At 45.8% G+C, this 71,225-nt stretch overlaps 2 protein-coding genes across 3 annotated transcripts; both read right to left on the bottom strand.

Annotated features, from left to right (window-relative positions):
• Positions 1–15,648: 15,648 nt before the first annotated feature.
• C3H1orf216 (chromosome 3 C1orf216 homolog) lies at positions 15,649–19,746 on the bottom strand. Its single transcript, XM_052177376.1, has 2 exons — positions 19,552–19,746; positions 15,649–17,441 (listed from the first exon to the last, which is right to left on the bottom strand). The coding sequence occupies exon 2, from the start codon at positions 17,434–17,436 to the stop codon at positions 16,744–16,746; it is 693 nt and encodes a 230-aa protein (XP_052033336.1). The 5' UTR covers positions 17,437–17,441; positions 19,552–19,746; the 3' UTR covers positions 15,649–16,743.
• A 14,821-nt stretch (positions 19,747–34,567) lies between these two features.
• On the bottom strand, positions 34,568–70,601 carry Clspn (claspin). Of its 2 annotated transcripts, none has more exons than XM_052177374.1 (26): positions 70,436–70,601; positions 68,527–68,635; positions 67,371–67,804; positions 66,507–66,668; positions 64,137–64,214; positions 63,382–63,454; positions 62,390–62,498; positions 61,631–62,211; positions 55,445–55,636; positions 54,307–54,524; positions 52,911–53,086; positions 52,543–52,607; positions 50,866–51,062; positions 50,408–50,562; positions 49,073–49,302; positions 48,446–48,560; positions 45,496–45,571; positions 44,993–45,090; positions 41,419–41,583; positions 41,195–41,316; positions 39,648–39,775; positions 38,340–38,442; positions 37,676–37,758; positions 37,314–37,475; positions 36,212–36,342; positions 34,568–35,978 (listed from the first exon to the last, which is right to left on the bottom strand). In XM_052177374.1, the coding sequence occupies exons 1-25, from the start codon at positions 70,457–70,459 to the stop codon at positions 36,232–36,234; spliced, it is 3,966 nt and encodes a 1,321-aa protein (XP_052033334.1). In that variant the 5' UTR covers positions 70,460–70,601; the 3' UTR covers positions 34,568–35,978; positions 36,212–36,231. The 2 variants fall into 2 exon arrangements, with proteins under 2 accessions (XP_052033334.1, XP_052033335.1); XM_052177375.1 differs by having other exon boundaries at positions 34,568–35,975.
• Between the last annotated feature and the right edge of the window lie 624 nt (positions 70,602–71,225).

The raw sequence follows: 71,225 nt of genomic DNA, 5'->3' as shown, positions 1-71,225 counted from the left end.
TCTCTGTCTCTGTTTCTGTCTCTGTCTCTCTCTCTCTCTCTGTTTTGAGACAGGGTGTTTTTTCTCTGTGTAGCGCCTGCTGGCTCGGTACCAGTATTTCTGAAGAGAATCCACCAGGTGCTTCCTTCCCAGCCGGATCATAAATGTGGGTTTACTTGGTCTCCTCTTGGCACCACATCCCTCAGGCTCAGCATCTTTGGCAAGAACGATACCCATTTGTCTCATAAAGACAACAGATTTTGATATTGGATTAAGGCCTTAATCCAGTCCCTTAAGTGTGTGTGAAATGGATGAAGAGAGGGATCAGATCTGTTTTCTCCATCTCTCTATTTCCCTAGGCATTCATAACAGCTTTAAGCTGGAGAAGTACAGCCACCTAAGCGGGCCTTTCCTCCATCCAGCTCAGGAGGAACTAATTGAGATCTCAGAAGGGAACAAGCTTGGGACGGTGGTGGGCAGTCATCCAAGCTTGTCCTGCCTGGGACGTTCCTTCCTTTCTGAGACTCTCTTCTGATGGAGCTCGCCGCCCCCACCACGGTTTCAAAGGAAACAGCCATCCCAGAAGGAAGGCCGGCAAAGCGCCTTAGCTGTCCAGAGCCCAGGGGCTGGGGAGAGGAGTGGGAGGCCCTATTTGCATTTTTTCCATTAACAAGCTGGAGTTGAGCTCACTCGCCTGGGGAGATAATTTGAGAGGAAAATCTTTGCATATTTTATTTAAAAGCATGCCGCGTTTGGCGGGTAATAATGCAGAGTGTGGCGATTAGGTGAGGCCTGCAGGGGGCAGGGGGTGGGGTCCTTTCCTCCCTGCCTTCCACTGACGACCGGTCTCATTTCCACCGACGTCCTGAGAACCAGCCTCCTTAAGGTGCTGAAGCAGACGAGCTCAAGAAGCTTTAGGAATTTGTCTCTCTCTCTCTCTCTCTCTCTCTCTCTCTCTCTCTCTCTCTCTCTCTCTCTCTCTTTTTGAGAAAGACCAAAATGAGGAGTGCTCAGAATGGGAAGAAGAATGGAAAGAGTAGGACAATGGGAAAGGACAAGGTCCCAAACAGAGGTTCCTGCTCCGGTGCTCAAGAGGAGTAAAGTACTCTCAATGGGGACGGGGCTTTCAAAAACTTAAGCTGCCGCCCTGTGGGGCAGAGGCAGGATCTCTGTAAATTCAAGGCCAGCATGGTTACAAAGCAAGTTCCAGGACATCTAGGACTGCTGCCCAGAGAATCAAAAAAAAAAAAAAACGCGATATGTTAAAGCTGGGTATGGTGGCGGGGTATGGTGGCGCACACCATTAATCCCAGCACTTGGGATGCAGATGTAGGCAAATCTCAGTGAGTTTGAGACCAGCCTGGTCTACAGAGTGAGTTCCCGACTGCTGAGACTACATAGAAGTAACTTGTCTCAAAAGCAAAACAAAACAAATAAAACAAAACAAAAGGAGATGTTTAGTTCTCCTTTAGGAAGTGGGTAAAAATGAGTTCCAGGGCAGCCAGGGCTATGTAGTGTGGCTCTGTCTCAAACAAATAAACAACAAAGCACTGGGATTATCAGAGAGGGAATGTTAAACTCTGAGTGCATAGATGGATATTATTCAATTTTTTTAATATTTATTTATTTATTATATGTAAGTACACTGTAGCTGTCTTCAGACAGCCAGAAGAGGGTATCAGATCTCTTTACGGATGGGTGTGAGCCACCATGTGGATGCTGGGATTTGAACTCATGACCTTTGGAAGAGCAGTCGGTGCTCTTACCAGCTGAGCCATCTCTCCAGCCCCGATATTATTCAATTTTAATTTTCTTTCTCTGTGTGTGTGTGTCCGCGCGCGCGTGCGTGTGTTCTTTCTCAAGTGCACTCGCACGCATGTATGTGGAAACTCAAATACCACAGCACTCATGTGGAAGTCAGGAGATAACTTGTAGGAACTGCTTTACCTCCTCCACCACGTGGGGCCCAAGGATTGAACTCATGGTATTAGGCTTGTCAGCCGGCATCTTTCTTTACCCATGGAGCCATCTTTTGATGGCTGGGCTATTATTAGAATGGAGAGCAGAACTCTGGGCTGCTACAATAATAGATGCCCAAGGATAGCTTTCCTTCCCTGGGGGCGGTACCAAGGCCGTGGAATCCCTCACCACCCCTTACCATCCCGCTGGATGACGGACTCCTTCAGAGCCCAGCCTCCTCAGTCCATGCCTCTAGGCCTCAGCTGTAGCTTTTTCACTGAAAGGTGGAGGCCCAGTTATTTCACAGCCAAATACCAGAAGTGGAAATACCATTTTAAAAAATGGCAGATACGGGGGTTACTGGGTACTGGGGGATGTTGCTCAGCAGTGGTGACGCATGCCTCTAATCCCAGCACTTGGGAGGCAGAGGCAGGCAGATCTGAGTTCGAGGCTCGCCTAGTCTAGAGAGTGAGATCCAGGACAGCCAGAGCTACACAAAGAAACCCTGTCTTGAGAAACCATACACACACAAAAAAGTTCAAAATCGCCAGGCGATGGTGGCGCAAGCCTGTAATCCCAGCACTTGGGAGGCAGAGGCAGGTGGATTTCTGAGTTCGAGGCCAGCCTGGTCTACAGAGTGAGTTCCAGGACAGCCAGAGCTATACAGAGAAACCCTGTCTCAAAAAAACAAAAAAACAAAAACAAAAAACAACAAAAAAAAAAGTTCAAAATCATCCTCAGCTATATTACGAAAAGGCAAGGTACTAAGTAGAAGATCCCCTAGGACAATTTGTTCTTCTCTGAATAGCCTTAAAAGTTTTCCTTCTAGCTATCTCTGTCTTTTCATGTGTCAGATGCACAGCTATTCTGACATCCCCCTTGAAAAATGCACACGTGAACCAGAATGCACACACATACATACATACCAGCTGGAAGACCTCACTAGGAATTAAGGGAGAATCCAAGTGTCCCATACTAAAGAAGTTCTATCACTGAGTTCGGTGTGGTGATTGTGCCTGAGGTGTGGCAATACCAAGAAGTCGACTTTGTCTGGGTGAGTCTGAACGTGGATGGGTTCGAGGGTAGGATGGTGTGTGGTCCTGGAAGGCTGAATGAGGACTTGACATATCCCAGGCACAGGAAGAAGCACCATACAGCATCTTCCCCATAGGAGGAAGAAAGCTGTGGGTGGAGCAGGAGGAAGCAGACCCCTGCTGTCACGTCCTGCCTCCTCTTCTTCCTAAGTTCCCATACTCCAGGAAGATGATCTTGAAGTTAGGGGTTGCTTTCTGAGTTTGGATGGGCCTGTTTCTCAGGCAAGAGGTTCATGGCCTTGACTTCTTGGTAAGGGAGGAATGAGAAAGACGTCTGTGAATGTGCCGCCTTGCCCTCTCAGAGACATTTCCACGTACTTACTATGAGATAGGGCATAGGGAAACTTGCCCATGGGGTAGAGTGAGGATGAGATGCTGGCTGTCTCCTCCCATCTTTTCCATCTCTCTCTCTCTCTCTCTCTCTCTCTCTCCTGTCCTGAGAGCACTTCTATTCACAGCCATCCCACTTTGGGGAATAACAAAGATGCCCCTTGGGAATAAATTAGGGAATAATATTGTCACACTCTTGTTAATTCAAGCAACTTTTATTTGCCTTAAATTATTAATAATCTAAAAAATAAAAATTACCATTTCAGAGGCTGAGAACATTGCTTAATGGTAGAGTTCAATTCCATACACTCACACACACACACACACACACACTACTATGAAACAAGTTATAAAAAATTTAAGAGACTGACCTAGTTAATTTCATAATATTTTTTGTTATTATTTGTTTGTTTTGATTTCAGTTTTGGTTCTTTGAGACAGGGTTTCTTTGTGTAGCCCTGGTTGGCCTGGAACTCTCTCTGTAGACTAGGCTGGCCTCAAACTCAGAGATCTACATGCTTCTGTCTTCCTAGTGCTGGCATTAAAGGTATGCGAAACCAAGTAGTATTTTCTTTTTCATGTCCCATTAATAGGTAAGAAGCCTGGGGTTCTGAAACACCAGATGAATTTACTCTAGGGGTAGTTTTCTTAGGGATACACAGAAAAGGAAGGGAATACATTGTAGGGACCAGGAACACTAGAGTCAAAGTGTGGACAGAGGCACAGAGGGCAAAGGAGAGTGGCCTGGGTCTGGGGGAAGCTGACTGGGAGCAACAGGTTAAGATCAGCATGGTCTCTGGATAGGAGGAAAGGCAGGTGGTTATAAAGGGGCTCGGAGGGTAGATGTGAGGACTATGGAGTTTGAGATGGTGAAAGCACGGCTTGTACATCCAAATGTCCAAATGACCTGGGTTTGAGTCTTGCCTCTTCCTTCTTCTACCAACTGTGTGAGTTGCCCAACGCCCCTACTTGTTCATTTGTATATTTGAATCCATAAATGGGGATGAGAATAGCATCGACCTTGTAGCATGTTAGGAGGATACACGTGTAAAGACCCAGAAGCCTCTAAGAGCAGTACTGTCCTGGCACAGGGCTTTATGCCTATGCCCTGGGCTCTGCCCCCTTAGTCTCTGTTTCATTTGTTGTGGGGATGATCTGCGGCCACAACAGAGAAGGAGCCAGAAAAGATGGTGCTGAGAACTGGTATGAGCCAGAGCTGGCTGTGAGCACAGGGAAAAGGCAGGGGTGAGGATAGGAAAAGGAATGGGAAGTCAGGATCATGGTACTGAGCAGGGCCTGAGAATTCCCTTCAGAAAGACAGTGCTGAGAGGTCTGGATGGGGCTGCATAGGGTTGAGATGGCATGGGGAAGGGAGTGTTCACATTTAAATGGTCTTAAAAACGTGGAGGATTGATGGTAAGGCAGGAGGAACCAAGGGAAGGATGGTATTAGAAGAGAGACAACGGCGAGATTAGACGCTGGGGAGTCGAAGAGTGAGGGGAGGAGCCCAGAGATCCACCCAGGTTCCTTAGGATAATTTTAAATTTTTTTCAGATTTACTTTATTTGTATGAATATGTGCCATGTGACTGTCTGGGAATTACAGATAGTTGTGAGGCACTGAGTGGGTGCTAGGAATAGAACCGGAGTCCTGCCATGTAGGGATGGCACACAACTTTAATCCCAGCATTAGGGAGGCAGAGGCAGGCAGATCTCTGAGTTTGAGGCCAGCCTGGTCTATAGATCGAGTTGCAGGACAGTCAGAGCTATATTAAAAAAAATCCTGTCACAAACAAACAAACAAACAACAAACCCTGGGTCCTCTGCAAGACCAACTGATACTTTTAATAGTTAAACCATTTTCTAGTCCCAAAGGTTTTTTTTTTTTTTTTTTTTTTAAATCTCAGGTTAGACCATAATTCCAGTACATGAACCATCGGGATATTTCCAAAGGTTTTCCATAACATTCTTTGCCAATTTTATGGACCCCAAACCCTGCAGGATCTGGACTGGCCCCCACTTGCATGATGTGAACCTTGGACTATGTTGTTGGGGTACAGGATCCCATAGAACTAAATTCAGTAGATACCATGCAGGGTCCTTTTCCTTTGCTTGTTTTTCTTTGTGTGTGGTACATGTGCATGTGGGGAGTGAGCATTCGCGTGGGCATCTGCAGAGAGCGCTAGATGTGCCTTCTGTCATTCTCCATCCTAGTCCCCGAGACAGGGTCTCTTACTGAACCCGGAACTAGGTTGGCAGCTGCAAGCCCTGAGAGCCTCCTGTCTTTGTCCCCTGCAGTGTCAAAGTTATAAGCATGTGTGGCCATGACTGGATTCTCACCTGGGGCTAGTGACTTGTACCCAGGACCTCAGGCTCACACAGCAAATGTTCTGAGTCCCGTCCCCTCCCCCCCCCAGTCCCTATTCAGGTTCTTTTGAGAGAATCCTGATGGCCACCTTGGGCAGATGGTCTAGGGCAGTGGTTCTTAACTGACTCCCTTTGGGAGTCAAATGGCCCCTTCGCAGGGGTTGCCCAAGATCATCCCAAAGCCCAGATACTTACATTATGATTCATAATATACTTCATATACTTATGAAGTACCAATGAAAATTAATTTTATGGTTGGGGGGGTCACCACAACATGATGAACTGTCAAAAAGGGTCGCAGTATTAGGAAGGTTGGGAACCCTGGCCTAGGGTGTGTAAGAAATCAAACTGAGGCTGGGCACTGGTGGCGCATGCCTTTAATCCTAGCACTTGGGAGGCAGAGGCAGGCAGATTTCTGAGTTCGAGGCCAGCCTGGTCTACAGAGTGAGTTCCAGGACAGCCAGGACTACACAGAGAAATCCTGTCTCGAAAAAAACCAAAAAAAGAAAGAAAGAAAGCAAACTGAGCAAGGCAGGAGAACCAAACCAGTAACTGGGGAGTGTCCCTTCATGGCTCCAGCTTCAGCTCCTGCCTTGTGTCCCTGCCTTGACTTCCCGCAGTGATGGATGGTTGTTAGCTGGCAGCGTAAGGAAATAAATCCTTTCTTCCTGAAGTTGATTCTGGTCAAGGTTTTATAGCAGCAATAGAGACCCTAAGTAAGACACAGGTCGGTCTAGGTCATAAGAAAGAGCACCCTAACCAGCTGCCCAGATAGATCCAGCCCCATTTCACGCTGGCTCAAAAAGAATCCTCTGGGCTGGGGGTGTAGCTCAGTGGTAGAGCACTCAAAGCTTACCCAAGTGACTGGATGATCTGAAGGAGGGGAATTCTCTTGCCTCTGGGATGGTCCCTGGGTTCTGAAGCTTTCAGTGACCCACCCGAGCCCCTACCTCCCTAGGACAAGTGTCTTCCTGTTTCCTAGAACACCTCTTTCCCTGTCAAGTGTCGCCATCCTCCAGGTTGTGTTTAGCATCCGATAAACAATTCCCTGCCAGCCTTTTAGTCCCCTATCCCTTTCCCTACCCCAGGCCCAAACTTAATTTTTCCATTGTCTAGGTATCTCATGCCTTTGTGTTTCTCAACTCTAGTATCTGTAACACTGAATCTACAAGATGATTCACGAACAAGTCCTCTTTGTATTCTACCCTGTCATGAGGACACTTGCATGTGGCACAATAAAGGTCCTGAGAGGGTCTGCAGGGAAAATGCCTAGTCAGCATCTTTAACCCTAGTGTTTCCCACAGCCCTTGAAATTACAGAACGTTTTCCTGAACACCTACTGGTGCAGACTTCTATTAACACTGTCATGTTATTGCCACTGCTGGTCCCCTTGTCTGAGTCTCCTGCTAGACTATGAAGTCCCTGAGGGCTGGAACTGTATCTGAATGATCTGGTCCCCAGTGCCTAGCCTGGAGTCTGGCGCATAGTTGCTACAGATGCTTGTCTAAGTAGAGAATTTCCCCATCTGTAACAAAAACAAGGATTCAGTGAATACCCCAGGGCAGGCTCCCGGCAGTACCATGAAGAAGGTGCCTGATCACAGTAAATGGTGAGAACACAAGAACACACATCTGCTTGCAGAAGGCATCTGGACCCTCTGCAAATGTGATATATCCTTAGGAATCTAGGACAATGAGGTTCCCAGCATCTGTGGGCATTCAAGCCTGACTGAGTAGCCTCTGTGGGTCCAATAGCTAAGGGATGGGAGCTGAGAAAAAAACAGAATCGCTTTAGCCTAAGAGATACAGTGTCCTGTGTCGCAGGCTCACTTCAGCAAGGCTGGGCCAGCACACAACTTCAGAGGAATCATCCTCTGTACTCTAATTGTCTGGAACTTGGGGCTATGAGAGACAGTTCTGTGAAAAATAAGGCTAGCCTGCACTATTCCACTCCCTCTACAGAAGTCTCGGGAAGGTGCTTTTGTTACTGTTTGTGGATAGGGTGTTCACGTAGTTCAGGCTAGGTCAGAAGTTGCTGTGTAGCTTAGGATAATCTCGAACCTCTGACTTTCCTGCCTCCATCTCCTAGTACTGGGATTACAGCACATAGCACAACACAATATTGTTTTATGCAGTTCAGGGACTTGAACCCAGGGCCTCGTTTTTGTGGTATAAGCTATGTCTCCAGCATCCCTGAAGGCTGTTGAGAAAGGTTTCCTGGACCAGTGGGAACATCAGACCCTGAGGAAATTATGTCGATGGTGTGAAGGGACTTATAAGGCCTGGTCAGCACACTAAGTAACTGAAACTGCTGGAGGAGAATGAAAGCGCGATCCTAAATCCAAGCAAGGGAAGCTGTAGCCATGTCTGTCCTATAGAAGCCCCTGCTAGGGTTAGGCTGTGCCGGGTAGGTGGGTGGGCTGGGTGGGGTGTTAGTTCTTCAGGTGTGGAATTACCGTACCTGGATCCCGGTCATCCAAGTGAAACTATTGGTTTGGAGAGGAAGGAAGAAAGGCTTGAAGAGCCCACCCCACTCACCTCACTCCACTATGACTTTGTAGAATAAGCTTCTGTATAAGGAAGAAAAAAACCAAAGAGCTCCACTTGTGCCTCCAGAACCAGGAAGTGCTGGGGTCAGCTGGGTGAAGAGCTCAGAGGGCAGACTGATACTCAAATGGGATGGGAGTGGTCTGAGGGCGGCAGAGGTTTGGGGATCCTGAGGATAGGTGAGTACACAGCTCCTCAGATTGTTAAGAGTTTTGGGGACAGCCTAAGGGAACACAAGATCTAGAGGGAGTTCCTAGCCCTAGCTGTTTAACGAAAATGCTAGGTTCCCACTCATCCGGTTAACTCACACTGATGAATCCAGTGCCACCTGTGTTTCTGCTTGGGGGCTTTTGTCCCACGCATCGCATCCCTTCACAGCAGCGAAGGATGCACCCCGCAGCCCTCTCTCACGCTCCACCTTCCGGCAGACCCTGGGGTTAATTCTTCCCTCCCCCACCCCCAGAGCAGGGGTGTCGCCCTGCTTTGTGCGCCCAGGCGCTGGAGGCGAGGGCCAGGGGACAGCTGAGGTGAGGAGGGTGACGGGGGCGGCGGGGACCAGGCACAAAGAGGGGAGGGGGCTCTGGCTGCAGCTGTCCCGCCAGGGGCCGAGACAAAGGGCCTGCTGGCGGCCAAGCCGAGCCGTTTTCATGCTTGTTGGGATTAGGCGCAGGGAAAGGCGCTGGGGACCGAGATGATCAGGAGCCCGGTGCAGCCCGACGCGTGGGGCGGCCGGCGCCACCACCCCTGGCTTTGTGCGAGGGTCGCCCACTCTGGGAGGCCACCCCTTTGTCTGAGTCCCGCCGGGGGACTCCTACACGTCAGCTGAACGTACCCCCACCACGCCTTCGCTGGTCCTTAATGACTGGACGGGTCCCCAAGGATTCAGCCCTTTCCCAGACTCTAACATGCCAGACCTCAAAACAATGAACACTCCTGCGCCACTTTGGTCCCATTCGCCTGCCAGTTGCTCAACCCAAGGAATCTTTCCTCACATTTCTGGGTGATGTAACACACAGATTAGGAGATGAACTAGCTCTACGGCTAAGTAAGGGCTTGGTGGGAAGGAGTAGAATGGGGGAGATGGGAGGATCTGGGAAGTTCTGGGTGGGATAGGTCAAAGTTTAGTTGGAGAAACCTTCAGGCCTAGAGCAAACTGCAATCTTATTTCTGAAGGGTTGGTAGGTCATGCAGAGAGATCTGGGTCCGGAGTGTGCCATGGTACAGGAGTGTTCATACACAGACGGGGGTTGCGGGGGTGCTTCTCTGCCAGCACCCGTGGGAATGGAGATGTATACCAGCATGAGGTCTGGCTCAGAGCCCAGAGCACCTCCAATGTTCTGTCCTTTCTGACCAGAAGCATCCATTAGACCCGCTGGGCTGGTATTGAGAACCCACAGCAACGCAGGTTGGTTTGTTGTTGTTGTTTGTTTTGTTTTTAAAGACAAGATCTCATTTGTCCTAGGCTAGCCTGGTACTTGCTATGTAATTGAGCATAACTTTAGAATTTCTAATCCTCCTGCCCTTACCTCCTGAGTAGGATTACAGGCATTTCCTCCCACTACACCTGCTTTTATGAGGTGTTCAGGATCAAACCTAGACTCCCTGTAAGCTAGTCAAGTACTCTACCAACCAACCGAGCTACAGTCTCAGCCCAGCAGTGCTCCCCCTACCCAAATTAATTTTATTTCATCTGTATGAGTGTTTTGCCTGCTTATATGTGCTAGTACTTGTGGAGGGCAGAAGAGGGTGTTACACACACACATACACACACACACAACTGTAATTACAGAAAGTTGTGAGTAGAGGGCTGGAGAGATGGCTCAGGGGTTAAGAGCACTGACTGCCCTTCAAGAGGTCCTGAGTTCAAATCCCAGCAACCACATGGTGGCTTACAACTATCTGTAATGAGATCTGATGCCCTCTTCTGGTGTGTCTGTAGACAGCTACAGTGTACTCATATATAATAAATAAATAAATCTTAAAAAAAGAAAGAAAGAAAGTCGTGAGTTGCCAAGGGAGTACTGGGAACCAAACCCTGGTCCTCTACGAGAGCTACAAGTGCTCTTAACTGCTGAGCCATTTCTTCCTCCCTAGCAATTCTTTTTAATACACAGTACAACTGCTACAACCCCTGCTTCTGATAGCCTTCAGAGGAAGAGGAGGAAAAGGAGGAGGAGGAAGAAGGAGAGGAGGAGAGGAGGAGGATGAAGAGGAAGAGGAGGAGCAGCAGTAGCAGGTACTGCTCCTCCCTGTATCTATTCCCTTACTCTAAATGAGGCGCTGACACTGGGGTCTAGGGGGCAGGTCACAGACTGCCACCAGGGGTCAGTCACTCTCCTTAGAGGTAGCCGCTATACCGTGTTCTATAGGTTCCAGGCCCTAGGCTGTTGAGGCCACTTAACATACTTAGGAGCCTTCCGACCCTCCTAGCTCTGTCTTCTTCCTTAGTTCCCAGATCATTTCTTGCACCCCAGTTTTTAACCACATCCCCGCTGATCATTCTGTGGGTAGCTGACCCAGTTGGGGGTCTGTCCTGGTTAGTTGGGGTTTTGTTTTGTGTTTTCTTTTGTGAACCTACACGAACCTAGACATATCTGGGAAGGAAAAGGCCTGTAGACCAATCTGTGGGGAGTGTTGTTTTGATTAATGATTTGTGTGGGAGTGGCGCAGCTCATTTTTGGTCCTAGAGGGTATAAGGAGGCAGTCTGAGCAAGCTGTGGGGAGCAAGCCAGTGAGCAGCATCCCTCCATGGACTCTAATCAGCTCCTGCCTCCAGCTGCCTGCCCTGTTTGAGTTCCTACCGAGACTTCCTGGATGATGGATTGTGGTCATGACACATACACCAAATAATCCCTTTCCTGTCCAATATGCTTTTAGTCATGGTGTTTTACCACAGTGGTAGAAACCCTAAGACCGAGACCCTGGTGAGAAAGGTTTGAATGAATGGAACCCTCTCCCCTCTCTCTCTATCCTTAGTAGGGCTACCTACTCCATGGCAGTCCCTTGATGCTTCAGGTCCAGGCCTGTAGCCTGCTATTGGGGTCAATATCACTCAATGTTAGTCCTAAGCAAGACTCTTTAGGTCAATATCATCCCATGTAACTCCTTAAGCAAGACTCTTCACAGAGCATCTAAAACCTGGGTTGGATATCCTTGCTGTGGTCATAGAATGTTGTACTTCAGGAGGGGGAGAAGGTGGCAATGGCTGAACCTCTGCCTGAACCTTTCCAAGTACATGAGCCCCTCCTTATTCTCTTCCATCCCCAGGGACTAAAAGAATCCTCTCAACAATTAAAACATGCTTCCAGAGTAAGAAATCTCAAGCTGAGACTTCGGAGTACTGATGTCCCCTTCCCAGACTTGGAGTGGCCTCTACATTAGCCTTCTGAACACAGGTCTCACTCATCTTTATTTATTTATTTATTTATTTATTTTCGAGACAGGGTTTCTCTGTGTAGCCCTGGCTGTCCTGGAACTCATTCTGTAGACCAGGCTGGCCTTGAACTCAGAAATCCACCCGTCTCTGCCTCCCAGAGTGCTGGGATTACAGACGTGCATCACCACCGCCATCTTTTTTTTTTATAATTATTTATTATATGTAAGTACACTGTAGCTGTCTTCAGACACACCAGAAGAGGGCATCTGATCTCATTACAGATGGTTGTGAGCCACCATGTGGTTGCTGGGATTTGAACTCAGGACCTCCAGAAGAGTCAGTTCTCTTAACCGATAAGCTATCTCTTCAGCCCGTCTCATTCATCTTTGCAGGCCAGAGCTGTGCAAGGTCAGGGGCAGGGTGGGACCCTGGAGGGGTCCTGTGCAGAGTAGGGATTTAATCTTAATGCCTACAGAACATCATAAGCTCCATCTGGTCAATCTTTATAACTGCCACAGGAGAGGAAATTAAGTCTACCCCAGGTTTGCTCAATATGAGGTATGGAGTAGCCCTGGCTACTACCCAGAAGTAGCCTCAGCCCCTCCCACCTGATGGGAAATTACAGTCCTGGAATTGGTTAGCTCAGCCATTGGGGTCCTGCCTCCTGGCCCCTAATTCGGCTTCAGTGGTTTCAAACCTATCTCCACCCTAATAACCGGGCATATCTTGAGGCCCAGAACGACCAGGAAAGGCCTGGACCCCACTGTTTTCTTCAGCCTGGTTCTCACCTTTTGCTCAGCCCAACCGTGCTGTTCTGAGTATGGTTGGTTGACAGGAAGTGGCACTTAGGAAGTATGGCCTTATGGGAGGAGGCGTGGCCTTGTTAGAGGAAGTGTATCAGTGTGGAGGCGGGGTTTTGAGGTTTGATAGGTATGCTCAGGCTCCACCCGCTGTGGAAGGAGAGTCTCCTGGCTCCTCCAGATCACGATGTAGGACTCTCAGCTCCTCTTCAGCACCATGTCTGCCTGCACAAGGCCATGCTTGCTGCTATGATGACAAAGGACTAAACCTCTGAAACTGTAAGCCAACCCCAGTTAAATGTTTGCATTTATAAGAGTTGCCTTGGTCATGGTGTCTCTTCACAGCAACAAAACCCTAAGCCGGCCCCTAGCTCCCACTTTATGCCCTCCCTATCCTGAACTGGGGCTCAAACGCAGCCTCTCTCTCATGCTAAGCACCCCGCAGCCTTCAAAGAACAGTCTAAGTTTTTATGGTTTTTACAGTTGTTTGTTGATGTATGTGCATGAGTCGTGGGTACGTGTGCCACCTGTAGAGACCAGAGTGGGAGTTAGGTTTTCTTGTTCCACCACGTAGGGCCTGGGGAACCAACACGTCATCAGGCTTGGCTCCAAGAGGTCCTTCCCGCCTACACTGAGGCGTCTCACAGCCCCAGAGAACTCTTCCTGGAAAGGAATATTACGTTTGTTTGTTTTTCTTTTTCTTTTGGTTTTTTCGAAACAGGGTTTCTCTGTATAGCCCTGGCTGTCCTGGAACTCACTCTGTAGACCAGGCTGGCCTCGAACTCAGAAATCCGCCTGCCTCTGCCTCCCAGAGTGCTGGGATTACAGCGTGCGCCACGGCGCCAGGCGTTATGTAGACTTCTGATACTCTTGCCCCAATCTCCCAAATTGAGATTAGAAGCTCCCAAGCTGCGATGTTCCAACGGCAAGTTGTGTGTGTGTGTGTTTCTGGTAAGGGTCTCACTTGGGAAACCCTGACTGTCGTGGAACTTGTTGTGTGTGTGTGTGTGTGTTTCTGGTAAGGGTCTCACTTGGGAAACCCTGGCTGTCGTGGAACTTGTTGTGTAGTCCAGGCTGTGCTCTTCTAGCAGAGCTCCCAGGTCTCTTTTCTCCAGTGCTGGGATTAAAGACATGCTGGGGTGCACATTGAACAACTTTGCTTTTTTGTAGACCTCCCCCATTTTAAAAGAAAAAGATCTTCCAATTTTTAGATCCAATTTCCTTACTGAAAACACAATTGCTTTTTGGTAGAAAAAGTCAGGTTTAGGGCTGATGAGGTGGCTCAGCAGGTGCAGGTGCTGTGGAGCCCAGGGTGGCCCTGAACTCCTGACCTTCCTGCCTCCATCTCCCAAGTGCTAGCATTGTTAGATATTTACTCCCTAGCCTGAATTTTATTTTAATTTTTTTAAGTGTTGGAGACTGAACCTGGGGGCCGTGCACATGCTAAATACGTACTTTATAGCTACAAGTTTAGTGCCTGAACTTTTGAATAATTAAGAAATAATCATATAAACCACAGTAGAAGACAATCATCTAGATTGCTATCAGCTGATATCTCAATCAGGCATGGTATTAAATATTACAGCTGGGGCATAGCTCATTGGGTGCAGTGCTTATCTCAAATATGCAGGTTCTAGGTTCAATCTGTAGTACTACAATAAGATGAAATAAAGCTACATCTGTGTCAGAGCCATGTAAAGACCCTGTGCTTTTGTTTTGTTTTTGAGACAATCTCTCCCCTACCCCCGCAATGGTATTTTGCTTGCATGCATGTCTATATGAGGGTGTCGGGTCTTCTGGAACTGGGGTTACAGACAGTTGTGTGCTGCCTTGTGGGTACTTAGAATTGAACCAGGGTCCTCTGGAAGAAAAATCATGCTCTTGAACTTGGAGCCATTTTTCCAGAGCCCAGAGTTTCTCTGTGTAGCCCTGACTGTCCTTGTATTTGCTGTAGACCAGGCTGGACTAAACTTGAGAGATCAGGCTGCTTCCGCCTGCCAAGCACTGAGATTAAAGGCTTGTGCCACCACACCGGGTGTGTCCGTTGGCCTTTTGCAGCCAGGGCACCCTTCAGAGCAGGGGTGTATGGCATGTACCCTCAGAATCTGTTCAAATACAACTGTGACTCAGGACAAGGGCAGTCCCCTGTGGTGCAATTACAGCAGAGGCCAAATCTCCATGGTCAACCTGGGAGACCCTGACACTGCTAAGCAAATTGGGATTTTTTTTTTGTCCCCAGTATCTCCCAGGTTCCCAGCACTTGGCCCCAGCTTAAAAGTGGAACTCGGTGTGAAAGAGACCACAGGCAACAGACAGAACAAAAACACATCCTGGAACGATTTAACTTGCTGCCTTAGTTTATTTATGCTGGATTGGTCCAGAGGCCAGGTTCATATTCAACATGCAAGCACTATAAAAGTCCCTGGGGCCCACATGTCACCTACCCTCCCATCAAGGATGGAAAAGGTTGGAGATGGTGCGGAAGAGTCCCCACTTTACAGATGGGGAGACTGAGGTCCAGACCCAGCATCAGTGCTGTCTCTGTGACCTGCTGCCACTCCTCCTGTGAATCATTGCTTCACCCACCGGGATCCTGCATTACCTTGGCACCCAGAAACAAAACAAGCAGCTCCATGACCTTAACTACTGATCCACCCAATGTGCATTCATCTCCACTGCGTGAAGCTTTCCCTAGGGCCTTCCGATCCCCGTTCCAAGGAGCCAGTTTCAGGAGGCTGGACTGACCCTGTCCTCTCACTGATTAGAAAGCTGAGCTCTGGCTCCTCCAGACAGTCTGATTCAGACAAATGAAATAAACCAATTGGACATTCACTGTTGCTAAAGCCAGATAGAGCAAGGGAGAGGGGAGGAGAAGGGAGGTCCCCCAACTCCCTGAGGCCTTGGTGCTTTTGGTCTATGACCTGCATGCTTATACACACAGTCCCATTCAATAGACATGACTCAGTCTGGCTTTCAGCCTCTCCTCACAGTGGAACAGGACGGTGGGTTTTGGAATTCTCCTCTTCTTCACAGGGTTCTACCACAGTCATTCTCTTCCACCTCCACCTCCCATGGAGCCAAAGAGGGTTCAAAACAACAGCTTCCTTCCTTCCTTCCTTCCTTCCTTCCTTCCTTCCTTCCTTCCTTCCTTCTTACTTTTTCTTTCTCTTTTCTTTCTTTCTTTTCTTTTCTTTTCTTTTCTTTTCTTTTCTTTTCTTTCTTTCTTTCAGTTTCTATGTATAGCCTGGCTGTCCTTGAACTAACTTTGTAGACCAGGCTGTTCTGGAACTCAGAGATCCAGTGACCTTTGCTTTGAGAGTACTGGGATTAAAGGCATGCACCACCAGAGCCCGGCTGGGAGGACAGTCTTAGTGTTCTCTTTATCTCCACTCCCACCCCTACCACTGCATCCACTCCCATGCCAGTTCCCTCCCTTGATACCAATTCTCCACAAACTGTCCTGTACACAGGAAGGCCAGCGCAGCCAAGAAATCTCTGAACCAGGGGTGGGTATGCAGCTCAGTGGAGGACATTTGCCTAGCGTGCACAAGGCTCTGGGCTCAATCCCTTATAGTATAATAAGCAAAGCGAACAAAAAGCAACCATCCCAGATTTAAAAAAAAAAAAAACAAAAAAAAAAACAACTCTTAAGAAAAAGCCAATTAGGGACATTAGGGACAGTGGTCTTAGAGCAAGGTCGGAGGGGAAGGGAAGGGATAGGAAAGGTAGCCTGAGAAACTCCAGGAGGACAGATGAGCCATGGTCCTCAGATATATGACAGCGAAAGAGGCTTCTTTCTCCAGGAGGCTGTGAGACTCAGTAGAGGATAAAGCTGGGGTAGACTTTGGGAACACAGGGGATGGGTGGATGCCCTGCAGGTACAATTGAACATATATTTACATACACCTGCTCTTAAGTCTCTGCAAATGCACATGTTCCTAGCACATGCTTCTTATGCCAGCACTGGAACATGTAAGTCTCAACACACACAGGTTCACTCACACCCAATACAAGCTTGTACATTTAAACTGATACGCATGCATACCTATCTTTTGCTTCTACATCTGGGAATATATATACACATTCCTGGGTACCTAGCCACACATGCATACATAAACACACATGCGACATATAACACATACATGTTCATTCACCCATGCCTTACATACCTGCTAACATGTTAGCACATACATATTCACTTATGCTTACTCGCATACATGCCAACTAATACATACTTCCTTGTGCATAACCACATATAAGCCTGCAAATATACACACTTATGCACGCACACCCTTAGCCCTGGTCCTGGTGCCTGCAAGGTGTTTCCCTCTGTTGCAGACAGCGGATAAGTTCCTTCCGGTTGTCTAGGATGGTATCAAAGCTCTCTTGCAGTCGGGCCTGCTGGTCAACCAACTGGTGCTGCAGCGCCCGGATCCACTGGAGCAGTGCCAAGCGACGGTACATCACCAAATGCACATGGTGTTTCTCCTTCTCCTGTTCTTTGTAGCGCTCCTGAGCCTGCAGCTGCTGCACAGCCTGGGCTACAGAGGGCAGAAGGGGATCCAAAGGGCTCGGATCTTGAGGGGTGCCACAGACAGGCTCTGGACTGCTGCTAAAGCTGTCGATGCTCAGGGGACTGCTGGCATAGCCAATGTCCTCCAGAGGAGAGCAGACACTGCTGGCACCGCTCAGCTTCTCTGGCTCAGCTCCAGGGATCTCCGCACCCTCCGGGGGACTGCGGACTCCGGCCTCAAGGAGCCCAGTGGCTTGGAAGACCTGGTTATCAGAGGGAGACTCAGAGGAGCTCCTTCTCAGAATGGGATCCACTTTGCCTGGCACCCCATGCCAGTTCTTATTGGCATCCTTAGCACTCTCCACGAAATTGGAATTATTGTCTGGTTGGAGGTCCGGTTGACATACTCCAGGAGGCAGGCTCCCCAGGTACTGGGCCTCCTCTGCTAGTCCTGGTTGGATGGCAGCGAACATCTGGACTGTGAAGAGAAGCAGAATTAGTCACAGCAGGACAGGATGGAATGGCAACCTTGAGCCCAGGAACCTTGTCCTGGCGTCCCTCCCTTCTCTCTGATTGTGAGGTCTGTCTCCATCACTTCCTGTTATAGCTTCAGGAACCATTGTGTGTAGGCAACTCTCAGATCTGTGTCCCACCCAGATTCAACCCCTACCCAACCCTGTGACGTACCACCAGTTCTTCAGATTCTAAGCATCCAAACAGCTCTCCTTTCAGAGTCCTTGGGCTGGGCAGCTCTGCCGGATATTAAGTCTGTCTAGCCATGCCTAGGAGCACCCTGGACTACTGGCCCTCCTCCCACGCCCATCTCACTGTCCACATTCTGACAAACTCTCCTTTGGCTCCAGTCATTTTGACCTAGATGATTGCCACAGCCTTTCCGCTGACCCTCCTCCAATTAAAAATATAAATTTAGGGGCTGGAGAGAGGGCTCAGCAGTTAAGAGCCCTGGTTGCTCTTCCAGAGGACCCATGTTCCACTGCCTGCGCCCAAGTCAGGTGGTCTTCAACTGCCTGCATTGCCAGATTCATATCAACCCCCTCCTCTGGCCTCTCTGTTCACCCGTATGCATGTGTGCATACATACATACACAGGCACACACATGGATATGCTAATAATTGTTTTAAAAAAGATGTCCAGTTAAATAACAAATAATATTTTTAAAAGGAACATATGTCTACATCTACATAGCTGTATAGATATAGACAGATACATTTCATAAGACACAGAAAACCACAAACATTTCCATGACAACTCATAACAATAGCATAATTACAGTTTTTGTTTGTTTGTTTGGGTTTTTTGTGTTTTGTTTTTTGTTTTTTGTTTTTTTTTTTTTTTGGTTTTTCGAGACAGGGTTTCTCTGTATAGCTCTGGCTGTCCTGGAACTCACTCTGTAGATCAGACTCAGAAATCTGACTGTCCCTGCCTCCCAGAGTGCTGGGATTACAGGCGTGCGCTACTACCGCCCGACATAATTACAGTTATGAAGTAGGAACAAAAGCTGAGTGGTGGCGATGATCGATCTCCTTTAGTCCCAGCGATTGGGAAGCAGAGGCCAGTGGATCTCATGAGTTTAAGACCAGTCTGGTCTACAGAGCAAGTTCCAGGACAGCCAGGGCTACACAGAGAAACCCCGTCTGGGAAAACAAAAACAATCAAACAAAAAAGAAGCAACAATACTAATTTTCTGGTTGGGGGTCAGCACAACATGAGGAAAGGTTGAGAAGCACTGCTGTGGTGCGTGTCCAGCAAGAGCAGGTGTCAGCAATTTCCTGCAGAGCATGAACAGGAGGGACTGCGGTGGGATTCCTGTTCATGGGAAGACATGGTGAGAGTACAGAAGGCGGCTACTGCAGAGGGCCCAGGGCTTGAAGAGCTGGTCTCTTTCTCCTTCTCCACACTATGGGACTGCTGTCTCCTGAACCCACAATGACAAGCCTCTCTTATAAGCCCACCAGTGCTCCTGGCACCTGATCACATACTTTGCTCCATACTGCCCCCCCTTTCTTCCCTAATAATCGCTTTTGAGTTTGAACTGACAAGAGGTTCTACTAACCACATTTCTATGACTGAGGCCTCATGATTGAGAAATACTACTAAGTCAATCAAATAGCCACTAGGAAGGTTCCCTATGAGTGCCAGGGACTCTCCCCACACCCAGCAATGGGCAGAAGTCATGGAGGGGGACTGAGGTTGGGACAGATGTTTCATCCCTTTGGCTTGTGAGAAAAGGCCTGAAACTCCCTCCTCCCCCCCCCCCCCCCCATGCTCTGTTTTAAGTTTTTTCCTAAATCTAGCCAGGCTCACAAAGAAAGCTGGGGTGGGGTGGAAGTGTGGCTAAGGATCCAGATTCGAAAAGCCAGAGAGATGAGTCCAGCCATCCAAAGATCAGGATTTCCCCCCCCCCCCCCAAGCTAATCCACAGTGTAGTGGGAAGGGGGAGGCTGTAATCCGGGGATTGGCAGGCTCGCAGGGGACAGAGCACTGTGACCCTAATCTCTGCAGAGGCAACTCCCCAACCCGCTTTCCGGCGGCTGGGCCCTAGGCCCTCCATCAGGGCCCGGACTCACGGCCTAGAGGCGCCCGCTCCTGCGGGGCTTGCTACGGTTCCTCGGGGCCTGCTCGCTGCAGGGTGGGGAGTCCTGGACCTGCGCGTGCATGCGTGGTGGCGCGGCTGCCCGGTCCCGGCACAGCGCCCCCAGCCCCTGCCCGGTCCGCGGAGTCCAGCGGCGTCTGCGCAGCTGGGCGGAGCGGCCTGACCCACGTGGGCCGGTTCGGTTCTCCGCGCAGGAACTGCCTCCTCCCGCGGCTTGACCCGAGAGCCTTCTAGGTCCGGTGTCATCTCCTAACAACCCTGGCCAGGCGCCACGAATCCATCATTCTTGCTGCAGACGTGGGGATGAAATGCCTCCGCGGGGTTTCCCAGGGGCCATGGTGCGGGTCTGGTCCTGCTGCAGCACCCGCTGCGATCCTTTCCGTGTTCCAGCTCCGCACCTATTCTGCTGAGAATTTTCAGTTCACCCTCACTTACTCTATTTTAGGATCTTTGAGCACCTTTCTGACTCCTAGACCTGGTTTTTAAAAGATCCCTTCACTGTACTGTACCTATTTGATTAACTGTACTTAGTGACAGCTCTGCAGATTTTGTTTTGTTGTTTTGAGACAGAGTCTCATTATGTAGCCAAGGCTGCCCTGAAAAACATTATGTAGACCAGGCTAGCTTCCAATGCACAGTAAGATCTGCCTGCTTCTGCCTCCTAAGTGCTGGGATTAAAGGCATGTTCCATCACTGCCAGACAGTTTTCTTTAGGATTTTATTTTTTATTTATATATATGTGTTTGTGTCTGTGTATGTCACTAAGAATGAAACCTTACTCTAGGTAAGTCACAGTTCTTCCTTTAGACATGAAATTAAAAGACAAAATAGTGAAGATTTCAGACTATGGCTACAGCAATCATATTTCCTGTCAAATGGAAGAAGCCAGTCTATGTACAAGGAGAAAATGATACTGACACACAGGAACTCAGACAAGGACTCATGGCTGGCTAATGCCCCAGTCTCTACTTCCTGAGTTTCTACTTTTGATGCCTTCCCATGAAGTTCATATCTTGCCATACCCAACCTAAGTGTAATTTATCTCACTGGTAATCAGAAGATAGATTTATTTATTTATTTGGTTTTTTGAGACAGGGTTTCTCCGTATAGCTCTGGCTGTCCTGGAACTCACTCTATAGTCCAGGCTGTCCTTGAACTCAGAAATTCACCTGCCTCTACCTCCCAGGTCCTGGAATTAAAGGCATGTGCCACCACTGCCTGGCAATCAAAAGATTCTTGAATTAATACACTAGCACAGTGAGGTACCCCTAGATTCTGGTCATTCACTGCTATTATGTAGCTGTTTACTCTGAACTGAAGCATTAGAGAGAGGGGTTCCCGAGGGCCCTCTTGACTCTTGAGTGGAGCTACCTGCCAGTTGTGCTGGAGGCTCCAGGGATGCAGATTCAGGTTTTCAGTGACCTAGCTGCCTTTGAGTTATCGATGGCCCTGTGAGTGAGCCCCAAGCCATAAGCAACCCTGGTCAACTCATCGGTTCACCAAGCTAGACTTTGATGGGACTGTTCCTTCAGTCTGACATCACTGCCCTCTCTAGTGGGAGTGGCGTCTGTTCATGTCTGTTCACTGCCTAGCCCTCGGTAAGCATAGCAGTATATTTGCCCTTGATAGTCACCATCAGGACGATAGGTCCTGTGATCCACCATCATGTAGAAACTGAAAGGGTCTGAAGCATAAAGAAACCATCTCTGTGTTCCTGGCTAAATACGTTCTTCCCTAGATGCCCAAACTTCCTGACCTGCAGAACCTAGAATCTCAGAGACCAGCCTGGGCAACATGGTAATTATATAAATAAAATGACAGATTTATATCAAGGCCAGACAGGCCAAGAGCACTTGCTGTTCCTGCAAGAGGACAATTGTTTGTTCCAAGTACCCATGTGACAGCACACAACTGTAATTCCAGTTCCAGAGGATCAGACCTCTTCTTCTGGCCTCTACATGTATACCAGGCAAGCAATGAGTCATACACATAAAACAAAAGTAAATATATCTTTTTTTTAAAAGATTATAGATAGGGGCTGGAGAGTTAGCTCAATAGAAAGAGTAAAAGTAAGAGTACTTGTTGATCTTACAAAGAACCTGGGTTCATTTCCCAGCATCCACATTGGGGCTTGTGATATCCATAATTCCTGGTTTAGGGGCTCTGACACTCTCTTCTGGTCTCCACCGGCATCAAGCACATATGTTGGAATACATGCTTACATACAGGCAAACACTCATACTCACGAAATAAAATTTAAAATTGTGTATCAATTATGATTGTTGACTTGAAGACTATTATATTTTGCATCATAACACCCTAACCTGGTACTGCTCACTCAATAATTCCATTGTTCTTTGTAGACCAAGCTGACCTTAAATTTGAAATTCTGCTACAGCTCTGGAGTAGTTAGCATGACAGATCTGTGTCACCAGGCCTGGCTTCTATCATCCTATAAATGTAGTTGGACTGAGCTTGATGTTATATAACCTTAATCCCAGCACTTTGGAGGCGGAGATGGAGATGGATCTCTGTGAGTTCAAGGCCAACCTGGTCCACAGAGCAAGTTCCAGGCCATCCAGGACTACACAGTAAGACTCAATCTCAAAAAAAGAAGCACCCCCTCCCAACAAAACCAAACCAAATAAAAAACACCCCCCCCAAAAAAAAACCCTGCCAGTTGCTTCCAAATGACATAGTAACACATAAGCCAAGTGGATTCCAAGAGCACCAGACAGTGGCCTCTTGGTCAAGGGCGATGTTAGCAGGAGATACTCCAGCATTGTATAAATAATGCATACAGCAATTCTGGCTGTTCCATAATTCTCAGAAACATGAGATTGTGGAGACAGAAAGGCTCAGGAAGCTATGGCTAGCTATGTCTGGAGATAGAGAAGAAAACTGTTATTCAATCACCAGCAGCTTCTTCAGTCAGGACACTTGGGGGATCAATCTCCCCAAATATAGAAGTATCTTTGACTGTGTTCACCCCTTTCCCCGTATATGCCAGAGACACAGAAATCTCAAGCTAACCAGGGCTCAGCTGCAGGGCAAGCCATCATGAAGACCTAGAAGTGAACAGCATATATTGGCAAATATGGGGACCAGAGAGAGCCTCTTCTGGGGTGTCTGAAGACAGCTACAGTGCACTTACATATAATAATAAATAAATCTTTGGGCCAGAGCGAGAAGAAAAAGTGAAGACAGCTGCAGTGTACTTACATATAATAAATAAATCTTAAAAAAAGATGGGGACCCGGCTCAGCGCATAGTGTTTGCTTACTGCACAAGTTTGAGGATCTAGGGTCCCCAGCACCCACTTAAAAGTCAGGCAATGGCATCATGCACCTGTAACCACAGAGGAGGCGGAGGTAATCCTGGAGCTCACTGCCTAGTCAGTGTGGCTGATATCAACTAAGTCCAGGTTCTATTTATTTATTTATTTATTTATTTATTTATTTATTTATTTATTTATTTATTTAATGTAAGTACACTGTAGCTGTCTTCAGACACCCCAGAAGAGGGAGTCAGATCTCATTACAGATGGTTGTGAGCTACCATGTGGTTGTTGGAATTTGAACTCAGGACCTTCGGAAGAGCAGTCGGTGCTCTTAACCACTGAGCCATCTCAGCAGGTAAGAGCACTTGTTGCTCTTGCAGAGGACTGTGGTTTAGTTCCCAGAACCCACATGCTGGCTCACAACCATATGTACCTCCAATTCCAGGGGATCCAATGCCTTCTAATCACCCCAGGCACTCGGTATACATTCAATGCGTAAGCATACTTACAAGCAAAACACTCATACACATAAAAGAAATCTAAAAAAAAAAAAAAATACCATGATAAGGTACAGAGGAATATAGGAAGACTCAAAGTCAATCTCTGGTCTCCATGTGTGTATACAGAGATGAACACCCACATGGGCACACCACACACACACACACACACACACACACACACACATTAGCAAAGGACAAATGACAGTCAAGAGAGGCCAGCAGTGAGTGAGTAGCCAGGTTCAGGCCCCAAGGTCAGGGGTATCAGACAAGGAACAAAGAGGAGAGGAAATTACCCAGGCAGCAAGGACAAAGATGAGGGCTCCTAATGGGCAGGTGACTTCTCAGTGTCCATTTGCCCAGGACGAGAGGGGTGGATGGGATCTAAGTCTCTGGGCTTCAGCGACCTTGTCGCTCCCCATGTATCTGCTCACAAGCAGTGCCCAAGCCACAAAGTGCTCTGCTTCGTACTACGGCAGGAATTCAGGACAGAATCAAGCACCGTCTGGATGAGCTCCCAGTTTAGAAAGGGAAACAGAGCTGGGCGGTGGTGGAACACGCCTGTAATCCCAGCACTCTGGGTGGCAGAGGCAGGCGGATTTCTGAGTTCGAGGCCAGCCTGGTCTACAGAGTGAGCTCCAGGGCTATACAGAGAAACCCTGTCTCAAAAAAACCAAATCCAAAAAAAAACAAAAAAAAAAAAACAAAAAAACCCAAAAAAACCCCCAAAAAAACAAAAAACAAACAAACAAACAAACAAACAAAAAAAAAAAAAAACAAAAAAGAAAAGAAAGAAACAAAAAAAAAAAGGAAGCAGGAGAGTAGACGCCATGCGGCGGGACAGATGAGCACAGGAGAGGAGGAAAAGCTTCCAGAGACTGGGCACCAACACACAGTGGGCCTTGGGGTCGTCACGGTCCGAGAGCAATAAGAAAATGGAGAATGCGAGAGTGGCTGGAACTTGGGGGCGAAGCAGAGGCAGCTTCTCTGAGAAAACTCAGTACAGGATTCAGTGTGTGACTGCAGGGTGGTAACCGGGAAGATCCACTTCGGAACATTCTAGTCAGGAAGGGTGTACTGCTTCCGCTCTTCTCTTCTCCTGATATCACCTGTCCACTCGCAGGCAGCTTTGGGAACTTGGACAAATCATTTCAACTTTTTTACAGTAAGTAAGGCTAATGTGCCTTTGGAATAGTTGGAGGTAAGTTATTTGTGAACTTTGTCACTTGTGCTTCAAAACATAGGCACAATACAGAAGGGCCTTTGACATAAGCCGGAAAGCCCTAGGGCAGATTAAGGAAGGTTGCACCCCAGAATTGGCTGTTCCTGGGAAAGGAAGGTCCAGGGAGCCTGTGGCCTAGTTTTGTCCCCCCCCTTTCCTCCACCTCTTAAAGGTAAAGGCCACCTTAGACTGTCTCATAGGGACTGTGTGACTTGGGCTAAAAGGTTGGCTGTTTTCTCAGATAGAAAAATAAGGGTGACCTACTTCCAAACCAGAAGCTTTACACTTGTTTGTTTATTTGTTTGTTTGTTTGTTGTCTTAAGGGCAGAAAAAAGGTTTTCTTAAAACTTGGGAACTTAACTTGGGGCCTCTCTCAGAGCTGGAGCCATGAAAGGCTAGGGTCCCAATCAAAGACCCAGGGCCTCTCACACGCTAGGCTGGAACTCTGCCACGGAGCTGGGGTCCTGCCCCTGCTGCTGCAGGCTTCAGTGAGCCACTGTGCTGCCTGGGAATCACTCTCTCTATTTTCTGTGAACAAAAATTTTATTTCTAGCTGGGGGTGGTAGCAGATGCCTTTGATCACAGAGCTCAGGAGGCAGAGGTAGGTGGATCTGAGTTCGAGGTGAGCCTGGTCTAAAGAGGGAGTTCCAGGATCCAGGTCAACACAGAGAAAGCTCGTCTCAAAAAAGTAAGTAAATAAATACACAAAGATAAATTTTTCTTTTAGGCCAGGCGGTGGTGGCACAAGCCTATAATCCCAGCACTCCGGGAGGCAGAGGCAGGCGGATTTCTGAGTTTGAGGCCAGCCTGGTCTACAGAGTGAGTTCCAGGACAGCCAGGGTTACACAGAGAAACCCTGTCTCTAAAAAAAAAAAAAATTCTTTTGTTTTTTATTTTTTTTTTTGGCAGGGTCTCACTATGTAGACCAGGATGGCCTCAAACTCACCACATAGATCAGGCTGGCCTTGCACTCACAGAGATTCCCTGCTAGATTAAAGGCCAAACACCATCACACATAGCTTGTTTGAGATCTTGATTTTTCTCTTGATTTCTCTACCCTAAACAGCTCATGAGAGGACACTGAGGAAACTTTTATTTTTGTATTTTGTGGGTTTGTTTCTTTTTTTTCTTTTTCTTTTTTCTTTTGTTTTTGTTTTTTTGGATTTGGTATTTTGGAGACAGGGTTTCTCTGTGTAGCCCTGGCTGTCCTGGAACTCACTCTGTAGACCAGGCTGGCTTCGAACTCAGAAATCTGCCTGCCTCTGCCTCCCAGAGTGCTGGGATTAGAGGCATACACCACCACCGCCCAGCAAGTGTGGGTTTGTTTTCATTTGTTGTGCTGAGGTTTAAACTGGGGGATAGCTAAGCTATACATCATACTAAGAGAAGGTATCATGTATTCACTCACTCATTCATTCATTCTTGTGGGGAGGGGAGTGAGGCACACATGCGTGTGGGACTCAGAGGACAACTTGCAGAAGCCTGATCCATGGATTCTGGGGATTGGACTTAGGACCCCAGTATTGCTCAGCAAGATTTTTTAACTATTATTCCATCTCTCCAGCCCCAAGGAAGGTTTTTGTTTTTGTTTTTCCGAGACAGAGTTTCTCTGGGTAGCTTTGGCTGTCCCGGATCCAAAGCCTAAGGAAGGCTTTTAAAGTTCAGTGGGGCAATGTCAAACCCTCTGCAGCAGAGAACCCAGAAAATGGATACTCTTTCTACCCCTACTCCAAGAGAAAAGGAACAAGGTTGACTGAAACCATGGAAACTCTGTAACACCTTCAGGTAGTGAATATCTTCTCCCAACACCTTCCAAGAGATCAGAGAAGTCAAATCCACAGGCTGAGGTTGTGGAACAGCCCAGCACTGGCTTCAAGCCCACAGTGAGAGTGACCAGAGAGAAGCAGACAGAGGGCAGTGAGGGAAGGGGGTGCCTGCTCATTTTCCTGAGCACACCCCTTCTTAGCAGCTGCTTCTGTGGGCTCCGTAATCCTCTTCCCTCACCTCCCCACCCGCCGGCCGCCCACCTCTCCTCCACCCATCCCATTCATCAGTAGGAGGGCACCATATTAGTGCAGCATTTCAGGGCCTGACAGATCCTTTCTGGGTGTCCCCCACATGTAACCACTTAACCCCTAGCACAAAAGGCCACGCTGAATGGGCTTGAAGCCAGTGGCTCGTGCGGAGGGGGAGGTCTCAATAGGATTTGGGGAGCTGGGTGTATAAAGCGCTCTGCTCCAGCAGCCCTCAATGGAGGAGCTGAAGTCAGGCATGTGCCGAGGGGAGGAGCCCGGCAGCTGCATCCCGCCCCTGAACAATGATTTATTCATTCTCTTGGCACGCTCTGAGAAAACAGGCTCCAGGGAACGTGGCCCCACAAATCGCCCTGGGCCTCAGATAATTCCCACCATCATCAACTGAAGTTCAGAGACTTCACTCCCCACCCCCATCATTTATCGCCTAAAGCGTGAGTGAAGTTCCTCTTCCCTGTTAGGGAGGCTTTTGGAAGCCCTAGGTGGGGTCAGGCAGGCATTGTACCCAATCTGGGTCTCCTCAAGTTCCTCCTGGTGCCCATCTCACGGTTGGTCTATAGAGGCCCATGTATACACCCCTCCCTGAAGTAAAGAAATACAACTGCAGGGCACATAGGGTGGCTTGGTTTAGAACTGCCTGCACGGGTAGGTCAAAGGAAGAAGCAGGGTGTTGAGCGGCTTATTAATAAACTAATAGGCAGTAGGAAAGCCACGAAGGGATGCTAGACAAAGCGCAGACAGCCAAAGGCAAGGCTCTTGCTGTCCCCACTCTTCTGCCAAGCCACACTCCTGTAGCGGAGTCTCTGGGAACCTTGGGGACTGAGAACCAGAATACAAATAGGTAAGCTCTAGGTAGGCACGGTGGTGCATACCCAGTAATCCTAGCATTTGGCAGACTGAGGCAGGAGGATTGTAAGTTTGAGGACAGCCTGGGCTCCACGGAAAGGAAAGAACCTATCCCCTGCCCCCTCCCTCCCCAAAGAATGTCAAGTGTCAGACAAGTAGTTTCTTTCTTTAACTTTTTTTTTTTTTTATTTTGCCTGCATGTATCCCTGTGCCCCATGCCAGTGCTGATGTCCAGCTATATAGTTGAAACCCTATCTCATAAACTCAAGTGCCCTTTGGGTGTGGGTCAGAGGAGGGTGTTAGATCCCTGTACTGGCTAGTTTTGTGTGTCAACTTGACACAGGCTGGCATTATCACAGAGAAAGGAACTTTAGTTGGGGAAGTGCCTCCATGAGATCCAGCTGTGGGGCATTTTCTCAATTGGTGATCAAGTGGGGAGGGCCCCTTGTGGATGGTACCACCTTTGGGCTGGTGCTCTTGGGTTCTATAAGAGAGCAGGCTGAGCAAGCCAGGGGAAGCAAGCCAGTAAGAAACATCCCTCCATGGCCTCTGCATCAGCTCCTGCTTCCTGACCTGCTTGAGTTCCAGTCCTGACTTCCTTTAGTGATGAACAGCAATGTGGAAGTGTAAGCTCAATAAACCCTTTCCTCCCCACCTTGCTTCTTGGTTATGATGTTTGTACATGAATAGAAACCCTGACTATGACAATCCCCTTGTACTGGAGTTATGGATGGTGCTGAGCTGCTTCCGTGGATGCTGAGAATCGAACCTGGGTCCTCCCTTAGAACATCTAATGCTGTCAACCACTGAGCCACCTCTCTAGCCCCAAGGCCAGTAGCTTCAAGAACAAAACTATGACAAGCAAACTTGCCTTCCCACCTTCATAGCTCCTGTCACCAAGGCCAGACATTTTTAAAAACAATCATAATAAATAAAACTGAAAAAAAATCAATAATGTTAGCAGAACAGGAGTGTCAGGTTGATGTGACCATCCTCAGACTGGCCCCTGGGCCTCCAAGCTTCAAGCTTGTAATTACCTTGTCACACAGAAAACAAATCTACTGTGAGCCTTCCCAGGGAGCGGTGGGAGATCCCAGGCAAGGAAGTTGCCCGGTTGGGACGGGGAGGGAACAGTAGGAAGACTGATTGATATTCAGTGCTGGAGGTAAGAGAGCTGGAAACCGACAGACGAAAGCCTAGAGAGTTCAGAGAGTTTTCTTCCTTCAGAAGGGCAGACAGACACATCAGGGGAGAGGATACAGAGACTAGAAGGGGCCAAAAGAGAAGGGCTCAAGCCCCTTCCTGGAAGCCTCAATGGGGTGATTACTAAGAGGTTGCTGCCCTCTGGTGGACATAAAGAGAACCATCAACGCCGCCAACGCTGAAATCCCATCTTTTCAGGTGACCTCCAAGTCTCACATCCTCAGGGGCTCACAGGTTGAATTCCTCAGGAACGAAGGTGATACGGAGCTGAGCGGAGCGTTCACTCAGAAAGTTAACTAAGAAGTTCTTTTTGCATGGCATGGTGGCACCAACCTTTAATCCTAGATAGAACTCAGGAGGTAGAGCCAGGGGGGATCTCTAAGAATATGTGGTCTACATAGGGAAGCTCTGTCTCAAAAAGAAAAAAAAAGTGCTCATGCTCTTTGGCTGGGAGTGGACCACAGCAATGCCTTAGGTATGCATAACAGTGCATGGGGCAAAGATGTAATCCCAGCACTCAAGAGAGAAGAGGCAAGAGGACCAAAAGTTTATAGTAAGTTCCAAGCCAGCCTGGGTAACATGAGACCCCTATCATGCAAGCAAATGAACAACCCCAGTGTCTTTGGGCTCATTATCCACAAAAACAGGAAAGAAACGGGATCAGGTGAAGAAAACTGAGTGGCAACATAAGCCTGTGGCAGTCTCAGGTCCCCACGGGAGCTCAGAGCTTAGAATGCCTGTCCTGAGTCATCCGTACCTGATCTGAGCGGACCATGTCTTTATACACCTGTCACCACTGCAAGGGAGCTGTGCTGGAAAGAGCCCGGGCCTTGCAGGGTGCCCTGTGGCTGAGGCTAGGCTCAAAGGACAGAACACAGGAAGCTGTCCTCATCGTGTTCCCAGCAGTAAAGCCTTCCGTGATGGGTTCACCCCACACACCAGAGATGTTCGCCAAACATGTTAAATGGACCACGGGTTCAGCTTGGGCTACAAGCTCTGGGCTCCGGGCTCAGTAGGACAGTGTCTTAGTCCCAGTTCCTGGCCTGCTATGCTTGGAGCCTTGGGATGCTCAGGCGAGCGTAATACTTAGATTGTGGACTCATTCACCCAGCTGTCATTCACTGAGACTTCCTGGGCCAGGCCTGGAGGCAGACAATTTCCATTTTTCCTATTTAATCCTCCCAACTGTGGAGCAAGCAGTAAGTCAGATTATTCAGATGAGATCAAGTTATTAAGTGGCTTTCACAGTCCAATGACACTTTAAAAAATGATACTCACAATGGGACAAGTGTTATTTCTGCTGTCAAAGATTCTTCAGGCCACAAAAGGCCTTGGCCCTGTTCTGCCTGTGTGTGCTCTGAGGTTTGCAGTCAGAGCATAGCCTCAGCTGTAGCCGAGAGTTCGGTTCCACAGGCCCCAGCTTCAGCTCGTTCCTGCTTCCCAGAGGTAAGAGCCACCAACGGCCAAGCGGACGCAAGGAGCTGTGTTCCAGAAAGCCCTCAGCCCCCTGTATTTCTCATGGATCTACCTGTTCTGTAGAAGAAGACAAAGACTGAGGAAAAGAAAGCCGTCAGCTACTGCTGTTACAGCCCTGACTTGTTTTCATTCTCCATCAATTAAGCCTTTCCAATCCTTGTAGTATGCCTCTGTAAACCCACAACTTGGGAAGCAGAGGCAGGTGTGTGAGTTTGAGGCTAGCCTGGGCTACACAGTGAGACTGTCTCAGAAAACAAAACCAGAACCTTTCAGCACTCCAGGCATCAACACAAAGTAGTTTTCTCATTTTAGTTTGAATTAAGAGGGAGAGGGGTCCTTGGATATTATAATTTCTGAGAATGACTGGAGACATTTACTCAATATTTCTCTCCTCCCAACTACACACTCGCGTGCGCGCGCGCGCGCACACACACACACACACACACATACACACACACACCCTGTCTTCCCTCCTGGGCTCCCAGAACCTAATTTTTCACGTTTAGAAAACCCAGATGATTTTTGCCTGGGTCCATCTGGCTTTCCAAATAACCTGTCTTTTTGATAAATAACGTAAGTTAAATTAGACAAGACAAACAAAGAAAGGGGAGAACAATCAGCTCCCCCCTTCTCTCAGCCTCTGAGAAAGAGGGGGCTGAAAAGCCCAAAGCACAGTCCACTCCTAACCGGGCCCCAGCACTTTCACCCCCCTGGACTGGGCCCAGTGCTTCCCCAGCCTGGAGCCAGGCGCTGCTCTGTCGCCCCAGTGCTGGCCCACCTGCCTACCAGGCATAAAAACACCACATGCAGAGTTTCATCTGAACATTAGCGAAGAACCCAAGTGTTCGACCCCAAAGCTTCCTCCAATCTCCCTTAGGCTGTGGCTGCTTCAAACTCCCTCTTCTCATTATGTACCCCACTGCAGGGAAGGACGAAATCAATACACTGAAAATGAAAAACCTTTAAGGTGAGAGAAGATGGGACAGAAAGAGGGGACTGGCAGGCCACAGATAAAACTAAGATGCTACACCTAAGGGACAGAGAGATCTGCTGCCTTGTTCTCAAAAGGTTATGAGGCTGATGCCAACTACACACTATTTCCCTAGGTCACTTTGAGAGTCCTGGCAATACCCATGGGCCTCCATTCCTATAACTGTCAATGTCTCACAATAGCACTGACTGCCATTGGCTGCTGGATCAGCCCCATGGCCTGGGAGATGGCAGAGCTTTGCTGAGGTGTGGCTTCCCCTAAGCACAGTGCACCCAGGCATCTGCCCCACCCCTTCTTGAGCAGCCTGCGAGATATGGATAATCATGCCACATTCCACCGTACCTTTAGACCAGCCATAACCCAGTGAGCTGCATAAAGGTAGTGTCCACACGCATCCTCCATTTGAAGGGTAAAGACTAGAGAATGATTTATCTAAGGTCACGCCACATACAGAGTCTCACGGTCATTTCTACTACTACATCCTACACTGGAAAGCTTTTGCTTTCTTTCTTTTTCTTTTTCTTTCTTTCTTTTTTTTTTTTCTTAGTTTTTTTGAGACAGGATTTCTCTGTGTAGCCCTGGCTGTCCTAAAACTCGCTCTGTAGACCAGGCTGGCCTCGAACTCAGAAATCCACCTGCCTCTGCCTTCCAAGTGCTGGGATTAAAGGCGTGCGCCACCATTGTCCCGCTATACTGTAAATTCTTTCCTCAAAAATACAAAAATAGGACAGATGGTTTAGGTAGCTCGAAGCCACCATGTGGGTGCTGGGAACTAAACCCATGAAGTGTTCTTACCTGCTGAGCCATCTCTCTGGCCCCTAGTTGTTTTTGTTTTTCTTTCTTTTCTTTCTTTCTTTTTTTTTTTTTTTTTTTTTTTTTAAGATTTACTTATGTACGTATATGAGCATTCTATCTGCATGTATTCCTGTATGACAGAGGAGAGATTCAGACTCAGACAGAAGAAGGCATCAGATCTCATAGATGGTTGAGAGCTACCATGTGGTTGCTGGGAATTGAACTCAGGATCCCTAGGTGAGCAGCCAATGCTCTTAACCGCTGAGCCATTTCTCCAGCCCCTTCTTCAGCCTCTGTTACACAGGGTTTCACTATTACAGCGCCCTGCAGGCTTGAACCACAACCTCAGGCTTACCTCTAACCTAAGGTATCCTCCTGCCTCTGCAATCCTATTGAGTGCTAGGATTATAGGCATTCATTACCACACCCAACTGTGAAAAATTGGTTTTTGTTGTTAGGGATTGCAACCCAAGCCTTATGCCTGCTAAGCAAATACCCTGCTAGTGAACACCAACCCTTCCCTGGAGAGAGGTTTAAGTGAGACAGTGCATCCTCCACACATTACGCATGTGTAAAGGTCACCTTCTGGTTGCTGTGTAGATTGGATGCAAGAGAAGCAAAAGCAGAAGTGGGGACATCAGGAGACTACTGCGTCACCTGGGAAGAAGCTGAAATTCAGAGCATAGCACTGGCTGCAGAGCCGGAATAAGCGAGCTGATTCCAGATACAAGTTATAAGAACCTAGAGAAAGGCCTGGAAACGGACGAGAACACTCTTCTTGGGGAACAGTGATAACTTACTTTTTTCAAGATTTATATTATTTTAAAATGACGTGTTAGGGTGAGTTTGTGTGTGAGAGTGCACGTGCCTGGGGGAGGTGAGAGGCATTGGGTTCCCCTGGAGCTGGAGTTACAGGCAACTGTGAGTCATATGACATGGCTACTGGGATCTGAACTCAAGTCCTCTGGAAGAGCAGCCTCTAAGCCATTAGAAATGAACTTTTAGCTGGGCAGTGGTGGCAGACACCTTTAATTCCAGCACTTAGGAGGCAGAGGCAGGTGGATTTCTGAGTTCGAGGCCAGCCTGGTCTACAGAGTGAGTTCCAGGACAGCCAGGGCTACATAGAGAAACCCTGTCTCAACCCCCCCCCCCCCCAAAAAAAAAAAACAAACCCAAAAAAACAAACCAAACCAAACCAAACAAAACAACTTTTAAGCCGGTGTGGTGGCACGCGCCTTTAATCCCAGCTTTAGTCCCAGTATTTAGGATGAGTTTGAGGCCAGTCTAGACTACAGAGCCAAGTTCCAGGCTAGCCAGGGCTACATAAAGAAATCTTGTCTCAAATCAAAACAAAAACACCCAGCAACAACAAAGAAAAAAAAAAAAAAACTCAAACCAGAAAGTTTACAGAGAAGTGGGGATGACAAGGGATCCTATGGAGATCTGAGAGGCTTGGCCTCCACAGATTTGAGGAATATAATTTGATACTTTATAGGAAGAGACTACACAGTGTGGTTAGATAAGATAGAGACTGGTTTAAATGACTTCAGTACTGCCTGCCCCTGCTTATGTATACAACAAGGAAGAGACAAAGGGCTGACACTGACATAGTATCCCCCAGACTTAGGCTCTGATTCCTCCTAACAGGCAGTTTCTAAGATGGTGGAGCTGAGTCCGACTAGGAGTCAGAACGGGATGCTGGTGGCTCAGTACCCTGGACAAATGGCATCTTCAATTGCGTTAAAAAGGTGGAAGCTGAGAAAGACTTCTGGCAGGTATGTTTTCATAATGAAAAGTAACCTATAGTTAAAGACAACATCTTTTCTTCTCTGAAGTGTAGCGAGAACTTCTTGTGCACTGTATGGAAGCACCACTGGCCAGTAAAAGACTGATGGCCTACTAGCTGAGGCAGAAAAATAGGAGAGAGAAAGGAACTCTGGGATAGAGTCAGGCATGGGGCCTCTGGAGGAGACGGACTCCTGAAACTGAGGAGAGGTAACTATGTGGCAGACACAGACTAGAATAAAGGGTTAGGTAAGTCGAGGAACAAACCCAAGCTTATGGCCTAGGCATTTATTCAAACATAAAGAGTCTCTGAGGCATTCTTCTGGGAAACAAATAGACAGAACAGAACAGCTTGTCATCGCAAGCTAAAGAGTATGTTCCTGGGGGCCAGCAAAACGGCTCAGCAGGCAAAGGCCCGTGCTGCCAAACCTGAGAGGTTCAGCCCCCAAGGCTTAGATGCTGGAAGGAGAACACCAACTTTTGCAAATCATCCTCTTATTCCTACATGTGTGTCCACACATACACACAAGCATAAATGAAATGAAATGTAGCAAGGGAAAGAAAAAAGAATGCATTTACCCAGAGACTCAAAAGAAAAGCATTTTATTTCCCAGATTTCTCAGGTACTGATTTTCTTTTCTTTTTCAAACGATTTATTTATTTATTTATTTATTTATTTATTTATTTATTTATTTATTTATGAATGACACACCAGAAGAGGGCATTGGATCTCCACTGCAGATGGTTGTGAGCCACCATGTGGTTGCTGGGATTTGAACTCAGGACCTCTGGAAGAGCAGTCAGTGCTCTTAACCACTGAGGCACCTCTCCAGCCCCTGCTTTTCTTCTAGTTAGTGGTCAGTTCTTTTTTTTTTTTTTTTTCATTTCTCCCAAGGAGAGTGTGTGGGGAGGCTGGAGCCTAGGCAAGGCCCTCAGTTAGCTCCCAGGTAACTTAACACTCACAGGCGTATGGAGAAAGGGGGGTCTGTAGCCTCACTTCTCGGCTTTGCGGCTCAGGGGGTGAGGGGTGCCTACATTAGACGCTTTTCATAACACTTAGCAGCAATAACATCACCTTGGATCCAGAGTAACGCTGAAGTACATGGAGGCCGGCCAAGAAGCAGTGTCTCAGAGGAGGTATAATGTACGAAGCCTCTCCTGAGCATCTCTGAATTCAGACCACTGAGTGGTTTCTCTGACCACTTCCTGGGGGTGGAGAAGACGGTGAAGGGCAGCTGCAGCACCCTTTATGCTGGACGCTGAGTCCCTGGGAGGGAACGTCTTAAAAGTGAAACCTCTCTCAACTTAGGCACTGACTGATGAATGAACACTGAAGCTGGACAGCAAACCCTGCCCTCAAGGCAATGAGATTTATTGAAAACCTACATACATATTAAAACAGCTTTATACACATTTCTCCCGTTACAAGATTACAAATATACAAATGTATGTTCTGTCCGAGTCAGCATCCTGAGTATTAGAAAAAAAACAAAACCAAAAAGCCCCAGCACCTAACAGAAAACCTACATCTTAATTCCATCAGTTGAATAGGCTGCTTTATGTCTCTCAATAAAAGATGGACACAACCTCATCCAGCTTCCCACGCTCAGCTGTCGACGCTGAAGCCCAGCATTCACCTGCAAGGCTGAATCCGCCTCTGAAGGGAGAACTGCTGTTTCTGAAAGCCCAGTGGCCGGTCGAAGAAAGCCACTAATGGCAGTTCCCTTCAAGGTTCTCATTAAAGTCTACCGGTCTGCTCTCAACATTAGTGATGAAATATTAAAATGTCCTCTGATGGCCACGGCAAAAAACTCAGCCCGAGAGCAGCAATAAATAGTGGTCGGGTTTCTGCAGAAGGGAGGGAGGCTCTCGAACAAATGCTTTAAGTTGAGACTCTAGTCCCAGCGAAGGTCTGTTCTCCATAGATTATCCAGTGTGGGTGGACCCTGGGTATAACCCTTTATCTTCCTCCCACACTGCAGAAAGTGAGGGATAAGCTCTTTCTGAACTAGGTACCAGCTTGAGTCCTTATCTCAAAGGCGATAAAGGTTAATCAGAGATCAAGGCTAGAAGCTTACACGACACAAGAAGGAACAGGGCGGTGCAACAGCCAGGTTCATGATTCTTGGCCTGTTACCGTGTTAAGGGTTGTGTGGCTGTGGAGGCTTCATCCCAGGGCTGGCTTTCAGTGCTTTCTGTAATTTTCTATAATGCCACACTTTCTTCCTTCTCCGAACACCTCTATTCGAAAGTGGTGTCAACCCAGGAAACTGCTAGGAAAAAAATGTCAAGTGCTTAACGGAAGAAGTGAGACTTCAATTATTCTGTAAGTCGATGCTGGGAACTCTGCACTGCTAGGATTGGTGGCCAAACTGAAAAATAACACTAGGAAAGAAAACTGCCGTGGAGAGCTGTGTGCTGGGGAGAAGGGAAGCTCTGCTCACAGTGCGCTGATTCTGAGGGAAGCAGCAGGCCCGCCCCTCCGTGCCAGGGCTCCTGTGAGTACCTCTGGCATCCTGGATGGTGTTAGCTTTCCAAGTATCTGAAGATGCTTCGCTTTGGTCCTGGGCTGCTACCGCTTGTCTTTAGCCGCTTAGGAGACGGTGACATCATTGACGATAATCCCCTTCTTTTCACCTAGAGAGAACACAGGAGTGGGGGCCAGCTCAAGACAAACAAATGCTTTCCTTCAGTGAGTTCTTCAGTGACTCAGTTAAAGCACAGATCATTAACAGACAAAACACAAAGTTTGAAGACAAATTTAAAAGTCCATTGGAGTAGCAGCTCCCCTATAAATTCTTGAGATGTAAAACATTCTAACACTATAACAGCTGTTAGATAAGAATTTTTATTTCATTTTATTTTACTTTTTTGGGTGTGTGTGTGATGTATGCATGTGGTGCATGGTGCACACCATGTGCATGCATGGATGCAGGAGGATGCTGGAATCTTCTTCCATTGCTCTGTGATGTGCTGCTTTTAGACAGTCTGTCTCGGAACACAAAGTTTGACACTTCGGCTAGGATAGGTGGCCAGCAGCCTTTCTCTGTGCCTGCCAACTATATGTGCTAAGATTCAGACTCAGATCCTCATGCTTGCACAGTAAGTTCCCTTACCCACTTCTCTCTCTCTCTCTCTCTCTCTCACACACACACACACACACAATTTTTTAAAGAATAAAAATTAACTCTGGGACTGGAGAGATGGCTCAGTGGTTAAGAGAGATGGCTCTGCTTTTCTTGCAGAGGACCAGATTCTCTTCCCAGCACCCACAGTTTAACAGCTGTCTGTAACCCCAGTCCCAGGAGATCTTTCTGGCACCCCTTTTCTGGCCTCCGCAGGTACCAGACACACACATGTACATACATGCAGGTAAAATACAAACTAATTTTTTTTTTTTCCGAGACAGGGTTTCTCTGTGCAGCCCTGGCTGTCCTGGAACTCACTCTGTAGACCAGGCTGGCCTCGAACTCAGAAATCCACCTGCCTCTGCCTCCCAAGTGCTGGGATTACAGGCGTGTGCCACCACGCCCGGCACAAACTAATCTTTAAAAAACAAATCCCCACAAGTAAACGCTATTTGGGAAGTTCCACATATCCATCCCTACCTGAGGCTTAGATGAGTCCTTTGCTGTCTCTGTCTTGGTGGGAGAAAGCGTATGAAAGACAAAGTTTCTTGAGTTTCGGGGAGCGCTGGGGTTGAGGTCAGACAGGGCAGCGAGTTTCTGAAGCACAGCTTTGGGCTGGTTTAGCAGGGAGCCTGTCTTCAGCTAGGGAAAGAAGAGTTACCTGATATCAAACCACACATGCCAAAAAGAAGGAGGATGTCTACCCTGTCTGCCTACCCTGGTACTGAGGGGATGCATTGCTACCTTATGCAAGAACTTCCCATGGCCTGTGTCCACCTCCCTCCCTGGATGACAGACTGATCTACAGACCACGATGTCAAATTAACATGGTCCCAACTAACCTGGTGAGCGCCTCCTGGTGTGATGGATTCAAAAGGGTTACTGAGCATAGACTTTGGTTCCTGAACAACCACAGCACGACTGGCTGGAATGAAAACACAGAAAGAAGTGTTCTGGTCAAAGCTGGGTACAACTCCTTCTATATTTAAACAAGCTAAGAAGCCTTAAAAGCTGACGTAATAAGAACTCTGTTTATTTTATACTCATGACTTTAAAACTATAGCAAGTGTCACTAAGGAAACAATGAAGTTGAGCTTGTTAATTAATCATTAACAAAAACTAATGTAAGAGAAAACAGTAGTTGGTGCTGTGGTCTATGAATGTTCTAAAGTTCTGGAGTTCGATGCACCAGTGTTCAAATGCCAGCCCTAATAACTGAGTGGACAAATCCTGGGCAAATCAGAGAGAAGCCATAATTCACCAGCCAAGCCTCAAAACTTGAAGCAAAGCAACTCCATAAACCCAAATACAATTTCTACTGACCAATAGCTTAAGAGACCAATAGTTTAAGACAACTCCTGCCTCTCCTCACCTCGATGGCTCCTTTAAGACAGTATTACAGAACAGCTTATGTTAGCTGCCACAGTCCCTGAAGGTTAGAGTCCCCTCCAAGGCACCAGCACTCATGATCCAAGCTGCCAGACAGAAAAAGAAGGAAGAGCTCACCATTCTTCTGCAGCGCTTTGGCTGTGACTTTCTTGGCTAGCATCATAAACTGACTGTCTTCCCCAATGTCCTCTTCTTCAGCAGCAATCTTCCCCTGTTGAGCCTGAACATGAAGATCATACAGTATTAGCCAGGTATGGTGATACATGCCTGTAATCCCAGTACTTGGAGTTCTGAGGCAGGTTTCAAGGCCAGTCTGGAATACATGACAGACCAGCCTCTGTCTCTAACATAAACAAAACAAGCTCATGCATCATTAGATTACTGTCAGCTTTCCTAAACAGTCAGTAGAAGGAGCTGGAGAGACGGCTCAGTAGTTAAGAGCACTGGCTGCTCTTCCAAAGGATCTGGGTTCAACTCCTAGAACCCATATGGCAGCTCACAACTGTCTGTAGCTCCATTTGCAGGGAACCTCTTCTGGGCTCTGCTGGCACCAGGCACACATGTGGTACACAGACATATATGTAGGCAAAACACCCAGATATACACAATAAAATTAAAGGCTGGGCCATTAATCCTCGCACTCCAGAGGCAGAGGCAGGTGGATGTCTATGAGTTTGAGGCTGCCTGGCCTACAGCGTGAGTTCCAGGACAGGAGAAATACATAGTAAAATGCTGTCTCAGAAAAAACAAAATAAACAAAAAAATAGTAAAATATACAAAAAGAAGATATACAAAAAATACAATATATACAAAGAAAAGATGGGCCGGGTTGTAAAGATCGGCTACTACCATTTGTTCTCCTTTATACAAGCTTCACTGCCTTAGCCAAAAACACAAAAGGGCTGGAGAGGTGGCTGAGTGGTAAGAAACACGTGCTGCTCCTCTACAGGACCCAAGTTTGGTTCCCAGCATGCATGTAGGCAGCTCACAATTGCCTGGACCTCTAGCTCCAAGGGACCTGATGCCCTCTTCTGGCCCCCACAGGCACTGTACTCAAATGCACATACTTAAAAAAAATCACGTATTTCATAATTTTGAGACAAGGTCTCATTATGTCGTTTGGGCTAGCTGAGATCTACTTGTCTCTGCCATCCAAATACTGGGATTAAAGGCATGTGGCACAACTCCCATCACTAAAATACATATTTTTTTTAACATTGGACAGTTAACCAGAGTTACTTATGGTGACCTTTTCAGTGTGTGTGTGTGTGTGTGTGTGTGTGTATGAGGAGGAAGCAAACCCCAGAATTTAAAAATTTAAAGGAGTAAACATGTTGTTGCTAAGTTTATATGGCTGGTGAAGTGGCTGAATCTTTCCCACCCCAAACTTGGTCAGAACAGGCAATTTTCTTAGACTCTTTCTACCTGTTCCCGAAGCCACTGCTCTCGTTCAATTCGCTCCTTCCTCCACTTGGCTTCGGTCTCGTCAAGCTGTTCTTCAACCTGATCATCATCGGAGTCTCTGTGAAACAGATCCATCTGGGAGGTATCGTCTGAAGGAAAGAGGTAAGGCCTTTAGCATTTGGGAATCCTCACAGAGGGAGTGGTCAGACAGACACAAAACAAACCCATATCTGCTGAACATTTTGACATAAACCTTTCCTAGCCACAAAATGAAATCGATGGATACAGCTACATCTACCGCATGTCCTGGTGTGCAGGTAGCTTTCTGTTTGTGCTTTTTTCCCCAGAAAGGGTCACAGGTAGCCAGGTTGGCACTGAACCTGCTATGGAGCTAAGGATGATATTACCTCCTGGTTGTCCTTCCTCTACCTCCCAAATCTAAGGATTATAGGCATGCACCACTGCCGAGTCCAGCTCGGCCATGTAAGGGACAGTATGACATGGTTTCCTGCCCCTGAACAGAGCCAGCAGGGTGTGAGCCTCAAGTGTCAACACTTCCTGTGGGTGAAAGGCTTGTTTGTATAATAGTGTGCATATTTTCACGTTTCTCCTCTAAGGAATGTCCTCTGCCAAGGTTAATGATTCCATGATAATCAGAGACAGCATTAGTCTGGGAGGCAAGGACATGTCTAGCAAAATGGTGGAATGCTGTGACTGTCAGGACAGTCCTTAAGGCTATGGGACAGAACGCTGAAAACACGAGTTCAAAACTATATAATTTCTCAACTATGCAAAATATAAGGATGCAATATGAATTGTATAAGGAGCTTCACAGATCTAAAGAACAGAGGCAGCTGCACTATGAGCCAGCTTGTCAGAAAGATACTAAGGAAAGAGATTAAGAAAATTAGGGAGCGGTGATTGTAAGGCAAGATCCTAACCAGCTAAGTTTTTTGTTTATATTTACAAAGGCAGGTGATTCCTGAGTTAGAGGTTTTCCAGGGACAGAGATAATTTAGGTCCAGGCATGGTCAGAGTGGTAATTTCAAGGTAAAGTCCCATCCAGCTATCTTATTGTTTGTGTTAGTGTTTGTTGTCTGTAAGAATCAAGGGGCTGAGTCATGGGATAATCAAAATGGGGTTATGACTGAATTAATATGTAAAATAAGAAACTGGGCCTTTTATCTGCAAGAGATGAACTACCCAGAGAGTTTTTAGAACAGCAAGAGAACTGTCTCGAGAGCAGAACATAGGAAGAGATCATTCTGGAAAGCTGTCTCGAGCAGAACATAGGCTGTCAGCTTGGACCCAAGATTTGACACTGCTCTCAGATACCCCCTTTGTAAGAACCCCTCTCTACGCTGAGATAAGTCCTTGGCATACGGCCATGCCCAGTTGTTTTCTAATGTGTTACTGGGCATAGAACTCAGAGCATCTGTATACTAGGTAAGCATTCTACCCACTAAGCTCTATCTCCAGCCTCCTGGTTTACTTCTGATTGCTATCTACCATCTTAAAGTGGACAAATATGTATATTGGAACCATTTCTTTCTAAAGGACCAAGATACCTATGTGTTTCCATCGGAATTTTCTTGTTCGTCCAGGCCCATCGCTGTGCAGATCCCCGTCAGCAAGGTACCGTTCTTGATACAGCCGCAGTCGCCGCTTATCGTCATCCAACATGGTTTTCCTACAACAGAAACAACAAGGAGTTGGACACCAGGACCATCTGCTTGGTGACATGGCTGCCTTGGGCATCTTATTGCTTAGAGGGGCTCCTTAGAATACTAACATGTGTATTTTCTTGACCTGACTCTCCAGCTCCTCATCAGATGGAAGCACCTCATCAATGACATCCTCTTCGTATTCATCAATGTCTTCGCCATCATACTCGTCTTCACTTCCCACGTCACTGCCTGACACCTCTGCCTCATCTTCCAAGTATTTCTTCAGTCTCCTAGAAAGCAATTGGAAAGATTAGAGACTAGACAGTGGATGCATACACAGAATATGGAAATAGTGAGAAAAGCAGAAAGCCACTGTGGTTATCCCTGTCCCAGTGGGTAGATACTCCCACATGATGGCCCTCATCAAACCCAGGAAGTCAGAGCAAAAACACAGCTGAAAGTAGGATGGGGTTAGCGAGATGAGGGGTGCTGGCTGTCAGGACTGGGGAGAAAGAGAGGGCAGAGAATGTGAGCAGAATGCATTATGTACATGTGAGGTAGCCGAAGGGTTAATAAAAAAGGAAGGCAGAATGTAGAGCCATTAACAGTAGGCTTCAGTTTGTAATAACACTTTGATAATATCAAGTACTCTTTTGATATTTAAACACTGGACATAACCCAGGCCATGTGCAGTTGCTGTACTTTACAGGTGGTACCATCAGCCTATTACCTTTTGACATTTGATAGTTAAAGAGAATGCCTAAGATGTGAGGAGTCTAGAAGCTATAACCCTAAAATGCTACTCATTCTGGAAGAAAGTAGAGATGTTCGTATAGAAATCGTGTAAGGAGGCTCAGAGAGACCAACTACATAGGAGATGTGGACTCAACCTAGCTTGGGCAATCATACAGGCAAAAAACTTTAAAAATGTATTTTGTGTGTAAGTGCCTGCATGCAGGTCTGGGGACACCTTGTGGATGGTGGCTCAAGGCTTCCACTGTTATGGGATATCTGTTTCAGCTGCTTCACTGTATAGTCCAGGCTAGCTGGCCTACAAGCTCTGTTTAAGAATCAATCAATCAATCAATCAGTCAATCAATCAATCAACCAACCAATCAAACCCCAAACCAACCAACCAAAAAAAAAACATTTAAAATTACTTGATTAATTTATGAGTGTTTTGCCTGAGTATATGTCTGTGCACCACATGCTTGCAGTGCCTACAGAAGATAAGAGGGGATGTCAGATCCCATGTAACTAGGTTATAGATGGTTGAGAGCCACCATGTGGGTGCCAAGAACTGAACCTGGGTCCTCTGGAAGTACAGTACCAGTACTCTTAACCGCTGAGCCATCTCTCTAGTCCCCCATTCTCCAATATCTTAAGGTTCTGGGAATTATAAATGCACATCAACACACCCAGCTGCCTTCCTTCCTTTCTTTCTTCTTTCCTTTCTTCTTTCCTTTCTTCTTTCCTTCCTTCCTTCCTTCCTTCCTTCCTTCCTTCCTTCCTTCCTTCCTTCCTTCCTTCCTTCCTTCCTTCCAATATGTGGGTTCTGGAGATTGAACTCAGGTCATCAGGCTTGCATAGCTACCAGCTTCACCCAGAGCCATCACCTGGTCCCAGAAATCTCTTAATATTTACTACATATTTAGGAGTACCTGCTAGAAGGTTCAAACTAGTTTGGTTTGTACTTAAGCCCATCAGTGCTTAGAGAACAATCTGATACAGAAAGACTCCCTGTTGCTCGACACCATTACAGTTTGTCTTTTCTATTTCCTTTTCTGGTGAGGTCCTGGAGACTGAGTCTATAGCCTTGAACATGCTAGGCTGTTCTCTAAGCCCCTCCAAAGTTCAGCTCTACTCTTACATGTTGAGATACTTCTTAGTAAGTTGCCTAGGCAAGCTAAAACTCTGTAGGCCAGGGTGACCTTGGCTTATCATTGTCCCAGATGAGCATCCAAGTAGGTCGTCACAGGCCTCACCACCAGCAGGTCTGTTAATTTTTCCAACTTTATTCTCCTTAGGAAGGCAGCCTTCAAAGTCCTCTTCTCTATGGTCACAAGAAGCAGAAATTTGATGGGTCTGATAGATGACTCTTTTCTTTTTGAGACATATTCTCCTTACATAACCCTGGCTGTCCTGGAGTTCACTATATAGACCAGTGCTGGGATTAAATGCAAGGCCACCATGCCTAGCTTGTAAGATGACCTCTTAATCAAAGACTTATATTGTATTTCCCTCTAAATCCTAGGCTTCCTGCCGAGCCCCTTCAAGGGCCATTAGCTCCAGGCTTCTCAGTAATGCCGCTGAGCAGGTCATCTTTGGTTACCATTCTTTAAGGGCTGATTTGAAGACCTCTGCAGCTAAATAAAGTTTAACAAATATTACCTCTGGGGGGAAAAGATCTGATTATATCCTAAAGTAATACAAAAAAGTTAAAGTGACAGGTGACAAATGAGAACCCCAGCTGGATCCTAAGAGGATGAAATGCCAGGCCAAAAGCAACAATATAAATCTAATAGAGATCAATATGACATCCGGGACATGTTACTGAATCTTTATTAAGTTATGTTTGTGAAACTTCTTTAATATTACAATACAATGGATATGCTATGAGGAAAAGTCAGGATGCAAAATTAAACACATAGGAAAATTATTTAAATCTCAGATGTATAAGAATATTATATAAAAAAGATATGAGGAAATCTATTATCAATATTTTCACATACAAACTGGCCAATCGATATGGACAGCCCCCTCCCTGCTCTCCTTCCCCCTCCCCCATCCTTCCCTTTGTGTTTGTGGTGCTGGGGGCAAACCCAGGACCTTATGCATACTATGCAGTGCTTTACTATTGAGCTCCACTTCATCCTCTGTCCATCTGTCCATCCCTCCAGTCCTACCCACCACCCACCTACCTACCTGTGTCTTTAGTGGTATGTGGTAGAGATTAAGCCCAGAGCCTCACTCATACAAGGCAAGCCCTCTACCAAATGACCTGTACCCCCAGCTCATGCATTCTTTGGAATACTTTAAAATAAATGTTTTACTTTCATGACCAGAGTGACAAATATTTTAAATATAAAAAGATTAAGCAGGCCATTTGCCCGAGATGAGAATCAAGAAAACCAGGAATGACAGACTTCACAGGAGCAAAGTTATTGGCAACAGCCTTTGGGCACAGGGATCAACTCAGTTCTGATTTTGGGTCATGTGACTAACGCCTGGCTAGCAAAAGCCAGAGCACACCTGAGCAGAGAGAGACTATTCCAGGACACGATGAAAGTAGAAAACAACGCTACTGAGGATGTCATTGGGTCTGGGAGGAATGGAGAGATATTTAGTATTGATGTCACTTAAGGAAAACAACCATCCTTGAGTACTCAAGAAGTGGCCACAAGAAGGATTTTTAAAAACGTATTCATTTGTGTGCATGTGTGTGCCATGGCACAGGTGCGGAGATCAGAGGACAACTTTTGGGAACTGGCTTTCTGCTTCCATCAGGGATCTAGAGAGACTGGCAGTCAGGGTTGCCCAGGAAGCACTTTTACCAGCTGAGTCCTCTCATTTGCCTCAAGGACATGAAGGATTTGTTTAAATGTTAATCATGAAAAGCAGAAACCAAACCAGTAAATTTGTGTAAAAAGGTAAGAAGCTACACCTCAGGAGAACTGAAGGCACGGACAGAACACTTACATTTGGCGTTTCATCTTCTCAGACTGCTTCAGGAGCTCCTCTTCATCGTCCTCCAGGTCCAGGGCCAGCTCTTCATCACTAGAGTCACTGTGTCCACCCTGCAGCGTCAGAGCACACACTGACATTCATTACACACTGACGACAGGTCACAGGGAGGGAGGGAGGGAGGGATGCCCTGCCCTGAGCACATAACCAAGAGCTCTGTGCTTTTGCCCTGTTCATAAACTCTACTTTGTAGACAGTCTTGCTGTGTGGTACAGGCTGGTCTTGAACTCATAAACCTACCTCAGACATCTAAGTACTGGGATTACCGGCACATGGTCCTGGGTTTGAGCTCCAGCACCATGAGACAAGACCAGAAAGCAACAAGAGGGTTTATGAAGTTCTGTCCCCACGTGTCATTACAGGACATTGCTTCTAGTAAGAAGCTAAGCTCAGCATTCTCAAGAACTGATGCAGGGGAGTACCTGTGTGGAGCTTGGTTGTACTCTCTCTGCACTTACCTCATCACTAGCAAATCCGTTCTCCTTTGAAACAAGCTGAAAGTCTCCAAATTCCTCCTCTTCACCCTCTTCCTCCCTAGAAGACAAAACACCGTGTTACTGAAAGCACACCACAAGCAGCCGGCCAAGCTAAGGACGTAAGACACCAGCACAGTCATTTCTGTTAAGAAGCAGGAAGTGTGGTGTTTTGTCTTTTTAAGAAGGTGTTGTGAGCTTGCAGGCTAAAGCAGTCACTCTGCAACTGTGAAAACTGGAGTTTTGAATCCAGATCCGCATCAATGCCAGGTTGGCAGTGGCCCACCTGTAATCTCGGCCTTAAAAGGCAGAGATGGGGATGCTTAGGGGGACTGACTAGAAAGGCTAGTCATCCCTGTGTATAGTGATCCAGGCTTTTAATTCTAGCACTTAGGAGACAGAAGCAGGTGGATCTCTGTGAGTTTGAGGCTAGCCTGGTCTACAGAGTGAGTTCCAGGCCAGCCAGGGTTACAGAATGAGACCTAGTCTCAAAACAAAACAGAAAAAAATTATTAAATCTTCCCCCCTCTCTCCAGCCACCATCTAATTTCACTCTCTGTAAAACTGCTTACTCTACTATATATGTAGACTTATACAGTATTTGTCCCTCAATGACAAAGATTCCTTGTTCCTAGCATATCTCATGGTTCCTCCATGTTGAAGCATGTGTCATAATTTCCCTCCTGTTGGGCTGGGTGTAATAGTACACACTTAGTGGATGAAGCAGAAGGATTATTAGTCTGAGGTCAGCCTGAACTAAGAGTGAATTCCAGGCCAGTATGGGCTGCATAGGAAGACCTGGTCTCAAACAACAAAACCAAATTTCCTTCCTTTTAAAGCCATTTAATGCATATAAATTTTATTTAGCAGATGTGCTGGCTAGTTTTATGTCAGCTTGACACAAGCTATAATCACGGAGGAGGGAGCCTCAGTTGAGAAAATGCCTCCATAAGAGAGTGGTGTGCAAGCGTATAGGACATTTTCTTTTTCTTTTCATTTTGTTTTTCATGTTCATTGGTGTTTTGCCTGCATATGTCTGTATGAAAATGTCAGATCCTAGAATTCGAGTTATAGATACTTGTGAGCTGCCATGTGGTTGCTGGGAATCGAACCCAGGCTGTTTGGAAGAGCAGCCAGTGCTCTTAACCACTGAATCTCTCCAGCCCCTGTAGTGCATTTTCTTAATGAATGATTGATGGGGGTGGGCCCAGCCCACTGTGGTCACCCCAGGACTGGTGGTCCTGGGTTCTACAAGAAAGCAGGTTGAGCTAGTCAGTACGCAGCACTCCTCCATGGCCTCTGTATCAGTTCCTATCTCCAGATTCCTGCCCTGCTTAAACATCTGTTCTGACTTCTTTTGATGATGAATAGTGATAAGGAAGAATAAGTTAAATAAACCCTTTCCTCCCCAGTGTGTTTTCTGTCATAGTGTTTTGTCACAGCAATAGTAACCTTAACCAAGCCGGGCAGTGGTGGCACACACCTTTAGTCCCAGCACTTGGGAGGCAGAGGCAGGAGGATTTCTGAGTTCAAGGCCAGCCTGGTCTACAGAGCAAGTTCCAGGACAGCCAGGGCTAAACAGAGATACCCTGTCTTGAAAAACAACAACAACAACAACAACAATAACCTTAACCAAGACAGCAGTCCATTACCATTCCCTCTTCAGTTTGGGTATTATCAAATAATGTTAAACACAAATTATAAAACCCTGTTTTATTCATTTACGTATAAGAAAGGGGTTCATGGGGGCTACAGAGATGGCTCAGCAGTTAAGAGCACTGACTGCTCTTCCGGAGGTCCTGGGTTCAAATCCCAGCAACCACATGGTGCCTTACAACCATCCGTAATGAGATCTGACACCCTCTTCTGGAGTGTCTGAAGACAGCTACAGTGTACTTATAATACATAAAATAAATAAATAAATCTTTAAAAAAAAAAAAGAAAGGAGTTCATGTAGCTGAACTTATCTTCCATGCCTTTATTTGTTTATACATTTATTTAATGTTTGTACATGTAGAGGCATGTGCATCTATAACTACGCATATGCCGTTGCCTACATAAAGAGGCCAGAGGACCACTGTGGGAATGAGTCAGCTCTGTCCTGCCATGTTAGACACTCAGGTCTTCAGGCTGGGTGGCAAGTACCCTAAGTACCCTTACCCAGTGAGCCGCTCACCTGGCCCTGAACTTCTGATTTTCTTGCCTGTTTCTGGACTATTGGATTCCAAGCAGCACCACACTAGGCTTTTTTTTTCCTTTGAGGCAAGTCTTTTCCATGTCATTCACTTGGTCAGGAGCTCACTAAACAGCCGGAGATGACCTTGAACCCCTGACTCTTCTCCCTTCACCACCTAAGCTCTCTAGGGTTATAGGTTCGTACCACTACACCTGCCTACTTGCATTTTCCTTTTTAAGTCTGTGTGAGACAGGATTTCAGTGTGTAGACTAGGCTGGCCTGGAGTCCATGACCCTTTTGCTGTACCCTTGCCAGTGCTGAGGTCACAGGCATGTGCCACCACTCAGACTTCTTAGAGCCAAAGTGGAGCTGCTGGATCAGATGGTAACTCTATAATCAACTCTGAGAAACCACTGCACTGTTTTTCCTAGCAGCTCACCAAGAATAAGCAAAGGTTTCCCTTATTTTTGCCAATATTAGTTTATATAAAACTATAGTCACCTTAAAGGATGTGAAATAGTATTTCAGATTTGCCTTTCCCAAAGTTATTTAGTTTATTGCTAAACACAGAGAACCGTATCCTAGGATTGGTTGGTTGGTTGTTTTTTTTGTTTTTTTTTTTTGTTTTTTTTTGGTTTTGTTTTCTCTCTGAATCCCTGGCTGTCCTGGAATTCGGAGATCCACCTGCCTCTGCCTCACAAGTACTGGGATTAAAGGAGTGTGCCGCCAGGCAAGTTCCCACCAACCTTTGATGCTCACCTGTCTGTCGGGAAAGAGCCGGAGCAAAGGGCGAGCGCCTCTTCCATCGGATCTTCTTCGGTGCTGTGCTCCTTCTCCTGCTTCCCCAGCCCCAGGGGAGTGTCCGGGGAGGCATCTACCTCAGCAAGGAAAGATCAAGAAGGAAGGAAGTGATGACTTTGCTCTCCCTGGCCATTTAAATACCTACCAGCTCAATTCAGTTCTTAGGTAGGATGTGGAAAAGTTCACCATCCATTCTTTCAACAAATCCTTACTCATACTGTGTGCCAAGCTCCAGGAAGATAGTCATGAACAAATCGCACACCCAAGTACCTCATAAAGCCTACTTCCTGTTCCTGCGAGCACGCAACATTTACTATACACCAGACACTGTTCTGACCTCTGTATACAGATTAAGTTCTTCTAACCTCTGTATATAGATTAAGTTATGTATTATGATGCTGAAGCTAAAGCAGTGCTGTCATTCTAAAAACGCATGAGTTGTAAAGGTGAGGAGTGAGGGAATTCCATCACATCCCTGTTTTCTGTACACTTACAGAGAGGGGCAAGAGCTTCTTTTCAGGGATGGTGACATGAGCTGACTGAAGTCTAGCTGCGGTAAACTGGGCACTCTTGCTGAATATTTACCTTGAGAAGGAAATTTGCCAGAGCAGAGATTCAGAAGTTCCTCCATGTTTTCTTTCTTGTCATTCTTCCTAGGTTGACATTTCTCCTCAGACTGAGATGTAAACTGTCCAGTGCACAGATCCAGCAGCTCGTCCATGTTGGCATCCATGGCGTTCTCGTCCATACTGGCCAGGGGCAACTGGGGCTTCAAAGCCTGGTATCGATTCCGGTGATTTCTAATGTTTAAAAATCTACAAGTACAGTGAAGTGTCAGAAGTTACCCAGAAAAGAGACAAAACCACAGGCAAAAGCCTTCTGACTTCCAACACCAGGGTTAGAAGCTGACCACAGCCAGCCAGGTGGCTGAGTGGGTAAGGCGCCTGCTGCATAGCCTGATGGGCTGAGTTCCATCCCCAGGATCCACATGGTGGAGGGAACTAACTGTCCCATGACCTTCTCATGTGTACTGTGGCACATCTGTGCTCACACATGTATACACACAAGATAAACAAAATGTAATTTTGAAAAATTATAAAAAGAAAAACAAGAAGAAGCTAAATGTGATGGGGATTGTGAATTTCAAGGTGCTGGGATTTAGAATCACCATGGAAACACATCTTTGGGTGTATCTTCAAGGAATTAGCTAGATTAGGTTAAAAGAGGCAGGAAGATCCACCCTGACTATGGGCCTGGGTCCAGGACTGACTCACAAGGAGAAAAGGAGGTGAACTCCATTCATCTCCTTCTTCTTCCTGACTATGGAGGTAATGAGCCCTATGCCTGTGTCCCTGCTGCCATGACTGTCCCGCTGTGACACACAGTATCCACTGGAACTGGAACTCAAAGTAAACTTCCTTCTTTAGGGGCTTTCTCAGGTATTTTGTCAGAGCCACAAGACCAGTAACTAACACTGGACCTCAATCAGGCAATAATATCTAAGGTTTAGCCTCATGCTAACCGAGACAGGGAGGATGGGCCAGGTTTGTCAAAAGGTGGGGTATAAAGGCTAACTTCTAGGGTGTAAAGGTGGCTTCTAATGGTACATCAGGGATGGGTGCTACATCTCAGTCTTACCCAACAATCAGAACACAAGGGGATGGACAGAGAAAGCCCTTACAATACAAGGTCTGTGTATTTGAAATAAGATCAGAGAATAGGAGTGTCAGTAAGGGGTATTTACATTTTATTTTCTGGAGACTTCGTTCAAATTCGTGGAATATAAGACTAATGGTCAGGACACCTTCTCTTTCTCAGAAGAGAAAGCGCAGATGGAGTGGCAGAAGCTCATTTTATTTTTAAACAAAATTAAGCAGCACCCAGCCTTATTCCCACCCACAGAAACACAAAACTACCTACCCATCTGCGTCCAACAGTTGGCTCTGAGTGTCATCTTCCAAACAGAACTGGAAGTCTCCTGCTCCTAGGAAAAGTGTCTTAGGCTCTGGGGAGGCGGTGTACAGATCCTGGGAATCCTCTATGGGAAGTGAAGGCTCAGACAGTTTTCCTGAACTCTGGCACCAAAACAAAAACAAAAGCAAAACATTTCACAAATGCCATCCAGTGTCACGACAACAACAGAAGTTGCTACTTGCCTGTCATCTGCTCTCAGGCAAGCGCAGTTGAGGAGGGCAATGCACAGTCAGCAGAGCCTAAGGAAAACTACCTGTAAGCAAGAGGCACGCCTGCTAATACACAAAGCCAGTGGAATTTTAAAGCTGAACACCACGGCGGTGGGAGTTGGTTGGCTGGGACACACTCTATTTAGCAATGTGGGAAGTGAAAAGAGGAGATGAGAACAACTCTCCCCGCCTTACCTTAGAAGCCGAGCTGATCAAACTGCTTCGGAACAGCCCAGGGGACGGGGATCTGAATCCTGCTGTAGGGAGAAAACTCGTCCCACGGCCTGTCTGTCTGTTGCAAGGCTGATAGGATGGAATTGTGGAGCCAATCAGCTCAAAGCTGCTATTGTGGCTGCTCTCCTTCGTTAGCAGTGAACTCGAGTCATCTTCATCTAAAGAGAGGAGAGAAATACCATTCTAAATACAGAAATGAGGCGCATTTGTTTAGGAAAAAAGAACAGGTAAAATTCAGTGGCAAATCACTTAAGTTCTAGGCTCCAAGTCATTCTGTTAAAGGTAAATTAATTTATGACAAAAGCATTGTATACTTAGGGCTCATTACTCTGAACAAGAACACGTGGAAGCTCTCTTCCTTCTCTTCTAAGTACATAGCTTTCTTTGATCTTTGCATAGAAATATTTCATATTTCACTCAATCAGCAAATCATACCGTAATATGTCCATGGTCAACTATAAAAATGTAACCCAAAGGCTCAGCAGTTAAGAACCCTTTCTGCTCTTGCAGATGACCCAGGTTCAATTCTCAGCACCCACATGACAGCTCAAAAACATCTGTAAGTCCAGGTCCATGGGATCCAGGACCCTCTCCGACCTCTGCGAGCACCAGGCACATACATTCGTGCAGGTGCAACACTCATGCTCACAGAGTAAAAATAAAAGTGAATGCTAGGGCTGGAGAGATGGCTCAGCAGGTAGGAGCACCGACTGCTCTTCCAAAGGTCATAAGTTCGGATCCCAGCACCCACATGGTGGCTCACAACCATCCCTAAAGAGATCTGATGCCCTCTTCTGGTGTCTGAAAACAGCTACAGTGTACTTATAATAATAGATATAATATATATAATAAATAAATAAATCTTTAAAAAAAAGTGAATGCTAAAACAATAAATAAGGGCCCCGCTATACCACTCCTGGGCATATACCCAGAGGATCCCCCAGCATGTAATAAGAACACATGCTCTACTATGTTCATAGCAGCCCTATTTATAATAGACAGAAGCTGGAAAGAACCCAGATGTCCCTCAATGGAGGAATGGATACAGAAAATGTGGTATATTTTCACTATGGAATACTACTCAGCTATTAAAAACAATGAATTCATGAAAATCTTAGGCAAGTGGGTGGAACTGAAGAATGTCATCCTGAGTGAGGCGACCCAATTCACACATGGAATGCACTCACTGATAAGCAGATATTAGCCCAGAAGCTCGGAATACCTAAGAAACAATTCACATATCAAATGATGCCCAAGAAGAAGGAAGGAGAGGCCCCTGGTCCTGGAAAGGCTCAGTGCAGCAGTGTAGGGGAATACCAGGACAGGGAAACGGGAAGGGGATGATTGGGGAAGAGGGGAAGGGAAGAGGGTTTATGGGAGGGGAGGGGGGATACAGGAAAAGGGATATCATTTGAAATGTAAATAAAGAATATATTGAATAAAAAAATTAACTAACTAACTAACTAACAGTAGCTAAAAAAAATGGGCCAGGAAAACTATTTCAATCCATAAATCCCTGTCACAGCTACATGTATGAATGTGCTGTCAATAGAATAAAAAAGGAGGAAGAAACTTTTGAGACTATGGCCTTTAGATATCAGACCTAAAGAAATGTTCTATGTAAGGATCACTACTTACCCAGTTTGTCAGACTGCTTGCCCAAGTGTTCATCTGTTTCTGATTTTTCTTCAGTAGGAAAGTAACTACAAAATAAAATTGTGAACTGCTAAGAGTATCTGTTCTTGCTTCCTATTCTTTTGTAAGAAATTCAAGGATGAGCTGGAGAAAGGGCCCCATAGTTAAGACTGCACATTGCTCTTCTAGAGGTCCCAAGACTGGTTCCCAGCTTCAGGGGATCCAGCTCCCTCTTCTGGCCTCCTCAGGCACCTGCATTCACACACACACACACACACACACACACACACACACACACACACACACGCACGCATACACACACAAGTCTTCAGAAATCCAAGAGAATTTTCTATTTCTTTAGAAGGACTTACCTCAACTTGGAAGAGCTGTCCTTAAACAGAAGTAAGGTGGAGTCTGAGGAGAGGGGCTTGGGGACACCGAGGGCAACAGACTTGCCAATGTCACTACTGGTGTCTGTATTTTCTTTATCTGTTTCTTTTTCATCTTTGGTTTCCATATCTTCACTACCAAGAAGATATTCTGTAGTCTATGCCAAAATAATAATAATAATACAAGTAAAAAAAATGTTAAAAGTAAATCCACTCAGCCTGAAATACGGATTCTTGGTTATAGGTTACATCTCAAGCATGAAATGGTGAACCTGAAACAAACTAAGTCCAAGCACTATTAGCAATGTCACTCCCCTGATAAAGTGTTTTTTTCATACAGTACCTCACTATGTGAGCCTGGGACCCTGACTAGTCTGAACTCACTCTGTAGACCAGGCTAGCCTTGAATTCACAAAGACCCACATGCACCTGCCTCCTGAATGCTAGCTTCTAGAGCTTTCCACACTCTTCACATCGATACAAGATTATGAAGGAAGATTAGATAGGCACACTATAGAGGCAGTAAGAGAGTAGTCAGCCTAGAGGAAGGATGACTGCGCATCACGGTCAATCACAGACTATGTAATGTGCTGCCCAGCTCAGACACTCTCTCCTCTTTCTTCACTCAGGGTTAAGGACTGACCATGTCTTTCAACTGAAAAGAAAGCACTTTTCATACCAAACAGCCATATGATGAATACCCGCTTTCCCTGGGCTGTAAAACTACTATGGGATAGAGCCAGAGGTTCTTCCATAAAGGCCCTCCTTAAGTAAGAATGAGATGTATTTAGAAAGACCTCTTGCTTGAGAACTTATTCCAGATCTCAGCCTAAATAAGAACAATTGCTTTTCAATCTCAATCAATGACAGACAGAAAAGTCCTTATTAGTACAGTTATTTTCAATATAGCACTATATTAAAATGCATAAACTAATAGGTAGAAACATTACACACACAGCTGTGAACTGCAGGTACTCAATATTGCCAACAGAACTGTATGTGCTGAGCTTAGAGCACATACAGAGATAGCTAATTTCATCCATCCACCAGGCACACACACAGTATACATACATACAAACAGGTAAAACATGCATATACATACATATACATACACATTCACACACACACATATATATATATGATGGAGAGATGATGCAGCACTTAAAAGCACTTTCTGCTCTTCCAGAGAACTCTGCTTCAGTTTCTAGGACCTAGCTAACAATTGCCTGTGACTACAGTTCCAGGGGACACAGTACCCTTTTCTGGCCTCCAGGGGCACTGTAGGTAAACCACCCATACACATAAAGAGTAAATCTTATCTCTTATCTTCCTCATATTCATCATAGCCAAAAAACAAAATTATATAATTGCCCCAAACCTCCTGAATGTCTTGATCCTCCTCCTCCTCTTCCACTTCCTCCACCTCCTCTTCTCCATCTTCCTCAGACTCATCTGTCATTTCTTCCTCTTCCTCCTCCTCTTCAAATCCATCTTCATTATCTAATTTAAATAGTGCTTGGCGCTTCTGTCGCTCCTCAAGCCTTCGGAGTTTCATTGCCTCCTGCAACTTAGCTTTCAACATCTGCAGTTTTTCACCTAAACAAAACAAATAGTGGCATGCTTTGAATGTGACAGACTACAAGGCACAAGAAATAACCATGCAGCCCGGCAGTGGTGGCGCATGCCTTTAATCCCAGCACTTGGGAGGCAGAGGCTGGCAGATTTCTGAGTTGAGTCCAGCCTGGTCTACAGAGTGAGTTCCAGGATAGCCAGGGCTACACAGAGAAACCCTGTCTCAAAAAACAAAAACAACAACAAAAACAAAAACAAAAAAACAAAAACAAAAAAGAAAAAAAAAAAGAAAGAACAAACCATGCAATTTAAGCAACTTAATTCAAATGTAAGCAATTTAATACAAACTCTACTTGTATTCTGAACACCCAAAAGGAAAACCAAAAGACCTTAGTACTGTAGGCTTTTACTTATTTCAATATGGAATAGTATAAAAGAGAATGTCTGTACCCAGGAGAGTATAAGTAACTGTTAAAAGGAAGGAAGGGAACGAGGCTTCAGAAGTCTCTAGCTCAAAGGGATAAGGATGTAGCTCAGTAGGAAAACTCGTGGTTAGCATTCAAGGGGCCCTGGCTCTGAGTCTCAGCACTGGAAAAATCTCTGGCTCAGAAGTCATGAGGTAAACAGTGATACACTTACTTACATAAAGACAAAACAGTTAAAAAGTAACATGGCTAAAGTGATGTCTTCTGCCTCAGTCTCCCAAATACTGGGATGTGCAGTTATGTGCACCACCATGCCTGGCTTTTCTCTATATTTCCCTACAGTGACTATTTATTCCTGTCTATAATTAGGCAAGTACTATTTTAAAAAATAAAGCTATCTTGCCCACCCCCACCTCTCTCCATGCCACCTTCAAATCATCCTGAAGCATGTTCCAATCTCTAAAGTCTCCAAGGAGAAAAGGTCCTGAATCATAGGCTTTTCAGAGTAAAGACAAATACCTGGCTTTGTGTGGCTTGCTCCTTCCAGCTTCTCAGCTGCCAAAGTGACAGGCACCACCTCTGCCTTCAGCTCCTCCTTCCCGTCGGTGCCCAAGTCCTTCACGATGATGTTCACATTTACCGTCTGACCAGCCCTGGGACTGGCTGCTGGATTAGCATGCCTCCAGAAACGCTGCTTCAAAGCTTCCAATTCTAAACGCAAATGTGAACCAATGTGTCAGCCTGCCATGCTCATGCGAAGATTCCAGTTAAGAATAAGTTTTCCAGCTTAACAGCAGTGAGGAAACTATCAGAGAAACCAAATCCCCTTGCTACTAAGATCTACCCAAAATTCATACACTGTAATCTATAACTGTTCTCTCTCTGGTTTAAAAACCAGACTTTTTTATTTATTTATTTTTTATTTTATTTTATTTTTAAAACCTATTTTTTTTAAAGATTTATTTATTATATGTGAGTACACTGTAACTGTCTTCAGACACCAGAAGAAAGCATCAGATGTCTTTTCTCTTTTTGGATGGTTGTGAGCCACCATGTGGGTGCTTGGATTTGAACTCATGACCTATTGGAAGAACAGTCGGTGCTCTTAGCCACTGAGCCATCTCTCCAGCCCCAAAACCAGACTTTTAAAAGCAACTTTTTATTACTTTTTATTGAGTATGTGTAGGAATGCACGCCGTGGCCCTGGGTGGATGTCAGGAGACAAGCTTTAGTCCTTTCTTTTCATCCTCTGGGTGCAGGGATCACCGGCCAATAGGTGGCAAGTGCTCTTATTCTCTGAGGCCTCTGCAGCCCTCAGTTTCTTTTTTAGTATCAAATCATTAGGAAACAAAAACTGCCTTCATTTCAGCTATTAAAAAGGTTAGCTGGATCCAGGTGTGGTGGTGCATACCTCTGATCCCAGCATTTGGGATTAAAGAGACAGGTGAGTTCAAGGCCATCTTGGTCTACACAGCAAGTTCCAAGTCAGCCAGTGCTACAGGGTGAGACACTGTCTTGAAAAACAAGTACACCGCGGGGCTGGAAGAGGCGGCTAAGTGGTTAGGGGCGCTGGCTGCTCTTGCAGAGGACCTGGGTTTGGGTTTGCTTCAGTTCCCAGTACCCACTGTAGCTAACACTACCTGTCACATTCCAGGAGATGCAATGCTTTCTTTTGACCTCCAGGGCCTCCTATACACACATGGTGCATTCATACATTCAGGCCCATACACACAAAATGAAACAAATAATAACTTTTTTAAAAGAGGCAAGAGTAGTTTAAAAATATAAAATAAAAAATTTATTTCTTGCTGGATCTTATAATTTTGTTTATTTTTCGAGACAGGGTCTTAGGTTGCCCAAGCTATTCTTCGTTTGGTTTTTGGTTTTTTTTTTTTTTTTTTTTTTGGTTTTTTGGATTTGTTTTTTGTTTTTTGTTGTTTTTTGGATTTGGTTTTTTTGAGACAGGGTTTCTCTGTATAGCCCTGGCTGTCCTGGAACTCACTCTGCAGACCAGGCTGGCCTCGAACTCAGAAATCCGCCTGCCTCTGCCTCCCAGAGTGCTGGGATTACAGGTGTGTGCTACCACCGCCCGGCTTGCCCAAGCTATTCTTGAAGTATTGATCTTCCTGCATCCACCATCTACGAGCTGAGACTCTAAGTGTACACCATCACACCCAGCCGATGGCTCATTTCATACAAACATGCACTCAGTTCCATGTCACCGGCAGAATGGCTATCGTCTACATGTATCCTTTACTTTCCCTAGAGAAGGAAACAAAATCTTTTTATTGTGCCTCTAACAATTACTAGCGGTAAAAACCCAACTCTCAAAGATAGTACTATATCTACTTACAGACAAAAGAACAGTGAGAGAAAGCCTGAGTCTGCCTCCTATTAATAGTGACTCGGTAAAGTTGGAAGCAACAGGTGGTACCAGCAGAAAGGGAACAGAAATAGGCAGATCCCTATTGATGCTAATAAAATAAAACAGTGGAGTAGGAAGATTTCACCGAGGCCCTAAAATAACACCAAGGAAGCATCTTCATTCACAATTAGAGAATGTGCCTCCACTGCAGCTCCCACCCTGGAGTCAGGTGAGGCAGCCACTCTCTTTGCCTTCATTACTGGACACACCCACCCTTTACTCTCCTCCCGTCTTCCTAGCATCTCTTATCTTCTCAAGTGAAAAGCTCTGCCCCACCTCAAGTCTATTGCACAGCTTCAGACCACTGTTCTTATTCCCACTAGGTTCTGTGCCCTCAAGAAGATCAGGAATAATATATTTCAATTTAAATCCACATTAATTCTCTCATGGATATTTACTCTATGAGGTAAAGGAACTGAGATATATCATTGTTTTCTTTCTAGTTTATACTTTTTGAAATTTGCTTAAGTTTTAATTACGCTCATGTGTGTATGTGTGCCTGTGTATGTGCACATGACTACGGGTGCCCCAGAGGCCCCAAAGGCACCAGATCCCCGAGTGCTGAGTTGCAGGAGCTGCCAGACGCGAGTGATGGAGCTGCACTTGGATCCCCTGTCAGAGCAGCATATGCTCTGGATTCCTGAGCCAGCTCTTCAACCCCTTTTTCTGTTTCTTCTGTTTTTGAAACAGGGTCTTGGCCATGTAGCCTTGGCTAGTCTAGTACTTGCTGCATAGCCCAGGGTAGCCTTGAACTTTTAATAATCCTCTTTTTCCAGCCTTCTAATGCTAGAATTACAGGCACATGAATGGTATCATGCCCAGCTCTCTAATTTTAATCTTAAATCCTTACAAGGCATCAACTGTGCTAGTTTTCAGCTTGAACTTTCTAAAATTAGTGAGTGAGCCATTTCCCTGCTTAAAACAACATTTTTCAAAGGTCCTTTGCTACAAAAGGCTCAATTGAAGCTCTACTACTCTAACATGCCCCCAAAGTCCTTCTGGATCATCATCAATGCCCCTACAACCTTGGCGTCCACCAGCCAGCACTCTGTGATTCCCATTATCTGTGTCTTTTGCAGCTGTCTCTCCCTCCCTGCTTTGGCATCTCCACCTCAGATTTCAGGATTCTGTAGCCAGACTTCTGTTACTTTGTGGGTTCCTTTGCTTCCACCTTTCTCCACCCCTCTTCTTCTATCCTTTCAACCCCCTAACACTTGGTAAGAGAGAATAAAGGATGGGGGTGGTGGGGGATGGGATGGGGGGGTTGTAGGGGGTGGGGGTGGGGGAACGGGGCGACATTGTGCTGCTTCCTGCTGATCGAGGGGTGTCAGTTCCTTGGAGTAAGTCTGATCTTCTCTACCATCAGGATACCATCTAATTTCTTCTTCTTGTTTCTTCTTCAACAAACTGTGAGCAACAGCGACCCACCTCCTCTTGGGGCCCTAGTATTTATATACCTGTTGAAGAAGCCCCAAAAATCCAAACATAATGCAATCGCAGACACTATCTGCAGCTGGCAAAGTCACATCCCTGCTAGAGCATGAGACCAGTCACAGTCAGCTGCCGTGGGCAGTCTGCAGCAGTCCCATGTCTCACACCTGGGTTAAAATGAAAACACATTCTTATACTATTTCTGTGTTTTTAAAGAAACCAAAATCCTCATTACAAGCCGGGCAATGGTAGCACATGCCTTTAATCTCAGCACCCGGGAGGCAGAGGCAGGCGGATTTCTGAGTTCAAGGCCAACCTGGTCTACAGAGTGAGTTCCAGGACAGCCAAGGCGATACAGAGAAACCCTGTCTCAAAAACACAAAAACAAAAAAACCCAAATCCTCATTACAACTCTTTTTTTCCTCTTTCTCACCCCTCTCCCAAACTTCCCTGAATCTCCAATCCAAGTAAGTGGCATGTGTTCTAGGGCTCCTCCGCGCCTTCTCCAGTGACATAAACTGACCACTTTCCTTACCACCCAGTCCCATAATGGTCTGCTTGCCTATCTCTATTTTCAGTTCCTTAAGAATAGGGATTGTCCCTTACGTGTACACATAGCATCCAACCAAATGCTATATCTAAGTTTGCTGCATGAATAGACTCCAAGGTTGTGTATAGAAGACAATGAAAAAGACTGGTCTGGAAACCGAACTTTCATGTGAATCATATTTAAAGGAAAAAAGCTTTCTTTCTTTCTTTCTTTCTTTCTTTCTTTCTTTCTTTCTTTCTTTCTTTCTTTCTTTCTTTTTTTTTTTTTTTTTGAGTCAGGGCCTCAACTCTATCCCTAGTTGGCCTGGAACTCTATGATGTAGACCAAGCTAGCACTGAGATCTCCCAGAGATCAGCCTGCCTCTACCTCCCAAATGCTCGGATTAAAGGAGTGAGTTATCACAGCCAGTTGGAAAGCATGCTGAGTTAAAAGAAAGTGTGTACCATGTGACAGGTATCACTAAGTTCTATATAAGCTAAGTATCATGCTAGAAAAATGACCCAACTCCCCAACCTCAGTTTCAATTTGCAAAGTAATCTCCCAGGCCTATAAGAATCAAGGAAGATAATAAAGAGTCTACCACTATTTAATATAGTAGATTCTCAAAATGTTTTCCTCCTGTACCTCAACCCAAGACTACTTAGAAAATTCCTGGGATAATTCCTAGTCATTTAGCAACAGGTTTCCTCAGTGCTGTGGGCAGCAGTTCCTTCTTGTCCTCTGCTGATGCATTTATGCTAATTGTGTTACATAACCCTAAACTGGACATCTAGTTCCAATCAAACCCTCATCTTCTCCCAATATGTACTGTGCAGAGCTTCTGTCCTTTCTAAAAATGTCCTTCCCGGGCTTGCTCCGAGTGCACAGCTGTGCTCCAGGACTCGGGAGGCAGGGGTGGGGGAGGGCTGCAGCCCTAGAGAGTCCTAGGACAGTCAAGGTTACGTAGTGAGACCCTGACTTGAAAGAAAAGAAAAAAGAAAGTTAAAAAGATAAATAAATCCCTAAAATATCCTCCTCTCACCCCTACAAGTCCTCAAAGTCCATCTATTCAACAAAGCCAGCAAGCGTATTCTCCACACCAGACTCCATGGCTGTCATAGCACTTGCCAACAGCTCTTGATTGGAACAGTCTTAATGTAAATGACTTCAGTTACCACCATGTGAATGCTTCTTTATTCTATTTATTTAAATGTATTATTTCAATATGCCTTCCGTATAGCTCCTAAATCATACAGTGTGTCTTTTTTCTTTCTAAAAAGGGTTGGAGAACCCAGGCTTGAGTGCTGGCACATACCAAATCCTAACATTATGATGTAAAGGCCAGAGGACTGGGAGTTTAAGGCTAGCCTGAACTACACAGACAGATCCTGTTTCAACAACTAAATACCCTATACTCAGCTAAACATTTTGTACTATTTCCTAGGGAAGGGATGTGACTCACTCGGCAGAGTGCTCACTTAGCATGCACAAAGTCCTAGGTTTAATCCCCGCATCCATTACCCAGCTGTGTCTAATCCCAGTACCCAGGTCAAGGTCCTCCATGGCTACACAGTGAGCTTGAGACTAGCCAGAGAAACACAAGAATGCCAGAGTCCATGGAGCTGTGGTTATAGGTAGTTATGAGCCATCAGACATGGATGCTGGGACTCAAACTCCCTCTGGTTCTTTAATAGGGCAACAAGTGCTCTTAACCAATGAGCTATCTTCCCAGGTCCTACAGTGAAAGTACCATTAATGAAGGCCAGGTTTGGGATTCATCTCGGTGTGTGATAGACTGCCTCAATTGTAAACAGCGTTCTTATAAGGTCTCAGGTGACCTTGCTCTGTCAGCCCAGAAAGGAGTAGAGCATTTTATAAATGAAGCAGATGGTTTAGTATCTGTTGAGTATGCGGGTGGAGGAAGAAATTCAGTTTTGCAGAAAATTTAAGTGGACCAAAGTGTTTCTCTCTGCCTGTCAAAAACCAGAATGTTTTTATGAATGATTTAATAAGATTTGACAGAGTCATAGAACAATTTAGGTGGTTAAGTTGAAAAGGCAGAAATAAATTCCTAAATACCATAACCCAAAGCAGTATGCCTCCTCGGTATGTTAATTATCACCAGGTTTCCATTTGAAAAAAGACATAAAAGATCGCCCTGACATTCTGCCAACCTCATCTGAAGAGGATTCTGCCTACTTCGAGTGCAGCTAGAAGATCATGTGCAATCACTGGCTTCTCCCACGCTCCCCATCTTCCACAGTCGCAAAAGTTGCAGGTAGGAACCACCCCAGAGAATCTTCCCTGTTTCAAGGGTTACCTCTGTTGGTTTCAGGTTCATCAAGTGTCACAAAGGAGTCTTCATCAGCGCCCAGCCGAGGTTGAGTGGAAACGTCCACTCCCAGCTGTCTGAGTCGGTCCACAGTGAAGCGTCTCCCCTTTCCAGGAGGTGCAGCTGCTGCTGACTCGGTTTTCTGCTCAGATGCTCTCTCTTTTGCGTCTGTTTCTTCTGCTGTCTTCAGTTCTTCTCCCTCCAGGGCAGGAGGGTCAGATTCAGTGAGTTCTCCAGCCTGATGTCCCTCATTGTCTTTGATCCTGGAGATGGAGGGTTCCTGATGTGACATGGATTTGTCCCCAGGAGAAGAAGGTCTGTCATCACTGTGCTTCTCAATCTCCTCAATTTCCAGCTCTCCTGGTCTTACCGGATCCTTCCCACAAGCCTCATCTGATCCAGCAGTGATCCGGGCTTCTTCTGAGACCTCAGGGAGAACACTAGTTTCCGTTGCAATTCCTGCCCCTGTCCTCTGCTCAGAACCTTTGCTGGGTTCATCCACATTCATTCCAGCTGCATCTGCCGTGTTTATGGTTTCCTTGTAATGGCTTGACTGATACTTACATGACCTAGAAGAAGGGACATGAGCTGGGATTGAAAATTCTCGTTGTGAAGTACTCTCATCTCTCAACATAGAATGAATGGTTTAAATCAGTTTTAAGGGACTAAGGTGTCTAAACTTTACACCAGATGCTACAAAACTGAACATTCACTAAGACTGTAACCACAAGGAAAGTAGGTTCTTACTTCAGCAGGGCCATGGCACTGCCCTGGCAAGTGGGCCGGGGTTTACGTTTGAAGAAATCGTGAATAGTTTTACTCTCAGGCATATGATATGGAAGATTAAGTGCAGATTCTAAAAAAATGGAACAAAACAAGGAAATACTCATGTGCATATTCTGAAATGTCACTTCATATTCAGTTAACCAAATAATATAAAACCAAGCTACCATGAGACAGAAAACAGTCCTCAGTTTACCAAGGACAAGAGCCAAACACCAGCAAGCTCCTTAAAGATAACTGGCTCTTGTATTTCTTCTGCTATGAAACAAGTCCACGGTAGGTGACACAGGCTGGCCTGGAACTTGCTGTATCATCCATGTTGACCTCAAACCTTTAATCCTCCCAGCTTCTAACACCATAAAGGTCTTGGGCCATATACCAGGCAAAACAAATCAGAATGCTTTTAACAAGCATATGTTCTTGTATCCCATTTCAAACAGAATCTTTTATGTATCTCAAATAATTTCATGTATTACAAAACTTCCTACAGGGATCTGGATGTGGTCAGTCCATAGACAACAGTTTCCTCTCTAGGGACTAGAGCACTCATGTTCAGTTCCCAGAACCCATCAGACCAGCAGCTTACAACTGCCTGTACGCTTGAGCTCCAGGGGATCTGACTTCTTCTGGTCTCTTTGGGCAATTACACTCACATATATACCACTCCCCCACGCATACATACATAAACATGTAATTTAAAATATTTTAAAAACAGTCCTCCCTTTAGCTCTACCACAGTTGTGCAAATTTTCTGTATATATTAATGATCCAAGGCTTGGGAGCAAGGGACATTTATCACGTTTAACTCTAAATTTCATATCACACTCATGTGATATGAAGTCACATTATGAGTGTTAGCAAACCAACTTCCCAACATCCAAGATGAGCTGACAAAAAAAAAAAACCCGCCACAAACCAAAACAAACCATCATGATGCCTCTTGCAGTTTGCTTTACCTCGGACCAGACGCTGAGTCTCACTGTGTAGTTTTTTTAATGCTTCCTTACTTAACCTCGCTGCCTTTCTTTCCTTAAAAACAAAACAAAGTGAAACTACATTAATGGTGTTTTCCAGGAAGATATTTATTCCTGAAGAGGTTTTGTCTCCAAGAAAACAAAGAGAAGAAATAGGCACTAAACACTCAATCCAAGCACAAGGAATATATTTATTAACAAGTCTTAGAAAACAAATTTATCCTAAGGAATGATATTTTTGTTCCTACTGTGTACAAAGAAACCCCTTGGATGACAGAGAGATGGCTCAGTGGTTAAGAGCACCTGCTTCTCTCGCAGAGAACCCAGGCTTAGTTCCCAACACCTATGTGGTGACTCACAACTGTCCATAACTCCAGGTCCAGGGGCTTTGATGCCTTTTTCTGGCCACTTTGTGGTACACAGACATGCATACAGGCAAAATACACATGAAGAGAAACATGTGTTGCACAGACGCATACAGGCAAAATACATGTGATACACATGCATGCAGGCAAAACACATACACATAAAATAAATGCGTGGCCCATAGACCGACAGACAGACAGACAGACACACACACACACACACACATAAAGCAAATCTTTAAAAAAGAAAGAAGAGAAAGAGGAAAGACCTTGGTTACCAAGGAAATCATGTAAGATACAGTATCTATCTTGAGAAACACACACTCCCCTGTGGAAAGAGATCATACAAATAGTGGGGAGGGTGTGCCTTACCTTCCTCGCACTGCCTTTGGATAATTCACTTTCTTCTTGTAATGAAAAGGTCTCACTCTCCAGAGATGGTTCCTTTTTCTAAAAGATTACAAATCGATTAAAGACAAAACTAAACTAGGATAAAAACATGTTTTTCTCTCGTTGGTGTAAGGAGTAGAACTCAGGGCCTAGTACATGCTACCACTGAGATAAATCCCCAGGCCTCAAATTTCACTTGGAGACAGGATCTCACTAAGTTTCCCAGGCTGCCGTTGAACGTGCAATTCTCCTGCCTCCCAAGTATCTTGGATAGCATAACCACCAGGGTTGGTAAAACGATGTTTCTTAATATTTCAGACTACTTTTCTCTTCAATTAATAATTACCAGATAAAAAGCTTTCCTACTGTGCTTAAAAAAAAAAGGTTAGATACAAATGGACTTATAACCCTAATTTTCCTGTTTATGTATTTCCTATGAAGGAAAATGGCTTCTAGGGAACGTCTTTGGACCTTGCTTTTCCTTCAGCTCCTTCTCTGTGGAGTGTTTTAAAGAGCTTTTTGTTGGCGGTGAAGTCCACAGAGCTTCCAGACTGGTGGGTCTAGAGAACTAAAAAAAAAAAAAACAAAACAAAACAAAAAAAAAACCCTCTTTTATGGGGGCTGGAAATGTTAACTCAGATTATAAGAGTCCTTGTTTTTGCAGAGAACCTAGCATCATAGTTCACCGAAGTTTATAACTCAAGTTGCAGGGAATCCAGTGCTTCCACAGGCACAGAATGCATATGGGGTATATATACACATTCAGAGTATACACTCATACAAAGAAAATATAATGAAAAAAAGAAAAAGAGAAAGAAACAAACACAGAGAGAAAATCCCTTCTGCTGGTTGATTTTTGTCAACTTGACATGAATTTAGACATACTGGGGAAGAGGGGACCTTATTTGAGAAAATGCTTTTGTAAGACTGGTCTGCCCGGCAGTGGTGGCGCACGCCTTTGATCCTAGCACTTGGGAGGCAGGGGCAGGTGGATTTCTGAGTTCGAGGCCAGCATGGTCTACAAAGTGAGTTCCAGGACATCCAGGGCTACACAGAGAAACCCTGTCTCGAAAAAAAAAACAAAAAACAAAAAACAAAAAACAAAAACAAAAAAAAAAAACCTGGTATAAAAAGGCAGGCAGGCGCTCATGGAAGAGTTGGGAGAAGGAGATAGAACTCCACAGGAAGACTAACAGTCAACTAACCTAGATTCTGGGGGCTCCCAAAGACTGAACCACTAACCAAAGAGCATACACAGGTTGAATCTAGCCCTCCACGCCACACATATGTAACAGATGTGTAGCTCCGTCTTCATGGAGTCCCCCAACAACTGGAGTGGGAGCTGTCCCTAAAACTGTTGCCAGTCTATGAAATCCATTCCCCTAGCTGGGCTGCCTTGTCTGGCCTTACTGGGAGAAGATGCTCCTAACCTGCAGAAACTTGATGGGGGAGATATGGGGGTGAGGCAGTGGATGGCTCTACCCTCAGAGAGAAGCAAGAGATGGAGGAAGAACTGTGGTGGAGGGGATGAGGGGACAGCCATTGGAATGTAAAGTAGTAAGTAAGTAAGTAAGTAAGTAAGTAAATAAATAAATAAATAAATGGAAGAAAAGAAAAAAAGGCAGGCTGAGCAAGATCTGGAAAGTAAATTCATAAGCAGCACTCCTCCATGGCTTCTGCTTCAGTTCCTGCCCTGACTTCTGTTCATGTTAGACCACAACTATAAGCTAAAACAAACCCTTTCCTCCCCAGCTTGCTTCTGGCCATGGTGTTTACCACAGCATTAGAAACCTAACTAAAATATTCCCCTTTTTTGTTCAGGTTTTATTGTGTGTATGTGTATGCACGCATGTTTGCTGTATTTGTTTATTTGTGCACTGGTGTAAACATGGAGGCCAGAGGAGACTATCAGGTGTCCTGCTCTCTTACCCCTCTCCACTCCCCAACTCCCTTTAGACAGGGCCTCTTCACCAAGTCCCAGCAACCCAGTCCTGGACTTTAGCTCATGACCACATATGGCTTTGTGATCTGGGCTCTGAAGATTTGAACCTCAGTCCTCAGGCTTGCACAGCAAACCATCTTACCCACAGAACCAAGTACAAAGTACCAAGGTTCATTCCCAGCACCCACAGACAGCTCACAACCATCAGTAACTCCTGTTCCAAGGAACCCAACGCCCTCTCCTGGCCTCTGTGGGCACTGTATGCACATGTGGTACACAGACATACATGCAAGCAAAACACCCACATACATAAAAGTAAGTATTTTAAAGATTAAGTTTAAAACCTGTAAGCTCCAACAATAAATGCAACAATGAAACAAAGACTGAAGCAGGGCTGGCTCTGGACTTGCCTTGCGATTCTTCACCTTGTTTTTCACAGCCGCCCTTATTGACTCTAAGGACTCTTCATCTTCCAGTGGAGAGTCATTTCCTTCCTCCAAACCTGTTTCAAAAAGATCACTATCTTCAAGGAGACAGCCACTGTCATTAAGCGGCCGGTCTGCATCACTTTCCTAGACAATAAAGAAAATACACAATCAAATCATTTTGAAGCCTAGCATCTCACGATAGCGTATGGTAATTTGAAAGAGAACAAAAAGCCCACCTTTCATTAACACGCAACTGCCATGCATCTAGAACAATCTCACTGGCTCCTAACCTACACTTATCTTTTGAAACCCAAGCTGTGATTTTTATATAACTACCCAATATTTACTTAGCAAACAGTATGGAGCAATTGCTTTATAAAATTTGAGGATGGGCTGGAGAGATGGCTCAGTGGTTAAGAGCACTGACTAGTTTTCCAGAGGTCCTGAGTTCAAATCCCAGCAACCACATGGTGGCTCACAACCATCGGTAATGAAATCTGATGCCCTCTTCTGGTGCATCTGAAGACAGCTACAGTGTACTTATATATAACAATAAATGAATCTTTAAGACGGATTCTCAAAAACCACATGATGGTTCACCATCGTCAGTACAGCTACAGTGTACTCATATACATAAATAAAATAAATCTTAAAAAAACAAGAAAAGAAATAGTTGGACAGTAGTGGCACAATGCCTTTAATCACAGCACTCGGGAGGCAGAGGCAGGCAGATCTTTGAGTTTGAGGTCAGCCTGGTCTACAGAGTGAGTTCCAGGACAGCGAAGGCTATTTGGTGAGACCCTGACTAAAAACAATAGTTACAAAGGTCAGAAAATTACAGCATACCTCACATCTTGTTTCCTTCTTTTTCAGTCTCCTGATTTTCTCCATTGTTCGCTCTTCTTTCTCCAGTCTTCTCTTCGACTTCGCTTTTCCTTCAGCTTCTTCTCTGTACAGTGTTTTGGAGAGCTTCCTGTTGGTGGTAAAGTCCACAGAGCTTCCTGTCTGGTGGCTCGGCTCCAAGGAAGGAGTCTCTTGGGTCTCAAGACCCTCCTGACACAGAGTTCCCTCCATGTTACTCTCGTCACTGTCAGCCAGAGCTTTGGAGATACTTCTGATCTTCTGACTCTTCCCTGAGTGTAAGTTTTCCTTGTTCTCCTCTGCGCTGGTGTAGGTGGGTCTCTCCAGGGTGTCATCTCTGTCCTCAGCCTCAGAATCGCTATCTTGTAACACTTTTCTGCTCTTCGGTTTCTTACTCACAAATATCTCTTCGTCAGAATCTGGAGGAAATGGTGTTATTTTTTTTTTTTTTACAGAAGGCACCCAATTACCCAATCCTTTGCCCTTCTTCTTAGCTACTTAAAAATATATTTAATTACACATGTGATATATCACCTTGTGGGATTACACAACTACCATTAACTCACTGTAGCAAAGCATATCTAAAAATATATTTTGAAAAAATTTCTGTGGCAAAACCTCTCTTGCTAAGAAATGTAATTATATATATTTATAATGTATAAAGTTAGTCTAATCATCCTGGCAGGTGTTAGAAATTCTGTTCTAAAATGAATGTCTTTAACCAGGCAATGAAGTAACTATTAGACATTTTATCTATTTTTATCTAAAAAAATAACATATTATTTATTCCTGTTATATAACAAAATGGATGTTCTTTAAAAATATATGTAAGCACTGTTATTCATTTATTTATTTTGGTTTTTTCGAGACAGGGTTTCTCTATGTAGCCCTGGCTGTCTTGGAACTCACTCTGTAGACCAGGTTGGCCTCAGAAATCCGCCTGCCTCTGCCTCCCAGATGCTGGAATTAAAGGCGTGCACCATCACTGCCCGGTTATTTTTTTATTTTTTATAAAGTAAATAATAAAGTTGGAGTACTAACAATTTAATTTGATAAGTCAAGAAAATAATGAGATTAACTAAAATCACTCACAACCCAGGACCTGTCTGTTCCTAAAATTAGTACAACGTATATTACAAACCTCTTTCACTCAAGGGCTCGAGTGCTTCAAAGCTTCCCTGTCCACTGTCTACAGGACTGTCTACTTCTTCTTGTGAAAGGAGTTTTAGATCATTGACTTGCAAGCTAACCTAGAAAATGAGAATAAACTTAGCATTAACAAAGAGGAGACGGAGCTAAGTACATATGGGTCCACAAAGCATGGGTTCATCCAGCTGCAACTGGAAAGAACCAAAGGGACTATAAGGTGAAGGGAGGACATTCAGAATCACAGGCCAAAACCCAAACCAAACAAACAGAGACGAACTGCTACAGGGTGCTAACGGAACAGTGCCATTTACTTTGATTAGACACATTAATTGTACAAACCAGATTCACTTGGCTTTTTGTTTTTTCAATTGAAAAGATTTATTTATTTTATGTGTATAGGTGTTTCATCTGCATATATGTCTGTGCACCATATTCATGAAGTGCCTGTAGAAGTGAAAAGGGGCATGAGACCCCCCTAAAGCTGTAGTTAGAGACAGTCATGATATGGATGCTGGGAACTGAATGAGGGTTCTCCACAACGGCAAGGACTCTGAACCACTGTTCCATCTCTTTAGCCCCTTTTAAAATTTTTAAAAAGATTTACTTTGTTTGTGTGTCTGAGTGTTTTTCCTGTGTGTATGGAAGGGCACTGTGTGTATATCTGATACCCATGAAGGTCAGAAGAGGGCAGTGGGTTCCCTGGAATTGGAATGAGATGGCTGCGAGTCACCATGTGGGTGAGGAACCAAATGCAGGTCCTCTAGAGGAGCAGCAAGTGCTCTTATCTGATGAGCCATCATTCTAGCCCCTTTTTTGATTTTTAAAAATTGCATTTTCATTTATTTCGGGGAAGGGGGCACATTTGGAGAGGCGTGGTGTGCGACAAGCATGGATGGAAGGCAGAGGTCAACCTGCAGAGGTCTAATCTCTCCTACCAGGTGGGTCCTGGGGATAGAAGTCAGGCTGTCAGGTGTCTTTATTTATGAGCCATCCCTCAGGTTCCGTTGTGGTAGTTACACATGCAGTAAGTGTGATCACATACCATTCTTCCAACTTTACCTCCCTGTCTCTCTTCTCTCTCTGTCTTTCTTTCAGCAAAAGTGTGGCGTATGAAACCAGCCACCTTTTGTAAATAATGTTATTGAAATTAAGGCTTTTTTTTTTAATCCAAGTGAGGTGAGAAGTCAGGTTGGTGTACAATGAGATCTTGATTTTTAAGTCTGATACTTTGTTCAATATCTAATCGTGAAAACTTCATGTCAAAATAAGACTTTCGTTTGGTGATTAGGTTTTCTGGTACCCCATTAAATCTGTTCCCAAGGCAACTATTTGGTCCTGGCTCCAGAAAAGAACACACTTCCGGGAAAAAGTTTTCTATGGCAGAATTCCCTAGTGAGTCGTCATCTACTAGAAGGACGCCGCGAGCCGGACCAATAAAGCACTGTAGGCAAAGACAGTGGGCCCACGCGCGACACCCTCAGAAGTCCCTTCCAGAACCAGAGTTCCAACTGCGTACAACCCTCACCCTGTGCTTACAAAGAATCCTACCCCTCAACCTCCAAGCCAGGCTGGCCAAGGCCTCTTTTTTCTGCTGGGGACGCTGTAAAAGGAGCTTGCGCGGCAGGAAACGCGCCAAAGAGCAAGGCGGGCTGCAGTGACAAGCCGAGGACCCGGCTGGGCGGACAGTAGCGCGCGCCTCCAAACCAGAAGCTGTGGGGACCGTGCGCGGGAAGCCAGATGGAGACCCTCGAGAGGCACCGGGACCTAGTCCCCAGGTCTCAGAGCGGTGCACGCCGGGAATTGTAGTCCTCCCGGCTCGGTGCTCCGGCCCTGCTGGGTCGCCTGTCCCACCCAGCCCTCAGCGAGGGGCTTCCACAGCCCGGACCAGAGTTTAAACTCACCTCAGAACCCGCCTCGCCGGTCATGATTCCGGCCTCCCTACCACGCGGCTCTAGGAGAACGTGTCCCCAGTATCTTCAACTTGCCGGCGACAGCTCCCGCCGTCTCCAGCTTGGCAGCGAAGTTCGAGCTTTCGCGCCCAGACGCAGTACAGAGCTCAACCTCAATGGTTTGAACCAATCCCAGGGAGGATTTCCCTCCGAGGCCCCACCCCTATCGCCCTGCCAATCAGGAAGCGCCTCCTGCGGGCCCGGCAAATGTAATTTGCGTTGGTTTGGCGGGTTGCGGCTGCTCTTGTCAAGCAGATCTAGGAGTGGCTTTGGGGTGGCTGGGGGTTCTCGGGTGTGAAGAGGTCCGGCGCTATGGCTTGGAAAGAAGGTATCTTGCGAATGGTGTTCTTGGACTTTTGACCTTTGTCCTAGTTCGATGGGTCGTGCCGTATGCAATTAGAGGAGAGAGATTTCAATGCAGGAAGTGAACTGGGAAGAAGTTCCTAGGCGGATCCCACACCTGAATTTTTGCCGAGGGAGTCTGCGACCCCATTGGAGATTTTTCTCCATCAGTTCATTCCTAGAGCAATTCTAACCTATAGAGTTAATGTTTTTACCTCTTTGGGTCGATTCTCTGTCTTTTCTTTTCTTTCCCGGGTTCTAGGCAGACAAGACGGACCTCTCTGGACTGTGTTGTCCCAAGTGACTTACCTTTCGTCTTCTGTATGGTCAAGGCAGTGGTAAAACTCCTTACAAAGTTATTGTAAAGAGATCAGTTGGCACAGGCAAAGAAAGATCTGAG

The sequence above is a fragment of the Apodemus sylvaticus genome, chromosome 3, assembly GCF_947179515.1.
Source record: "Apodemus sylvaticus chromosome 3, mApoSyl1.1, whole genome shotgun sequence".
NCBI classification, from domain to species: domain Eukaryota; kingdom Metazoa; phylum Chordata; class Mammalia; order Rodentia; family Muridae; genus Apodemus; species Apodemus sylvaticus.
Note: the sequence above shows the minus strand (reverse complement) of the source record. Positions and strands in the feature narration are given on the sequence as shown.

Excerpts from the sequence above, each read along its gene's own strand:
- C3H1orf216 (XM_052177376.1), bottom strand. The coding sequence starts at position 17,436 with ATGTTCGCTGCCATCCAACCAGGACTAGCAGAGGAGGCCCAGTACCTG.
- Clspn (XM_052177374.1), bottom strand. The coding sequence starts at position 70,459 with ATGACCGGCGAGGCGGGTTCTGAG. Across the intron at positions 68,636-70,435 it reads CCGGCGAGGCGGGTTCTGAG|GTTAGCTTGCAAGTCAATGA; the intron begins GTGAGTTTAAAC and ends CTCATTTTCTAG. Across the intron at positions 41,584-44,992 it reads GAGAAGATGAAACGCCAAAT|GAGACTGAAGAAATACTTGG; the intron begins GTAAGTGTTCTG and ends ATTGCTTTCTAG.